This window comes from Sminthopsis crassicaudata, chromosome 3 (genome assembly GCF_048593235.1).
Source record: "Sminthopsis crassicaudata isolate SCR6 chromosome 3, ASM4859323v1, whole genome shotgun sequence".
Classification (NCBI taxonomy): domain Eukaryota; kingdom Metazoa; phylum Chordata; class Mammalia; order Dasyuromorphia; family Dasyuridae; genus Sminthopsis; species Sminthopsis crassicaudata.
Genome location: NC_133619.1, coordinates 640,790,073 through 640,860,372, shown reverse-complemented (window position 1 = coordinate 640,860,372; position 70,300 = coordinate 640,790,073). Strand labels below are relative to the sequence as shown.

The 70,300-nt window shown below is 42.6% G+C and overlaps 4 protein-coding genes and 1 long non-coding RNA gene across 6 annotated transcripts in view; 1 reads left to right on the top strand and 4 right to left on the bottom strand.

The window, feature by feature from the left end:
* LOC141564513 (uncharacterized) overlaps positions 1-7,148 on the top strand; it is a 10,122-nt gene extending 2,974 nt beyond the window's left edge. Inside the window, exons 2-5 of the mRNA XM_074307066.1 lie at positions 4,646-4,861; positions 5,045-5,191; positions 5,761-5,886; positions 6,725-7,148. Of these exons, the coding sequence (XP_074163167.1) occupies positions 4,646-4,861; positions 5,045-5,191; positions 5,761-5,886; positions 6,725-6,951 (716 nt within the window). The 3' untranslated portion in view covers positions 6,952-7,148. The remainder of the gene's footprint in view (positions 1-4,645; positions 4,862-5,044; positions 5,192-5,760; positions 5,887-6,724) is intronic.
* An 8,481-nt stretch (positions 7,149-15,629) lies between these two features.
* On the bottom strand, positions 15,630-22,414 carry LOC141562599 (kallikrein-15-like). Its single transcript, XM_074302604.1, has 5 exons — positions 22,372-22,414; positions 17,910-18,063; positions 16,977-17,260; positions 16,290-16,441; positions 15,630-16,015 (listed from the first exon to the last, which is right to left on the bottom strand). The coding sequence occupies exons 1-5, from the start codon at positions 22,412-22,414 to the stop codon at positions 15,863-15,865; spliced, it is 786 nt and encodes a 261-aa protein (XP_074158705.1). The 3' UTR covers positions 15,630-15,862.
* Positions 22,415-32,271: 9,857 nt separating this feature from the next.
* KLK5 (kallikrein related peptidase 5) lies at positions 32,272-38,082 on the bottom strand. Its single transcript, XM_074297652.1, has 6 exons — positions 37,970-38,082; positions 36,661-36,753; positions 35,578-35,842; positions 34,174-34,427; positions 33,534-33,667; positions 32,272-33,016 (listed from the first exon to the last, which is right to left on the bottom strand). Exons 2-6 carry the CDS (start codon positions 36,743-36,745, stop codon positions 32,864-32,866), a joined length of 891 nt encoding a protein of 296 aa, XP_074153753.1. The 5' UTR covers positions 36,746-36,753; positions 37,970-38,082; the 3' UTR covers positions 32,272-32,863.
* Positions 38,083-40,971: 2,889 nt separating this feature from the next.
* KLK6 (kallikrein related peptidase 6) lies at positions 40,972-46,125 on the bottom strand. 2 transcript variants are annotated; one of them, XM_074307064.1, is made up of 6 exons: positions 45,837-46,125; positions 45,168-45,218; positions 44,690-44,846; positions 44,193-44,452; positions 43,516-43,652; positions 40,972-41,295 (listed from the first exon to the last, which is right to left on the bottom strand). In XM_074307064.1, the coding sequence occupies exons 1-6, from the start codon at positions 45,874-45,876 to the stop codon at positions 41,143-41,145; spliced, it is 798 nt and encodes a 265-aa protein (XP_074163165.1). In that variant the 5' UTR covers positions 45,877-46,125; the 3' UTR covers positions 40,972-41,142. The 2 variants fall into 2 exon arrangements, with proteins under 2 accessions (XP_074163165.1, XP_074163166.1); XM_074307065.1 differs by lacking the exon at positions 45,168-45,218 and having other exon boundaries at positions 44,690-44,896; positions 45,808-46,114.
* Positions 46,126-52,964: 6,839 nt separating this feature from the next.
* On the bottom strand, positions 52,965-57,375 carry LOC141564511 (uncharacterized). The gene is made up of 4 exons (XR_012488636.1): positions 57,045-57,375; positions 54,952-55,139; positions 54,021-54,442; positions 52,965-53,684 (listed from the first exon to the last, which is right to left on the bottom strand). It is a non-coding gene; the product is annotated as an uncharacterized LOC141564511 (long non-coding RNA).
* Between the last annotated feature and the right edge of the window lie 12,925 nt (positions 57,376-70,300).

Here is a 70,300-nt window from a genome sequence, read left to right as displayed (position 1 = left end):
GGAGAAAATATTGCAAGCATCCAGAAAGAAACAATTCAAGTATAGTGGAATCATAATCTGGATAACATAAGATTTAGCAGCTACTACATCAAAAGATGAGAGGGCATGAAATATGGTATTTTGGAGATCAATAGAGATAGGATTATAATCAAGAATCATCTACCCAGAAAAATTACAATAAAGCAAAGACTTTAAAACCTTCATGATAAAAAAAACCAAAGCTAAATAGAAAATTTGATTTTCAAATATAGGTGTCAGGAAAAGCATAAGGGGTAATCACAAGGGACTTAATAAAGTTAACCTTGTTTACATTCATACATGGGAGAATGATACTTGTAATTCATAAGAACTCTCATTATTTTAGCAGTTACAAGGACTATATATAGACAGAGGAGCTAGGTATAAGTTGAATATGAAGGATAATATCTTTTTTTAAAAAATAAAATTAAGAGGTAAGAGAGGAATGTATTGGGGAAGAGGGGGAGGGAGAGGTGGAATGGTGTAAATTATCAGCTATAAAAGAAGCCAAAAAAAAAACCCTTTTATAGTAGAGAAGAAAAGAGTGTGAACTTTATTCTCATCAGAATTGGCTCAAAGAGGAGATAACATACACATTCAACATGGGTATAGAAATCTATCTTATCCTGCAGGAAAGTAGGAGGGGAAAGAGATATGAGAAGTGAGAGGGTGATAGAAGGAAGGGCAATATTGGGGGAGGAGATGGTCAGAAGCAAAACACTTTTGAGGAAGACATGATGAAAACAGAAAATAGAATAAATGGAGTGGGGGGTATTGTTAGTAACAATAATTGAGAAAAGAATTTTGAAGCAAATTTCTCTGATGAATGCCTCATTTTTCAGATGTATAGAGACTGAGTCAAATGGATAAAAAAAAATAAATAAATAAGAGCCATTCCCTAATTGATAAGTGAGCAAAAGATATAGTTTTCAAATGAAGTAATCAAGCTATTTATAGGCATATCAAAAAAACACTCCCAACTCACTATTGCAGAAATGCAAATTTACAATCCTGAAGTACTAGCTCATACCTATTAGATTGGCTAATAGGCCAGAAAAGAATAATGACAAATGTAGGAAATGTTATGAAACATGAATACACTGTGAGTGGAATTGTAAACTGATTCAATCATTCTGTAGAGTCCAAAGGGCTATCATATCATGCTTACCCTTTGACCCAACAATAACACTGCTAATCATGCACTGTTGGCTTCATTTCAGTTGTCCCCTCTGGCCTGGAACCCCAAACCAAGAATTCTTCACCCTTCAAGTTCCCACCATCATTAGCTTCCTGCCCCACCGCTTCTATACACACTGGGAAAGGGGAGTGGCAGGGGGAGTGCAAGGGAAGGATAAAAAAGGAGAGTATAGCTGGCCCTGTGACTTTTTATCAGTAAAGATTCCTTCAATCTTCCTGGACTCAGACCCCTTGATTCCCCACATTGACTGGTGGGGGGTGTGAAAGTTCCTGTGGTTCAAGCTAAGGCTGCCTCTAAACCCCACAAGCTCCAGAGTTCTCTGCTTGCTGTTTCAGTGTAGCCAGCCTGTAAATGTTAACACTTCACAAGGACCAAATTTTTGTCTTAGGGTCTTTCTTTGGGGCTTCTCTGCTTGTTCTAGGAGGACCCCTGTTCTACGCTAAATCTTATTTATTTTTCACCTGTCTATGCTCACTCCGCGGCACAATTATATTTTATTGGAGAGGGAGAAGAGGGAACACTTGGAATTTTCTAACCTACTCCACAATCTTTAAGAATCCTCTCTCTCTTAGTCTTTAATATATAATGCCAGGCCCCTTGCATTTCTGCTTTTTCCCCATTGTGTCATATTATTTTTCTATACATATCCAATTATCATAATAGAGCATTAGCTTTCAAATATCAAGGACAGAGTTTGTCCTTTCCCATCTTTGTACTCCCACTAACTTACTTGCCAAAGTAGGAATTAGAAAAAGATTGATTAGTTGAAATCATTTCCTGATTCCTACTTCCCCTTCATTTCCTACAATCAGGCCTTTTCAATTTCATCTTGTATATCCTCTCTAGCTCAAAATCCTTTTTTTTTTTTTTTTTTTTTTTTTCCTCTGAGGCTGGGGTTAAGTGACTTGCCCAGGGTCACACAGCTAGTTAAGTGTTAAGTGAGATCATATTTGAACTCGGGTCCTCCTGAATTCAGAGCTGGTGCTCTATCCACTGCGCCACCTCGCTGCCCCCTCAAAATCCTTTAATGGCTCCATAATAGCCATAAAATTAACTTCAGGCTCCATAGCCTCCCACTCCAATCCTCCTCCATAATTTATACTCTATCCATGCTGATTCCAAGATTATGTTATCTTCTTTCTTCTAGAAAGACAATTCTGGCAGGTGAAAGATGAAATGTCTGAAAAAAAAACAAAGGCTCAATCTTCCAAAAATATCAATTTATTAAACGATGCATGCCAAATTGCCCGAGAAATCAGGAGCAGACCCTTTCTTCATCTTATTCCCCCTGAATACAGGGGGAAACAGATTTTTATAGATTAAAAACAATTAATAAAATAAGATCAATTAATTAAAAGCAAACAACAATACAATATTAGTTGTGCCATTTACTTGTACAATGTACATTACAATCAAATTAGTAAAAACTATTGTTATTATATAACATATAATATAACATAACATAACAGCATAATATAATATAATATAATATAATATAATATAATATAATATAATATAATATAATATAATAATATAATATAATATAATATAATTAGGTAGAAATTCTGATTTCTAACTGGAGGAAAAATTAGAGAAATTCCCAGTTGGGAGAGGGAGAGTGAATAGATGTAATTCCCTAAAATCAGAAAAGGAGGTGTCTCACTTCTCCCTCCCCTCCAAATGTCTGTAAACAAAGGAACATGGAAACAATAACTGATCAGTACGGGTCAGTTTTCAGATAAGACGTGAATAGCTTGAGATGTACAATTGTGAGAAAACTCCTTGTATCCATCTTTGTGTCTGACTGGGTTCTTAGTTGAGCCTAACCTATGTCTTAGTTAAGGATCTAAGTAGCAACTAGGGGTGCTCCAGCTTCCCATCTATTCAGGGCTAGGTTCAAACAAAGTAAGAAAGGTTTGTTTTTTTTTGTTTTGTTTTGTTTTGTTTCCCCCAATATTCACATTTGAATACAATTTTCTCACAGGACAGAAACTGGACTAAACCCATCATTGAATAGAAAGGGAACTAAACTAACTCCAGAACTGGAGTCATGGAGTTCACTTACATTACACAATTAACCATTTGCTGACCAAATCTCCTCAATTCCCTCATAATGTGATATAATAGAAAGTAAGTTGGATCTGGATTCCGATAATCTAGCCACCTTCTACTCATGTGAACTGGAGTAAATGATTGCATTTTTGTCGTGTTCCATTTTCCCATCTGCAAATGAGAACAGACTAGATGATCTGATGACATACCCAGAATTCTGCTAAGTTGAATTTAATTAAACTAAAATTGGCCAGAACGTGCCAATTTTACTTAGGCATGTCACCGCTTCCTCTTCATAAAGAGCTTAGAATATCTTGTCCAGTGTGGGAGGAGGGGATGATAATTTCCTCTATCAGCTTCTAATGCTTATCCTTGATCTATATCCTAATATTTTAGAATTCCAATTTCTATAATAACAGTTTCTCAAGTCAAATAATTAGGATATTTTCTTGGCGTTCTGACATTCTCCAATTTTCCTACACTCCATCCAAATTTCCTTTCATCTTTTTTTTGGTTATTAATTCCAATTCATTTAATGTCTCTAATCTAAATTTATTTTATAAATTTTGTTCATATCTATCATATTTATTCTAGTTCCTGCTATTTATTTCTTTCCCTTGTGAACTCCAGGTTTTCCCTGAAGTTGTATTCATATTTTATGCTAGGTGATGAGGGAATACAAAGGAAAATACAAAACAGGGCCTCTTATAGACATGCAAACGAATTATTTTGACATATGAGAAAATTATAAAAGATAAAGGAGAACCAGGGAAGATATTATGGGGGAAAATATGAGGAAGGAAAAAATCCCCTTTGACGTGGGGAAGAGAGGTTCAAGGCTTCCTAGAAGTAGCAAATGAGCTGCGGTTGAACAAAAGAGAAAAAAGGCTCATCTCTGATGAGAGAAAAGAGATTCTCTTCCAGTCTCCTGGGATGATCTAAATAAGGGCACACCCACAAAGGGCAGCATGGAAATGGAGTTGGAGTGGGCAGGTATCCAAGAACTCAGCTCAAGTGTTATGTACTCCCTTGACCTTCTCACACATTTCCTGACCATAATGTTATTTTCTGGAATCAGGAGTCAGGAAAATACATTTAAGTGTGAGATGAGATGAGATGGGCTGTGGGGTGATAAAATGAGAGAAAAGACGTGTGTGTGTGTGTGTGTGTGTGTGTGTGTGTGTGTGTGTGTGTGTGGAGTGAGCTTGGATGAAGACACAAATAAAAATAAAATTTGGGCAGGGGAACAGAAAAAGTATTAAGAAAAGGCATGGGATTGGGGATGAGTTTGGAGACTAGGAGAAGGGATTGGGCGATGAATGGCTTGGCACTCCACGGAATGAACATAAATCTCCTTTGTACCCTGCTCTCCCCCAGAAATTCTGTCTCGATTACCTGCCTCCATCTGGAATGAAAGTCGATTCGTCTTAAGGGCCTGGGCTCTCTCCATTAGTATTTTAGCACTTTTATTGCTGATTTCTTTGGTGGATGGAAGGCTGGCTGTCATTGAAGTGTCACCGAATAACACAGGAGCCCTGGGCTACTGGACCAACTGTCAGTATTACTCCTGCCCCAACCTAGGCAAGGTTACAGGTATGGATGGGAGCGTCTGGCAGGTGGGGTTATGGGAGGACAGAGGACAGGATTCTGCCCAATTCCCAACCTTCATCTTCCCTATACCCAAGTCCATCCCAGCCTCATCCCTATCCCTCCACTGAGGAAGGGGCTGGGAGGAAACTGACCAATGGCTCTGCCAACATCCCTTCTTCTCTCCAGTGAGTAAACATCTGGGAATGGGCTTCATGATGCTGGCCCTGGGCTCCGAGATCTTCTGCCTCCTCTTCATGGGCTTCTCTTTCCGGCCCATCTTCCGAAGAATCATCCGCTGTGATTTGGTCTTTGGTATCCTCAACTTTACTACCGGTAGGATGGAGCTGGGGTCAGGCCTGAGGTGCAGAAGAAGGGAGGAGCCGGGATCGGGCCAGGGTGGGAAGAGGGACTCACACCTGACCCTTGGATTGAGGAAAGCTCAATGGGAAAGGGGAAACAGAAAGAACGCTTCACCTCGGGGATCATGGAGCCTCTTCCCGGCGCATCTCTCCTTGGCAGTGGGGCTCTCTTGCTTTCGTCCTCGTCTCACATTCTACTTCATCCGGGTCTGTCTGTCTTGGGGGTCCCTCTTTCTCGTTCTCTCTAAGCTCCTGGCTCCATGTCACGGGGCCTTCCATCTCCACCGAAGACCCCTTGGGATATGTTTGGTTGCCTCTAACTTTGGGCCTCAGTCCCGGGGCATGGGGGGTTCTCCCCTCTTCCTCCGGCCCTCCGCTCCCTCCATCTCTTAATATCTCTTCTTGTCGGGGTCTCTCGAGGCAGCTCAGGGTCTGGAGGACCTCCTTTTAGTGTAGCTCCGAGGGCAGGCGGTGGCGCCAGGGAGTAAGAAAATACTCTGAGCCTCTCGAGGCCTCTGTGGCTCTGGCCCCACCGGAGCACAGGGGTCCTGATTTTCCTTAGCATGCTGCTCTTCACCCTCGAAAGCCATTTCCTCTCCCCGATCAAGGTCACCTACGTTTTCAATTACTATTTGTGCTGGTTTGCCTTCGTTTTGCAGTTCGTCTCAGGTAAGGGGGGAAGAGGAGAGGAGGGAAGAGAAATGGGAGCCGAGGGGGGCTGGGGGGAGGAGGAAAGGGGTGATGAGAGCTGTAAAGGGGGAGCAGAGGATTGGGAGAAGGGAGGGGGAAAGGAGGGGCGGAGGTGAGAGAAGAAGGGGAGGGGGCGCGGGTGGGAGATGAAGGGGAGGGGGAAAGGAGGGGCGGAGGTGGGAGAAGAAGGAGGGGGGAAAGGAGGGGCGGAGGTGGGAGAAGAAGGAGGGGGGAAAGGAGGGGCGGAGGTGGGAGAAGAAGGAGGGGGGAAAGGAGGGGCGGAGGTGGGAGAAGAAGGAGGGGGCGCGGGTGGGAGAAGAAGGGGAGGGGGCGCGGATGGGAGAAGAAGGGGAGGGGGCGCGGGTGGGAGAAGGGAGGGGAGGAGGCACGGGTGGGAGAAGGGAGGGGAGGGGGCGCGGGTGGGAGAAGGGAGGGGAGGGGGCGCGGGTGGGAGAAGGGAGGGGAGGGGGCGCGGGTGGGAGAGGGAGGGGAGGAGGCACGGGTGGGAGAAGAAGGGGAGGGGGCCCGGGTGGGAGAAGAAGGGGAGGGGGCGCGGGTGGGAGAAGAAGGGGAGGGGGCGCGGGTAGGAGAAGGGAGGGGAAGGGATGCCGGGAGAGAAGGATAGAAAAGGAGCTGGGAGCAGAGAGGACCACGGGTGAGAAGTATACCGGGGCGGGCGCAGAGGGAGGAAGGAAAAGAGAAGCGGGAGCGGGAGAGGACGGCCCGCCCCTCCCCACCCCGCCCTTCGGGCTTCCCGGCCTCCTCTTCTGCCTCCCTTCGGGCCTGAGCCGCGGCCCGTCCGCCCTCTTCGCTCCAGGCATCCTCTGCCTGATCAACTACCGGCAAACCTTCGACGTGTCCGTCTCGACCACCTCGAGCACCTCGGGCATCTCGGGCATCTCGGGCTTGCAGGAGCGCTCGTCGCCCGCGTTCCCGCCGCTGCCGCAGATCCGCTCCCCCCAGTTCCGCGGCGCTCGGAAAAACCTCCGGGTGGGGAGGCGCCGGACCACCTTCCAGCTGGCGGCCCACTCCTCGGGGTCCTAAGGGCGCCGCCCCTCCCCCCATGAACCCGGCCCGCCCGCCCTCTCGGAGTCCGAGGCCTCTGCGTCCCGGGGGCGGGGCGGGGGCCCGGCCCCCCTGCCCGCACTAGGGTCGCCTAAATGTCGGGACCTCGGGAGCTTTGGCTGTAAAACGCGAGTGGGGTGAGCGGGATGTGAATAAATGCCCTCTCGGGACCCTGACGGCTCGGTCTGCAGTCCAGTGATCTGGGGCCGCGTCTCCGTCTGTCTCAGTCTCTCTTTGTGTGTCTCTGCCCCAGTCTCTGTTTCTCTCAGTGTCTCTCTCTGTCTCAGTCTCCATCTCTCTCTCTCTATCACTGTGTCTCTGCCTGTCCGTCTCTCTATCTCTGTCTCTGCCTGTCCGTCTCTCTATCTCTGTCTCTGCCTGTCCGTCTCTCTATCTCTGTCTCTGCCTGTCCGTCTCTCTATCTCTGTCTCTGCCTCTTATATCTCTGTCACTGTCTCTGTTTCTCTGTGTTTGTCTCTCCGCCTCAGTCTCTCTCAGTCTCTGTCTCTGGTTGTCTCTGTTTCTGTTTGTCTCCTCCTCCTTGCTTCCATCATCCCTCTTCCCTTCTCCCTCTTCCCTCTCAGTCTCTCACTATCATGGCCTGGGGATCCATGTTCCTGTACCTGCCTTTGTGTCTCAGTCTCGCTCTCCAATTCGGCCTGCGTCATTGGGGATGTAAAGGCAGGTCCTTACACTTGCAGTTGGGAAGAGATCTTGCAGAGCCTCTGATCCTCCCATTGACCGAATCAAAAAACGAGGTTCTTGGACCTACGGGGAGAGGCTCACAGGGAAGGACGACAGATCATCAGGCTTCTCTGTCAGCTCTGGGCTCCCCTGTCCCAAAGAAGCATACACTTCGAATTCATGGAGAGGCTTCTTTAACATGATGGGATCAAAGGGAGAAGTGAGCTCTGCCTTCCAGTCTTCTCCTATTTGAAATCTGAGTGACTTCGGGCAAACCAATCAACCTCTCTAGGCCTCAGTTTATTCCTGAGTAAATGGGCTGATTCTGCAGCCTCTCGGGTCTCTTTCAGCTCCACGAACCTCTTATCTCTATGATGTCCCAAAAGCCAAGGAACTGGAGACAGCAATCAAGATCAGGTCCCCTCTCTCCAGTTCTCTCTGTCCAAGTGTGTTTCCTGGGCCAGAGCATGGGAAAAGGGTCTGGAACTAGGTTTGGCATTTGGTGGAGAATCAGGGGGGCAGACAGATGGGAAGTGCATCTTTTCTAAGTTGACAGGAAGCAGAACCGAGCGATGAAGGGTGAAGATATGTCTGAAGTGAGATTTAATTGTTCTTTATGGTCTTCTGAATATAAATGAGGAGTTTATTGCCCCAGGAAAAGATGTTAAGTTTCCCAGCATTCCCACAGGAGTATTACCCCAAGATATGATGCCTTGTGAGACACTAGGAAGCGATCAGATGCGAGAACCCAGCCGGAGTGGGAAGTTTTCCCTTCCAAACTCCCCCTCGTCCTCCCCAAATCCTGGTTTTCTGGGCCAGTTGATCAGATTTGACCAAAAGGGAAGACAACATTGTCCCTATGATCCAATCCAAGGAAGGAGCTCTTGACCACGCTCTCTGCTCTGGGAAGCATCTGGGACTGGAAAGTTTGAAGACTTTCAGGACCTTGATGGGGGATCCATATCCTTTCCCCCTTCCCATTTGGTTGTCAGTCTAGGAGAGAAAAATGACCTTTTGACCATCCTGGGAAGGAGGGTGAAAGCAAACCTTTCAATTTAGCTTATAAATGGTAGGCTATCCAGCCTTAGGCTGCCAGCGCGTCTCTGCTTTTGTTTGGAATCCTTCAAAGCAAGGGTGGAGGAGATGCCTGAATCTCCTCCTATTTGGGGTCCACCTCTGTCCCAACCCCTGGAAAGGGCCTTTTATTTCATCTTATAGAACCTAAGTTTTCAACGGGATCTTAGAAATTGCTCTGGATTTCTCTCTGATGCCCCACTTTACAGAAGAGGTGATAGCAGAGAATGTCACTGATTGAGGGACCAGTGGAGGTGAGCTAGACACTCAAGTTCCTGATCCTCAAGCCATGACTCTATGACCCAGACAAGAGCAGTTTCTCTCTCTCCCTCCCCGTCATCCAGGAGTTCCTATTAGAGAGGGTTGTATGACCTCAGCCAAGTAGCTTCTTGATTTCTCAATTTTACCCTCTATAAAATGCAGGGTGGGAATTAAATGATTTCTAAATCCACCTTTCCCTTCTGATTTTGTTTTAGAGTTTGTTTCCTGGGGCAGGGAAAGGAGGAAATTGTCCAAGGCTAGGAGATAATGGGTTTGGGGGAGAGAGTTCCATGATAAATAAAATGTCGGAGCTGAATGGTACCCTCTGGATCATCCACAACCTAGTCTTTTTACCAACAAGCTACCTGGCTCTCAAAAGAGAAAGAAATACCCAGAGTTAGAAGCAGTAGAAGTGGGGATGGAGCTCATGACCTGACTCTCTACAATGCTTTGTCACCTCACCATTCTGTCCTGGGATACCCAATGCACGGTCAACTCCCAAGTTTCCCGGGCCTCAGAGAAGACTTCCTGAGCATACATCCTGGCTCCCAGCTAGGTTCCCAGCACACAACATTGTACCGGGTCATGTTCTAGGGGTGAACACCAGTAGATTTGGTTGGGGAGGATTTCCAAATCAACACAATTCAGCTCAGTGGGTAGGGTTTCTGGGGAAAGAAGGAAAAGGTCAGGTCCAGAACCACATTGGAGATAATCCTTTAGCTCCCCAACAGCTCGGGGACTCAGAAATCTGGACCCTAAATAATCCTGTTTTGTAAGTGTCCAAGACCCTACCTCTCTCCCTGGGGCTTTCCCAGCCCCACCCCACAGACCCAAGTGCCCAATCCCCATTCCTTCCTTCCCTTAGTAAGGACTCTGAGATCCTTCCCTCATCTTGTAGCGGACGTAGCCCCTTTAAGATTCCTTGTCTGATCTACCTTTGGGACAAGATATTCCTAAGGGAAAAGATCTGATCCAATTGGGGCTTTGGTTCAAGTTACCTCATCAATCTGAAATTTCAAGAGCTCTCATTGACTCCCCAACTAATGCTTCCTTCAATAATCCAGCCATCCTAATTTCTCCAGTTCTTTGCTCCTTATGGACCCAACTATTCCGCTCTAGCCACCTTGCTCAACAGGAAGTCAGGTGTCCATCCTATTGGGGCTGGTCGTACAATCCCAGCCTGAAGCCTGGCAGAGGATGCCCCGGGAAGTCTCTGAATAAGCAGGGTCAGAGGCCTAAGGAACCTATTGAATCTGACTGGAAAGGCCAAATGTAGCTTCAGGCAGCCAAACTAGCTGAAGCAAGACTTGATGAAGCTAGTTTTCACTAGGAATGATTTGCCATTCTCTTCCTGTAAGATTGGCCAGCCCAGCCAGGTCTTATAAGAGCTAGGCAAGAGATGAGAAAAGGTTAAAATGAAAGAAAAAAGATAATGAAAGGCCACAAAGAGAAGATAGGAAAGCAGTAGAATTGGAGAGAAACGGGACAGACAAAAAAAAAATAGAAGGGGAGGAAGAGGAAAAGATGAGAGAGGGACATGAGAGAAAGAGAAACAGAATAAAGAGCAAGAAAAGACAAAGGGATGGAAGGTAAAAGGAAAATAAAAGAGCAAAAAAAAAAGAGGAATAGAAAATGGGAGGGGAGGGAGGGAAGAAAGACCAGAATAAGTCCAGGGAAAATGGAAGAATGAAAATGGAGAGAGAACAAGAGGAGACTCAAAAAGACACAAGGAAATTTTGTAGAGGGAAGAGCGAAAAGGAGAGATAGACAAAGGAGAGAGGGAGGTAAGATGAGCAGTAGAATGGAGGAAAGAGGAGAGGTAAAGTACAGGGAAATGACAGCAGGAAATCAGGACAGAGAAAGAAGCAAAGAAGAGAAACTATGAGAAGAAATGAAGGGTGGCCAGGGAGATTAAGTTTGGGGAGAAAGTTCTCTGAATCCCAGGGATGGAACCTGGAGATCTTTTCCTGAAGCTGCCTCCCCCCATGTCTCTCCATCCATTCCCATTTCCCTTCTCCCACACAGCCGGGAGGTCACTGCCAGCTGACCAGAGCTGCCAATGTCCCAGAAGCCTTCTCTCTTCCTCTTTGACCACCTCGGCCCCAGATTTGGAGTGCAGATTCCTCGCCTCCCCGATTGATATCTGAGAATCAGAGAAAGACAGCCAACTGAAAGAGCAGAGATAAATTAATATAAGTGACAGACAGAGACATGGCCAAGTGAGACAAAGAAAATGACAGAAATAGGGACTATAGGGACAGTGAGACAAGTGACCGACAAACAAAAGGGGAATAACAAAGAATCAGGTAACAGATCAATGAAGATCATGGAGTGGACAGAGACAGACACAGAAGACGGGTACAAGTGACTTAAACAAAGGGGAAAAAATAGGAAAAGAGGGATTAGGACAGAGGGGGAAGCTCTTGAACTCCCTCAGTCTTAGGGTAGGCAGCAGGTAGCGCCCACTTGGGAGTGAGGAAGATATTTGTACACGTGAAGTTACCAGATTTGTACAAGGCAGCCTGACAGGTGTGTGGCTACAGAATAATCAGAATACCTAAGATACAAAGTTGAGGGGACCCGGATTTTAAAGAAAAAATGAAAAGAGCAAGTTCTCAGGGGGGGAAAAAAGGAGGGTCAGCTGGGGACTCGGAACCAGGGATCCATCTCTTTCCTTGCCCCAGCATTGTGCTGGACTCCCAGCTTTCCCTTCCAATCTTACCTGTGATAACCTAGAAACACGGTTAGGACTGGAGCTAAAGCCATATGCTGGGTCTTGGGGGCCAGGATGAGGAATGGTTCTGTTTTGAAAGGGGTCACGACCTCTGGTCCCATGTCTGCCAAGTTGGCATCCCACAAGCATCAGGAAAATACAAGCGATACTATTTCCCGCTTCGGGTTCCTCCTTTCTTCCCCTTCACACCTCAAGCTCTGCATCTGTGCCCAAAAGCTATTTTTGGATCTGGCACTGAACCCCCCACACAACTTGAAGTGATTCTCCGCTAGGCTTTCTGGACAGGTGCCTGTCCCCCAAGTCCAGATACCAAGGATATTTAGCTCATCCATTCCCCTGGACCTCTACCATCCCAATAAAGAGCCAGAGAAGGGAAGAAAAGAAATAGAAATCAAAAATGGGATTGGTGGTGGTGGTGGAAGGGAGAAGATGGAGGTGAATAAGGGTAAGGAAAATCAATTTTTAAAACCTTATTTAAAGCCTCCAAAACAGAGGCTAATTACGTATTTTCCCCATCTTCTTCTCTGTAGTTCAGGATGACTCTCCTACTTGCCTTGCCCCATTCAATCCCTGACCATTTCAAACCCATGGTACTCACACCCCAGCCATCTTCCTCTACTCATCATCTCTCTGGAGCCCTGTCCCACGACCCCGGGGCTCTTGAGCTAGTTGAGACCCTAAATGTACTCCCCATTTTCTAGCTCCCTTCTATGGGTTGCCTTCCCAGTCAAAATTTAAGCATCTTGAGGGCAGTTTGTTTTAAATATGGGACAGCTAGGTGGCTCAGGGGTTAAGACTGCTGGGGCTGGATTCGAAACCACCTGAGTTCAAATTTGATCTCACTCTTCTATAAAATGGGATAATAATAGCACCGAGCTTTCAGTTGTTCTGAGAATCCATTTGCAAAAAGTTCTTAACACAGTGCCTAGCCTACATTAAGTGCTCTGTAAAAGTCAGCTATTGATTGTGTTTCTTTCTGAGCGTTATTTGGCAAAGTGCCTGGTAGGCTGCTTAATGAGTAGATTTTCATTCATTCATTTATAGAACATCTAGACTCTTCCCCCATGTCTCCAGAGGTCTTCCTTCTCCCATTTTTATCTTTTGAAATCCATAGCTCCTTTCAAGCTCAATTCAAAGACTGCTTCCTTCAAGAGGCTTTCCCTGACTCCCTTTGTCCCCTCACACACAATTAAATTTATTAAAATTTACTTTTGCCACTATTTTACATTTATTGATATGGCTTCAGCTAGATGGTATAATAGATAGAGCCTTGGCCTGGCATCAGAGCGACCAGAGTTCAAATATGGCCTCAGACACTTACAGGCTAAGTGATTCTGGGCAAGTTACTTAATCCTGTTTGCCTCAGTTTCTCTATCTGTAAAATGGGAATAATAATAGTTCCTACTTCCCAGAGTGGCTGTGAGAATAAAATGGATATAATAATTGTAAAGTCCATAAGAAGTATCTGGGCATGTAATGGGTGCTATATAAATTTTAACTATTATTATCTAGCTATATATTTATATCTACATATATACAGTCTTACATAATACACTGATTTACTCTCAGTAGAATGTGACCTCCTTGAGGGTAGGAACCATTCTGTATTTAATTTAATTCTGTATGGAATTTTACATTCCCAAGACTTACCACAGAGCCTAAGTAAATGCTTTTTGAATGAAATAGAAGTGTATAAGGAGAAATTGAGGTGAACAGGAGAATTAAATATAAGCCGGCGATGGAAATGAATGAGGAAATTGAAAAATGAATAGAAGGAAAGGAGGAAATAGCATGGGAGGGAGAAAAGGAGGAAAGTAGAGGAATTTGAGTTCTCCAGAGCTCATTTAGCATGATGTCTGGCGGAGTGAATGCCTAATGAAAGATTGGTTACTGACTGACTGACTGGAGAAAGACCAGAAATGATTCAGAGAGAGAGAGAGAGAGAGACAGAGACAGAGACAGAGACAGAGACAGAGACAGAGACAGAGAGAGACAGAGAAAAAAGAAAAAAGAAAGAAAGAAAGAAAGAAAGAAAGAAAGAAAGAAAGAAAGAAAGAAAGAAAGAAAGAAAGAAAGAAAGAAAGAAAGAAAGAAAGAAAGAAAGAAAGAAAGAAAGGAAGGAAGGAAGGAAGGAAGGAAGGAAAGAAAGAAAGGAATAAAGGAAGGAAGAAAAAGAACAAAAGAAACAAGCAAACAAAGAAAGAAAAAAAGAACAAAAAGAAAGAAAGAAAGAAAGAAAGAAAGAAAGAAAGAAAGAAAGAAAGAAAGAAAGAAAGAAAGAAAGAAAGAAAGAAAGAAAGAAAGAAAGAAGAGAGGGAGGGAGGGAGGGAGGAAGGAAGGAAGGAAGGAAGGAAGGAAGGAAGGAAGGAAGGAAGGAAGAAAGAAAGAAAGAAAGAAAGAAAGAAAGAAAGAAAGAAAGAAAGAAAGAAAGAAAGAAAGAAAGAAAGAAAGAAAGAAAGAAAGAAAGAAAGAAAAGAAGGGAGGGAGGGAGGGAGGGAGGGAGGGAGGGAGGAAGGAAGGAAGGAAGGAAGGAAGGAAGGAAGGAAGGAAGGAAGGAAGGAAGAAAGAAAGAAAGAAAGAAAGAAAGAAAGAAAGAAAGAAAGAAAGAAAGAAAGAAAGAAAGAAAGAAAGAAAGAAAGAAAGAAAGAAAGAAAGAAAGAAAGAAAGAAAGAAAGAAAGGAGGGAGGGAGGGAGGGAGGGAGGGAGGGAGGGAGGGAGGAAGGAAGGAAGGAAGGAAGGAAGGAAGGAAGGAAGGAAGGAAGGAAGGAAGGAAGAAGGGAGGGAGGGAGGGAGGGAGGGAGGGAGGAAGGAAGGAAGGAAGGAAGGAAGGAAGGAAGGAAGGAAGGAAGGAAGGAAGGAAGAAAGAAAGAAAGAAAGAAAGAAAGAAAGAAAGAAAGAAAGAAAGAAAGAAAGAAAGAAAGAAAGAAAGAAAGAAAGAAAGAAAGAAAGAAAGAAAGAAAGAAAGAAAGAAAGAAAGAAAGAAAGAAGGGAGGGAGGGAGGGAGGGAGGGAGGGAGGGAGGGAGGGAGGGAGGGAGGGAGAAGGAAGGAAGGAAGGAAGGAAGGAAGGAAGGAAGGAAGGAAGGAAGAAGGGAGGGAGGGAGGGAGGGAGGGAGGGAGGGAGGGAGGAAGGAAGAAGAAGAAAGAAAGAAAGAAAGGAAGAAAGAAAAGAAAGAAAGAAAGAAAGAAGGAAAGAAAGAAAGAAAGAAAGAAAGAAAGAAGAAGAAAAGAAAGAAAGAAAGAAAGAAAGAAAGAAAGAAGAAAGAAAGAAAGAAAGAAAGAAAGAAAGAAAGAAAGAAAGAAAGAAAGAAAGAAAGAAAAGAAAGAAAGAAAGAAAGAAAGAAAGAAAGAAAGAAAGAAAGAAAGAAAGAAGGAGAGAGAAAGAGAGAGATGAACAAATTGGAGAAGTGACTGGTAGAATGAGGTGAACAGGGATAATACTTGTAGCATTTACCCCATTGGGTTGCCACTAGCCCTAAAGAAATAAGAGCAATTAAAATAATGAGAAGTAGAAAGAAGGGGCTGATTTTCAGGCCTTAACACAAACAATAATAATAGCTAGTATTTGTTTAGCATTTTAACAAAGCACGTTACAAATTGTATCACATTTGATCTTTGCAACAACTCTGAGAGGGAATGCTATTATCATCCCCATTTTACAAATGAAGAAACTGAGCTAGACAGAATTTAAGTGATTTGCCTAGAGTCACAAAGGCTAGTTAAATGTCTGAGACTAGATTTTTCCTAACTCTATCCAGAATTTTACCTCTTTTAGCTTTTTACTATATCTGATCCCCTCTGATCACATCACACTCAATCAGAGCACAGTGCCTGGCACACAGTAAGTGCTTAATAAGTGCTTATTACTTGGTGACTTGACATGAAGACACAGAAAGGCCAGGCAGAGTGGTTTAAATTATATTCTTGATTACATGGTTGGTAACTTTGGACAGAATCTTAGCGCAGAACTTCAGGTTCTTAAAATGAAGCATTTTTCTTGGTCGATCTCCAATTCTTTGGACTACCGCAAGTTGAAGAGGTCAGATTTCTGTCTTGCTCCAGACAGGAAGAAGTCCCAGGCTGTTTCCAGGGAGTCCACAGGGAAAGTATGAACAGCTGCCAGTGAGCACGGATCCTCCTCAGTTCTTCCTCATCACATCCCGAATCCAACCCAAGTATTTGCACACTTTAGTGTAGACCCCTGGTTTGGTAGTGGTATCACAGGGGACATCACCCCACGAGACGATACCCTGCAGAGCTCCCCCACAGACCAGGGGTCCTCCTGAGTCACCCTGTGGGAAGAAAAGACAACAAACAGAAAGCTGCCGTGGTGACCTTCCTCCATCCACTTCTCACCCCCTACGTCCACTCCACCCACATCCAACAGCCCAGCTCCAAGCCCATCACCACTCTCTATCCCTACCTCTTCCTCATCCCCTTGCCACTCCATCCTCGAGCCCAAACCCACCAAGCCTAAACCCCTTCCCAGCTGCATCCTCATTTCCTTCCCCACAGACCAGCCATCCCACTCTCTCCCCAGACGAACAGATGCTCCAAAGCTCAGACCTCACACGAATCAGTGCCTCCTCCCTCAACGCCTGCGCACACCATGGTATCTGTCACCTGCCCTCGATAGTCCATGTTACAAGAAGCGGTCGGGAGGATGCTGATGTTAGCACAGTGCAGAGTGTTTGGGAGCTTCACTTTGGGTGCAGCAGCTGGGAAGGGACCCCAAGTTTAAACCCCCATTCCTGTTCCCAAATTGGGATGTCCCCTCCCATTTCTCCAGGACTACACCTCCAACCACATATGGATATGATATGACCCCAATCCTTTGTAAAATATTTCAGCCCCAGGACTCTTAGGAAGAGCTAAAGGCCCTTCCCTGCAACATGAGGGTTAAGGGCTACAGCTCACCCTAACTTGAGGGACTCAGAAGTCTTCATCTATGTCTACAGGGGATTTGATTGATCACCCAAACTTGCAGTTTAACCTTTGAAATCCGGGTATGTTTGATAGATCCTCTGCTTTACAAATAGCTGTATTCCCACTGAACCACTCTGAACATGGGTGACCCATCTATCTGGTCTTTTCACAATTTGGAATCTCTGTGGACACCAGCTCCTTCCCTTCCCCAATTCTGGGCCTTTCTACCCCTTGGGGTCCCCAGTGATCTTGCTCTTTCCTGCTTTCCAGCATCTTATTAACTCAGCCATCCAAAATCGCAGGGCCCTCCTTCTCCTCTCCATGTACCTCGGTCTCCCGGGGCACCTTGGCTGCCATTTTTTAATTCGGCCACCAGACCCCAGCCGGAGACCACGCACTGCTCCCCGTTCCGGGGACAGCGGGTGGGCAGGGCCACAGGCCGGATACTGTCCGAGAGGCAGACCGGTCGGTTGAGGCGTAGGAGCATGATGTCATCATGGTGGCCACGTTTCTCATAGCGAGGGTGGGGGAAAGCTTGCGCCACTCCACGCAGCTGCTCTACTCCATCCCACATACGGAGGTTGTGCTCCCCAAGCCGGACCCGCATCTTGCTGTGAGACAAAGCAGGTGGCCAAGTGGTGGCAGGGCCCTGATCCCCAGGCCTGGCCCTCTTAGCGATCAGTGAGTGCAAATTCCCTTTCCCCTTCAGGACTCCAGACCCCCTCATCCCTAAGTCCCAGCTCCCTAAGAGATCAAGTCCAGTTTCCCATCTCTGATTTTGGAACCCAGACATCTCCCACACTGATAAGGGACCAGGGAGTCCTGGTTATCTCCCCAACATGGTCCCAGGAAGCCTGCCTAACCTCCTTTCCCTAAATACCCCTAGTACTGCCCTCTTTTTGGAGACCAAAACATTAAAAAAAACCCTAAATTCTGTCCCACAACCCATTCCACCTCATCTACCCATAAATCTGTGCCCTAGAGTCTCACTGTCCTTCTCAGAGGCCATAGACAAGGCACACAAGATGAGAGAGAGGGAAGAATCTTCAATATCATCCAGTCCAACCATGCCATTTTACAGATGGGGAAAGTTGAGGTTCAGATCAGTTATTTCCCCATGGTCACCCAGCCAATTAGTGGAAGACAGAGCTAACATGAAGCCCAGTACTCCTGTCCCCAATCTCCTGTCCACCATGGACCCAAGCCTCTGGTATCTGCTCTCCCCCCCCCCGACTAGAGACCAGACCCCCATATCCATACCCTGTGTTGCAGTGGGCTGCGGTAAGCAGCCACTGGTTGGAGATGAGGGAAGCCCCACAGTTGAAGCGACTCCCTTCAAAGAGTGCCACCTGCCATGGCTGGGAGTGGGGACGACACTCCTCCCCACCTAAGACCTTGTCACTGTCCTGTGATACTTGAGGAGGGAAGATCTGAAGTCAGTAAGGACAGTGACAAATCCCAGGCACAGAATAGTCACACAAGGACAAAAGCCAAGCACTTGGGATGTGGCATCTGGACATCCCACAACCTCGAACCTAAGGCATGATTTCCAGCATCTTTCTCAGGAATTTCCCAGAGATCTCGCCATCATGTTTATTTTTAACAGGCACTCTGCTTTTTTTTTTTTTTTTTTCTAATAAAAGCCCTTCACTTCCTAACAGCTCTCAATCCAATTTTTGCTTCCTTTCCCCTTTTGCTCTTCAGTGACTCAATATGAGGAATCGAAAACCACTCTTTCATCCCCAAAGCCCGTGACCCCAGTTTATAACGAAGCTATTGCCAGATTTCCCAACTAATACCTTCCTATCCCATCCCATGCTTCCCATCCTGAATCAATCCCCAGCTCTCCTCTTTTCACTTTGCTCCTCTTCTCCAATATTTGGACCAGCAAAGAGTATTTTTTTTGTTTTGTTTTTTAAAGTGAGGGAGAAGAAAAAAGGAAAGAGCCTTCATTGAGGAGGACTCTTGCACAAAGAGACAGAGACGTGTCTGGCTACAGAACACCCGAGATCTTGTACAAAACCCCCTGAGTTTGCACACAACTGGCTGCATGTCACGGTCATAGCATATCCATGATCATCTTTGACTCTGAATTTGGCTAAATATGGATATGGTCGTCCCCACACAGTCACTTCAGGTGAGGGATACAGAAAGCCAAGGGAATAGCCAGGGAAAGACAGACAATGTGGCCCAGTGGAAAGAGCTCACCAAGAAGTCCTGTCACCTCTGACCTTCAAGTCCTCATCTGTCAAAGGAAGGTGCTGGACTCATTCTCTGTAAGGTTCTTATCATGAGATAATAATATCAATACCCTGATAAGGCCAGACAATTCTTCACGGGCCATATACATGGATGTATGTATAGATAAAAGGCCACCAATGGGCCTCTATTTCATGTGAGAACTGAAAGGTGTCATAGAAGCTAATGTACAAGATGTTAGAGCTCAAAGGGTCCTGAGAAGAGAACAGCCAAATGGGAAGGGACACAGAGACCCTGCTACAGAGCGTCCGGCCTGTGAGAGACTTTGGAACGGAAATGGGTGGGAGAAGCTTAGAACATGGAATGTCAGTGAGGAGGGAAGCTAGAATAAAGAATTTAAGAGCAGATGAGTCTTTAGAATACTTATCATGAGAGCTGGGGAAGAGCGCAGAAGATAGAAAATAAGAAGTGATAAGTGGAAGAAACCGTGACAAAGTGTTAAAAAGTTAAAAAGTGAAGAACAGCTACTTCCACCCCTTCATTTTGACAAAGAAGGAAACTGAGGCTCCCAGTGAGAAATTAAGGTTGCTCAAGATCACATGGGTAGAACAGAGCGTCAACACTAGAAAAGGGACTTCCTGACGCTGCTTCCTGGACAACGGTATCACAGAATCTGTTACATGCATACGCTGTAATGAATATGAAACATGTATGTGTGTGTATATATGTGAAAGGCATATGTTCATGTGTGTATATGTATGTATGAAAGACTGGCCATGTGTGTATGTATACATATGAAAAACTATAGATACAGAATGCATATATATATATATATATGCATACTTACATTTGTACATACATATATATGAAAGGCTATGGCACAAAGGGTCATGGAAACACACCCAGGGATACACAGCCTGCAGTCAGCAACGCATGAACTTGGCTGAAGTCCCGCACATCAGAATATGGAGGACCTATGATTTCTTTAATATAGGAACGTGGTCTCCACATGGTCCATGAGCTCCATAAAGCTCCGTCCTTTAGGCCCAGAGAGGCCTAGTGACAGCCAGGACGTGTCAGAAGTGGGACTTACTTAGGCATTACTGACCCCACACCCCAGCGCCTCTCAACATAGCACGGTGATAGCTGGATGGGGCAAGAGCCAGCTTCCAAGGTAGATCTCAGTTATGTCCCATAGTCACTCTGGGCCGGAGAAGGCACTGAGGAAGGGAGCAGACCTTTCTCTCGGAGCCGGGAAGAACTTTAGGGCATAGGGAATCTGGCTGTTCCAAAGTGACTCAGTTGTGAACAAAATACAAATGAAGTCATAGAAGGAGCTGGGGCTAACCTGCCCAGAGAAAAGAAGGTGAGGGTGAGAGAATCAAGGTGAGAGGGAAGCACTCCAGAGTGCGGGGCTTTGTCTTCCTGTCTCTAAAGGGGCTCTCTTAGCAGAGGGGTTATCCTTGTTTGGCTTTGCCCCGGATGGGTGAACTGGAGCAAGGGAGAGCTTTGGCAGAGAGGCAGACTGCAATTGGAGGTGAAGAAAAAGCTCCTAATGCTCAAAAAACAGCCAACGATGGAGCAAACCGCCATGCAGGATAGTGAGCTACCTGGCCCTAGAGGTCTTCAAATGTCGTCTACATGACCCATTAACAGATTGCACAGGCTTGAGCAACAAGAACTAAGACAGAGGCAGGAATACGTAGGCATAGGTGCAGAAGGGAACAGATGAAATCATTAATACAGACACATGAGTAGAAACTAGATGTAGTTATCTCAAATCACACACATGCACACACGTACGTAATTGTGGGTATGATAGTCTAAGAGGGGGTGGAGCAGTGGAATAATGTTGGATTTGGAACTGGAAGATCTGGGTCAAACACCTAGCTGTGTGATCTGGGACAAAATACCTCAACTCTGGGCATCAGAATAGTGAGGAGGAGGATGGATTTGGGGGTCCTTTGGGGCACAAATCTTATTGTTCCTTGGTCCAGTTCCAGGCCCTATCTTCTTGACTCAGACCTTCACCTCCACCTCCCCACAGAAAGCTTGGACTCCATTCCTGGAACCCTTGGCTCTGATAGAGGACCTTTAGCCCTTCCTTGCAGGGCCCAGTCCTCCATCCCCCCACCCTTCCAAGATCTCCTTTACATGTGGTCTTTTCCAACTAGAAGATAAACTCTTGTAGATCACAGATTGGTTTTACTCTTTGTATTCATTGTCTGGAACAGAGTAGGTACTTAATAAATTGTCTCTCTATTCATCTATCTATCTATCTATCTATCTATCTATCTATCTACCTATTTCTCTCTCCAGCTCTCCAAATCTTTCTCTATCATCTATCTACCCATCTATCTCTTTATCTATCTTTTCTTAATTTATCCTAATCCTTAATTTTCCTAATTTATCATTTATCATTTATCTATCTCTATCATCAATTCATCCATCTATCTATCTATCTGTCTGTATCTAATTATCTGTCTGTCTGCTCCCTTTCATCTGCCTATCTCTCCATCCATCTTTTCAAATCTATCATTTATCTGTCATTAATCCATCCATCCATCCATCTATCTTTCTATCAATATCTCAAAATCTATCATTCATCTATCTCAATCATGCATCCAACATCCATCTATCCATTCATCTATATGTCTATCTTTCTATCAGTTTCTCAAAATCTATCATTCATCTATCTCATTCATCCATCCAATCATCTATCTATCCATTCCTATATCTCTCTGTCTGTCTTTCTATCAGTCTCTCAAAAATCTATCATTTATCTATTTGTATCATAAATCTACCCATTCATCCACCCATCTATCTATCCATTCGTCCGTCTCTTAAAATCTATCATTCATCTATCTCAATCATGCATCCAACATCCATCTATCCATTCATCTATCTGTCTATTTTTCTATCAGTTTCTCAAAATCTATCATTCATCTATCTCATTCATCCATCCAATCATCTATCTATCCATTCCTATATCTCTCTGTCTGTCTTTCTATCAGTCTCTCAAAAATCTATCATTTATCTATTTGTATCATAAATCCACCCATTCATCTACCCATCTATCTATTTATCTGTCCATCCATCTCTCAAAATCTATCATTTACCTGTCTCTATCATTAATCCATTCATCTATCCATGTATCTTCTGTCTGGCCAATCATCTCTCAACATCTCTCATTTAGCTATTGCTACCAACAATCCATTCATCATATCTATCTATCAACCTCTAGCTGTCTATCACCTCAGTCTCTATCATGATCCTATGAACATGTAAGGTCACAAAGATATGGCCACACGCTTGGACACATAAGACTGCAAACATCTCTGTAACTGTGACTGTATCTAATTAGGGACTCAGTCGCGAACAACACAGTCACAGTCATGGAACCAGACCTACAGTGGTAGCCACAGCCTCAGCCCCACAGCCACAGCCACATTAGCACATCTCTGAAGGTGTGGCTCCAGGTCACAGACTCAGTCATAAAACACAATCCAGGGCCTCTTCTCACCTGTGACCGTCAGGAGGCTGAAAAAGGTGAGGAGCCGATGCATGGTGGGTCAGGGCCTTGGCCTTGACTCTGGGTAAGGAATGAAAAATGGAATGCTGGGGAGTGGAGGAAAGGGAATGGGCCCTTCCTCTTCTCCCCTCCCCCAGGCACTCCCTGCCCTCCCTCCTTCCAGCTCCAGAGACATCATTGCTATTGAAATCATAGCACATCGGCACTAGAAGAACCCTTGGAAACCAAACCTTCCAGGCTCCTCTTTCAACAGAGGCGGTGAATGAGGCTGGGAAGTGGCAAGGGCCTGAGCCAAGCCGAGTTCTAGGCTCCGTGTTGGAGACTTTCTCCAGGGAACCACCCTGCCCCTCAAGGCCTCATTCTCTAAGGCAAATGTCTCAATTCCCAAAATGTGTAGCACAGACACCCTCTATCTACCCTTCCCTCTTCTCCTTCCAGCCGGTCTCTTTTCTGATGGCCAAAGGGATTTCCAGCTCCCCTTCTCCACGAATCCCTCCAAGAATCATTCTGTCGGCCATGTTTTGGCTCAAGGCCTGAGAGTAGATGGCCACCGTCTCACTGGAGTCTCTTGGTGCCTTCTCCCCACTCCGTCTCTGCATTCTGTCCCTCTGTTTTAGGGCCTCACCTGATCGGAAGCGGGAGCAGTCTGGGGCAGGTGGCTCGGGCTCAGGCTCAGGCTCTGTCTGCTCAGGAAGGGGGAGGCAGGTCCTGAGATGCCCAACTTTATAAGTTCCTGAGCCCCACCCAGATTTAGAGGGGCAGGGAGGAAGGAAGACAGTGGTAGGGGCCCAGTTTATGAATGGTGACGCCTCAGCAGGAGGGGGGCAGGCTGGGCCGGCCATAATGAGCGTTTATGAGGCTGGCGCTTTTGTTCCGCGTCCTCAGTTAGGTTTTTCCACCACAGGCCACTCCAGTCCATCCCAGAGCCTGGAGCAACAATGAGTCTATGGGGACAGAGCTTAGAACTGAAGGTTAGTGGATCAAGAACCCAAGTCCCCAGAAATCAAGTTTCTCATCCATCACAATTTCTCATTCGACCCAACAGGAGTCCTCTTTCCATCTCCAACAGTAGCCAGTTGGTCTCCTCCTTGAACACCTCCAGAGATAAGTTTATCATCCAACAAGGCAATTCACTCTATTTGGGACCATCTCTAATTGTGAAAAAATTAGTCAGGAAGTCAAAAAACATTCATGAAGTCCTCCTGTGTGCTTTTTGTGAGCACTGAAGCTCCAAAGGCAGGCAGTCCCTGTCTCCCAGGAGATCACAGTCCCATAAAGAGGACAACATGCAAATAACAATGAACAAAAAAGTTATCGTCAGGATCAGTTAGAATAAAGAAGGGCATTGATACAGGGAAGCCATTCGAGGCCGGATATAGAATCCCTGACAACTGGTTATCCAGCATCTCATGACGGTTCCTTCAGAATTCAGCCTCTATTAAACCAAACTACATCATCCCACAAGTCTCTCCTCACCTTCTGCTTCCCTGGACATTGTTCCTAGTTCACAAGGACAGGGCCAAAGTGTGAAATCTCCATTGACCTGAATCAAGAATGGCCAATCAATCAGTGAGTCAAAACAAATCCATTTAGTGCTTCCTATATTCCAAGTCAATGGTTTTCCCCAGTTTCTTCAACTTAAATCTAAAATTTACAATAAAACATCGAGACGGATAGATGGTGTCGTGGATACAATAAACATGAATAGACTTTGAGGGATAGTGAAAGACAGAACGGCCTGACATATTGTGGTCTGTAAGGTCACAAAGGGTCAGACAAAACTGAATGACTGAACAACAACAAAAGTGCACCAGACAGTTTAATAAGCACTGGAGATTTAAAGAAAAAGGTAAAACATCCCCTATTGTCAAGGGCTACATTCAAAAGGGAAGACCATATGTAAATAGCTGGTATATACCTAAGAAATTCAGAAAAGATGGCAGGTAACCCCATAAGAGAAGGCCTTGAAGAAACCATAGAATCTCAGAACCGAGGAAGAATAGCAATTCTGGATATAGGACAACCAATCAAAGACTGTGGGACCACTGGGATAAGTCTAAAGTTTTTTTCCCCCACTTAATCCTTCATGTGCTAGAAGATGGCCATTGGGTCCCCCAAATGGCCTCTTTTTCAGTCCCCTTCCTTTCCTTGTTGTCTTCTTCCAAGTCAATGATCAGGGAGTCAGAGTTGGGGTTGAAGTAGGTTCTATTTCCTCCAGGCTCTCCACCACGGCAACTCATTACTTCTTTCTAATCTGTGGGATTCTTTTTTGCTCATATCTTTCCATCATTTCTTCATAGAAGGCTCACCCAATGCTCTCTAAACCTTCCTCTGCTTCTTGGTTCATAAATGGAATGTGTCACATGTAACCTGTCCCTTATTTATCCTTCACTTTCACTCACTACATGGCTGACCCACCTGGCTTTCTGGAAACACCTGTCCCCAGTGGCTTTTATTAAACTTTTATTGCACTTCTCCCATGCAATTCCTTGATGATAATATACCTGCCATGTTTCTATTGCCTTGTGTAAACTGAAATTCTAGAACTTAGACGATCCTAGTAGAATATGATTCCCAGACATAAAGTATCACCAAGAAATTGCTGAATAATATACTAACGGATCCGTGTTCTCACAAATGGGGGTATTCCTTCAAATAATACCGATCGCAGTCTACCCATGCAGTCTCATGCTGTCCAACTCTTATCTATAGAGGGGTGCGGTAGATAACATATTAGACTTGGACTCTGGAAAGCCAAAGTCAAATCATTTCAGACACATTCAAACATGGACATGTCACTTCATCTCTTTCTGCCTCAGTTTCCTCATCAGTAAAATGAAATTGGATGCAATGACCTCTGAAATCCCTCCAGCTCTCAATGATCCTATAACTTTGCCATAGAGAATCCACCCATCTTTCCTCATCTCTCTTGTAATTGTGAGTATACTAATGGATCACATGACCTATCCATTAGTTACCCCTCATTCTTCCAACCTTCCAAAATTACAGAACAGATACTTGCTCTGTAATGTATGACTGATATTTTCTCTTCAACCCCCCTCACCTCCATCACTCTTCGGTAATTCCTCATATATAATCCACTGCCAACTCCCACCCACTGTGGACCTCTCCATCGTCTTCTGGCTTACAATTATTTCCCATTCTTTGAAAATAGTAAATATCCCAGCTATCTAATGGCCATGCAATGCTTCCTGGTGGCACGAGGACAGTCCTGAACCTCCAAAAGCTACGTTTGACCTTCCTACTGTCTAATCTACTCTCTTTCTCCTCTTTACTTCCATGTTCAAGACACTGTCCGTGTGAGAGAATTTAAAGAACTCCCTGGAGTTCTAGGAATTTCAATTCAGAGGGAGAAACATTGCCTTGAAGCCCTGACAGACTTCTTGAGCTGTGAGCTATAAGGGAAAAAAGACACCGGTAGCTTGTCGTTATTCACTCAGTCATCAGTTCCTCGGTTCAGCAGCCAATTAAGGGACATCTATAGTAAAGCCCCTCAACAATGAGTCATACAGATAATTTCTGTCCATAATCTACACAACTCATGTTGCATCATCTGGGTATCATCATTTATATACATACAAATGGACTGACTCAATGCTCTCCTGCCCAACTGCATGCCATTGAATTTTCTTCTCAATATTTCATCCACTTTGGCTTTCAAGTATGGATGGTTAAAAATAACAGTTTGCTTTATTGATTTCTGTAAAGTTTTCAGAGTCCTACAAGTACATTACCTCATCTGATCCTTATAATATCCTACGAGGTAGAATTTTTGTTTCTGCCTTGTTTCATTTTGTTTGGTTTAGCACTTTGATTTCCTAGGTATAAGAAACACCTGGTGTGGAAAGTCCTTTCACAAATGCAATCAACTATCTTTTTCCAATTTAGTCTCAAAGATTTACTCAGGAACAGTAAGAGGTTAAGTGACTTGTCCATCATTATACAGCTTAGTGTTAGGGTTTAGAGAAGGGAAGTGCATCCAGGTTTTTCTGATTAAAATCAGCCTTCAATCCACTATACCAACCTGCTTATTATTATATACATTTTACATTTTATTAAATTTTGTATGTACATTTTATGAATATATTTTATTCTTTTTTATAAATGAGGAAACTGAAGCTCAGAGTGGTTACACAAGCTCACATCACCAGTATCTCTAAATCCATTGGTTCTGAGATGTGCTGGACGTGAGATCTAAATGAAGTTTCCTGATTCTAAATCCATCACCTCTCCCACAACGCTCCTTGGATTAGGCAAATTATTATCAATGAAACCATTGGTTACCACCTTCCCAAAATATGCTCCATCAAACTGGACACACTACCCCAAATGGACACAGTTAAGTACTTAAGGGAAGGGAATAACTTCTTTTTGAACCTGAAACCCATGGACCATGGAGCAAAGGAAAGAGCTTAGAAGATTTATGTTGGAACAATGATTCTTTCATGCCTTTCTATTTCATCTTATTCCCTCCTCTCTCAGAATCTTCTCTTCCTTCCCTCTTAGGACTGCCATGCGTGCAAATATTGGTATTGGGAAAATCAGAATGACTGAGTCCTAGAATAATAACACTGGTAATTATTAGTATTAAGGCATGACAGTTCTTTGTGAATGGCCCTAAAAGTAAAAAATGTATGTATAGTAGATACAACGAATGCCCTGATATTATGCATACTTTAAGTCTATATGTCAAAAGTGATTGAGAATCAATAGTGTCTGAGAGTCCTTGATCTTTCTGCCTCCAGGGTCTCTCTCCATATTTTCTTCCTTCCCATATTCTTCCTTCCTTCCTTCCTTCCTCCCTCCCTCCCTTCCTTCCTTCCTTTCTTCCTTTCTTCCTTCCTTTCCTTCTTTTCCTTCCTTCCTTCCTCCCTCCCTCCCTTCCTCCCTCCCTCCCTCCCTTCCTCCCTCCCTCCCTCCCTTCCTTCCTTCCTTCCTTCCTTCCTTCCTTCCTTCCTTCCTTCCTTCCTTCCTTCCTTCTTTTCCTTCCTTCCTTCTTTTCCTTCCTTCCTTCTTTTCCTTCCTTCCTTCCTTCCTTCCTTCCTTCCTTCCTTTCCTTCCTTCCTTCCTTCCTTCCTTCCTTCCTTCCTTCCTTCCTTCCTTCCTTCCTTCCTTCCTTCCTTCCTTCTTTCCTTCCTTCCTTCCTTCCTTCCTTCCTTCCTTCCTTCCTTCCTTCTTATAGATGCCAAAGATCTATTCCACCAATCCTTCTCTCCTTAATACAATAGAAGGCCTAGTGTCTCCTTCTTGCCTCTAGGGAAAATCCATATGACTCAGTATGGTATGTAAAACCTATATAATCTTACCCCAGCTGAGCCTTCCAGACTTATTACATATTACTTCAAGTACTCAACAATAACTATCTAAGCTGTCCTGTCTGCTGTTCCTCTTATGCAGTCATCCATTTCCCATCCCCATGCTTTTGTCCAGGCTATTCCATATGCCTAGAATGTAGATCCTCCTCACCTCCATGTTTTAAAATCCTTACTGTTTTTCAAAGCTCATTTCAAGCCCCATAGCCTGTATGAGACTTATTTCTACTCACACAGCTTCTAATGCTTTCCCATCCCCAAAAAATATACATTATACACGCTTACAAATGTGCAAATCGTCTTTCCTGATAGAGAACAAACTCCTCAAAGGGAGGAATTTTTTTTGTCTTTGTACCTCCGGTGTCTAGCAGAGTACCTTGTACACAATAAGTAATAAATGCATTTTAATTGATTTATTTAATTTAATTTATTTTTATATTTATAATTTGTTTATTATTATATTACATTAATATTTATTATATTATTGTTGTATATTACATATTATTATTTATTATTATAAATAATATTTATTATTATTTAATTGATCTATTGATTGAACATAATACAGACCCTCTCCAAGAAGCTCTCCCCCATCCTGTGCCATCTGAAAGGGTTTTTTCCTTCAATACATTTTTTATTCAAAATGGGTTGGGATCTTCCCTGGCCCATACCAAACACATCTATGGAGCATATCCTGAGAGATGCCCTGATTTAAGACACATAGTTAGTTTTGTAGTCAAGACAAGTTTTCCCACTCACAAATACTGACTGTGTGGCTGTAGACTCACCCTCTCAGTATTCTGAGACTGAACTCAAAGACTAAGTTTCAGAGAAGACACAAATCTTCATTGATAGGAGTTTCCTCATCTGGGATTTCCCACTACCAGTGAAAGAACAGGTTCACCCATTCTTTATCCTTATTTATATCTCTGCTATCTCCTCCATTAGACTGTAAGCTCCTTGACAGAGGAACCATTGTGGCTCTATCATTCAGACTATGGTAGAAAGCCTGTACCTTACCGTCATTTCTTCAGCAAATATTGTCAATCAACATTTGCTAACTTCCCACTATGTGTAAAGACCTGTGCTGGGTGCCAGGGATGAAAACGAGACGGCCAAGATGCTCAGTCCCCATTAGGCCCCTAGTGTTCCAAGACTCATCAGCTGACCCTACCTCTTCACAAATTTCCCCTTCTCCAACTCCTATTCTCCCCTCTCTCAAAGTAGCTGTGATAGATCAATCCCACCACCCAATCATTATAATCATTTCCTAATTGTGGAATTTCTTCTGTCCAGTCCACTTTGCTGCTGAACCTTCTTTCTACATGTGACCTTGTGATTGTATTCAACAACTGTCATTGGCTTTCCATTGCCTACTAAGTAACATGGCGCATCTTGATTCAGGGATTCCAGCACTCCACACATAGGTCTAGCCTTATCCCATTCTAATCGCCATCATGAGGACAGATTTCCAGCTGGCATTCATGAATCTAACTGGGATCCTTTGGAATCCTGTGAGTTTTATTTTATGCACTTATAAGTATTAGCCAAAGAAAGACCCATAGTTCTATCAAATGACCAAAAAGATCCATGGTCAAAAAGAAAAAAAAGAAACACTATTCTAGATAAAATAGACTGGGGGCAGCCAGGTGGCGTAGTGGATAGAGCACCAACCTTGAATTCAGGAAGACCCGATTTCAAATCTGATCTCAGACACTTAACACTTCCTAGCTGTGTGACCCTGGGCAAGTCACTTAACCCCAGCCTCAGAAAAAACAAAACAAAACAAAACAAAACAAAACAAAACAAAACATAAATAAATAAATAAATAAATAAATAAATAAATAAATAAATAAATAAATAAATAAATAGATAGATAAATAAATAAATGAAATAAATAAATGAATGAATGAATAAGTAAATAAATAAATAAACAAACAAATAGACAAACAAACAAACAAATAAATAAAATAGACTGCTCTTCATTAAAATTCCCCTCTTGTTTTCCTTTCCTATCTCCATTTTTCAGTTTCTGAATTCCCATATTATAACATCAAGTTTTCTCCTCTTCTCCCCATTTTTATTCATTGACCTCCCTTTCTTCCCTCAAGGCCCAATTCAGTGAACACCTATTTCAGGAAGCTCTATCTCATTTGAACAGTTAAACTTGTTCTCTCCTGCCTCCAATTTTTCACAAAACGTTGTCTTCCCTGCTCTTATTACATTCTACATTGTTGCATAATCGTTTGGGACAAGTCATATTCCCCCATGAGATTATAAGCTTCTTGAGGGGAGAGGCTGAGACATATTCTTCCTTTTTCTTTTTCCTTCGTACATTTTACAGGATCTTGCAATATGAGATGCTTTAAAAATGTTTATTTGGAACTCAACTTAATGTTTGATAATCTCAAACACCTAAATTACAACTCAGGAAATTCGTCCTTTATTTTATAAGTAATGATTGAAGGGGAATAAAAAGTAATCTGCCAAAAATTAGGCTTAAATCAACATCTTAGTCCTTATTCCACAGTAAATTCAAAATGGAAACATAATCTGAATATTAAAGATCGTACAATAGCAAAATGAGATGAGGAGGTCTTAAATATTTCCCAGCTTTAGGGAGAAGATGAATATTTAACCAAACAAAGGATAAAAGCAATTTAAAAACATAAAAATAGATAATCTGTTTTACATTAAATTGAGAAGAATTTCCACAAGAGTAGGGGAATTTCATCTAGGATAGGGGAAGGAATCAAAAGAGGAAAAATATCTTCCATGACCATTTCTCAGATATGATTTGGTATCAAAGATACAAACAGCTAAAAGTGAGATATAAGACAAGCATAAAACAAAATGTCATTCCCTAGTCAATAAGCATTTATTAAGCACTTAGTACATATTATGCTGGGGCGGATAGATGACACAGTGAACAGAGTGTTAAGCCAAGAGTCAGAAAAAATACATTCAAATGTGACCTCAGACACTTAACTAGCTCTGTGACACTGGGCAAGTCACTTAACCTCTATTTACTTAGTGGGCAGGAAAGTGACTCAGGAGATAAGAGTGCTGGGCTTGGGCTGAATTCAAATATGTTCAGACACTTATGATCTGTGTGACACTGGGCATGTCAATAGCTTCTGTTTGTCTTAATCCACTGGAGAAGGAGCGATAAGTCACTCCAGTACCTTTTCCAAGAAAACTCAAATGGACAGTATGGTTTATATGGTACCAAAGAGTTGGCTACAACTGAATGAAGAAACCCCAACTGTGCAATATACTGCAGAAACAAAGAAAGTCTTTACTCTTGAAGAGTTCACAATCTAATGAAGAGTTAAAAGGCAAATAAATATGTGCAAATGAACTATACACAGGATAAATAGAAATAATTAACAGAGGGAAGGCACTAGAATTAAAGAATAGTCAAAAGGTATTAAAGAGGAAATTTAGGTGATGGATGAAACAAGAGATGTCGATAAAAGTCATTAAAAAAGAAGTTTATTGAATTGGAAAGTTGAAGTTTGTTGTCCTAGATAAGCTTTCACTGGTCTTAGAAGAACACAAGAAGGACTGTAATAACATGACTCCTTTCTTCAGCAAAAACTTCATATGTTTCAATATAATCTACATTAGGCAGATGGAAAATTCTGTCCAAAGAGGAATCATTGTCCCAGAAGGAGCGCTTATTGGTCCTGAGAAGCTGACCCATCAATACCAGATGGGATTCCCTCACTGGTTCCCCGTTTTTCCAAGGGAGAATGAGGGCAGGCCCCCACCCATGCCAACTGGAAGAAAGAACACTATTGAGTCCCTGGAGGAGGCCTTTAAATGCCAAGAGGAACCTTTGTCCATCTCAAGTGCCATGGGGGGAAGCCTTATTGGTTGCCAGTGGTTGGTCCATTCATGGACCGTAGAGCCCCCATTTGAAATAGCTATTTTCTCCAGGATAAATCTCAATTGGTCTCCCCAGATCCCCCCATGATTCAATTATCCTAGGATAAATCCTCTTCATTCCTAGATGAGAGGAAACCTTACCAATCTGAGGGACAAACCATTGGTTCCCAAATTCTTCCTGGGTTGAAAAGTCTGTTCTCACCCCCTTTCCTAGGTATCCCTGCCAAGAAATACTCTTCCCTCCTTCTTTGGCTGAGACAGAGATTCGTGATGACAAGGGAAGAGGTAGAACACGCCCGTGCAACGATCCAGGTGGTCAGACGCTTTCCTCATCCAGAACAACATTAGTATTGTAAGTTACCTCATCCAGAAGAATTTTAGTTTTATAAGTAAGGAGCTGGAAGACACCTCAGAGGCCATCAAGCCCAATCCATGAATTTGTTAGAAGAGTCAAGCCCAATCCATGAATTTGTTAGAAGAGGAAATTAGGGTGTCAGGGAAGGGATAAGACCAAGAGCATACTGGTATTAAGTGGTGGAAATGAGATTAAAAATAACTCTTCTCTCACTCTTCCCACTAAACCAAAGTGACTTCTTCATCAGCCCCTCTAGGGAGAGCCTACAGACCTTTCCCGTGAATAATATAAACAGCTCAGCCTCACGTAACATTTTAGAGTTTGTAAAATGGTTTATGTACATGATCTCATTTGTGTTTGACAACAATTCTATGATGCAGCTCCTGTCATTAGCCTTCCTTTACAGAAGAGGAAACTGAGGCACAAAGATGTTCATGTCTTGGAGTTTGAACCCAGGTTTCCTTGATTCCAAGTCCAGAGTTCTACATTACTCTCCACTGTAAGCAGAAAGATTAATAGAGACCAAACTTGCATTGGAGGGCTCGGGGAGGGTACGATGGACTGGGGAACCCGCAGGGGGAGAATGTTAGATAAAAAGGCTCAGAGAGGAAGAGGGATTGAGATCTCATTCAGATTTCTTCTAGGTCTTCGCACAAGAGACAAAGAGAATTCTCAATCTCTGAATGAAATTTAGGAAAGGAGGTACAATGTCTGGGCCCCTGTAGGGGCCAAATCGTTGGGTCCTCCGGAGACAAGAGTTGAGGGTCTAGGTAATGGATGTCCCTGAGCTTTATAGAAATGGGGATGCCCACATCCCTGAGAGAATGGGGAACTGAGAGGCCTGAGCTCCTGGATCTCTGAACAACATACAGACTAGGGATCTACAGGCCAGCGTCCCCTTAAATCAATTATTTTTGATGGTGTCTTTGATCCATTTGTTGAACATGTAAAGGTTGGTGTAGACTCCAGGCTTGTTGGGCTTTCCACACGGAACATCCCCCCAGGATACCAGGCCCTGAAGCATTCCATTGCAGACCACAGGGCCCCCTGAGTCACCCTGGGAAGAAAGAACAAGGAAAAGAGATAAGGGAGCGATGGAGAAAGACAAACAAAGAGGAGGAGAGTTGAAGACAGTATCAAAACAGGAGAAAAGAAATCAAAGTGGGGGAGGGAGGAGAGAGATGGAGAAACAGAGAAAGAGACATAGAGACAAAGAGAGACACAAAGAAGAGAGAAGGGAGGAGAGAAAGACACACACATAGAGACAGAGACAGAGAGACAGAAAGAGATAAAGAAGAGAGAGAGGGAAAGAGACAGAGACAGAGAGAGAAGAAAAGGAAGGGGAGAATAGTGAAAGGTGGGGATAGAAAGCAGACAAATTCAGATCATTTCAATCCCTCCCATTCTCTGTGCTTGTCTCTTCTCTGTCTTTCCCTCCCTCAAATGCTTCCCCATTCTAGCTACTCTCTTTACCTTCATTTCCCCATCCTTCAGTCTCTTCCTCAGCCTTCCTCCCTCTCCCTCCTCCCTCGGCTTCCTTATGTTTCATGTTGGATGAGGTGCGGAAAACATACCTGACAGGAATCCTTGCCGGCTTCATCTCCAGCACAGAACATGCTAGAATTGATCTCTCCAGGATAGGCCTTCTGGCAGGTCTCCTGAGACAGGATCTTGACATCCAGACATTGTAGGGTCTCAGGATAATGAACTGGGAAACCAAGAGATGGGGTCAGAGACTCCAGCAGGGATAGCCACACCAACACCGACAAGGGCAGAGTTCGTGGATCTGGAAGGGATTCTAGGGGCCAAGATCAAATCCAACAAAGCCCCTCTTTTGTGGGGAGGGATGGAAAACAAAAGGAAACCGATCCAAGGGGGTTAAATTTCTTGCCAAAGAACGCACAGGGAATTAGTAGCAGAGAAAGATTTTGAAACCGGATCCTTTGAGTAAAAATTTTACACTTTCAGGGGGCAGCTAGGTGGCACAGTGGATAGAGCACCAGCCTTGAATTCAGGAGGACCTGAGTTCAAATCTGATCTCAGACACTTAACACTTCCTAGCTGTGTGACCCTGGGCAAGTCACTTAACCCCAGCCTCAAAAAAAAAAATTAACACTTTCTTCGGGAAGCAATGGAAACAGACATGGAGATGGACAAAGACCAGATTGAGAAAAGGAAGACCCATAAACAGAAACCGAAAGGGCCAGGGCTTACCTTGAGGGCTGTTGGTGGTCCCCCAGCCTGAGACGAGGCATTTGGCCCCAGTAGTTGGGGCCTGAGTTGAGATGTTAATGGCTTTGATGTTTTTGCTTTCTGAGACTTTTCTGTTCAATTTAATTAGCATGAGATCATTAGAGTGAGCTGGCCGAGTAAAGTTGGGGTGGGGGAAAGAGTGGACACCGCGGAGATTCCTCTGGTTTGCGACATAACCGTGGAGACGATGCCGGCCCAGGGCAACAATATAGGAACTGCAGAAGTTGGTAGAGAGGTCAGTCCTGCACCCTCACCCCAGCCCTAGCCTCACTGCCAATCCCATAGATGTCCATGGGGAAGGGTGCTCTATCCACCCCTGAAACTAGGACCTGAGTTCAAATCTCATCTCAGACACTTAATACTTCTTAGCTAGCTATGAGACCCTGGGCAAGTCACTTAACCCCAACTGCCTCAACCAAAAAAAAAAAAAAAAAAAGAAAGAAAAGAAATTGTCCATGAGGATTACACACATTTTAGCATCGGATTGGTTTGCAAACCTGTAGAATGTGACTATCAAACTATTGAACACCAAAGGGTCCTCTCAGTTCTATATCTTGCCTGCCATCTGTTTAGGCAGAGCTGTCCCAGAAACAGGAGGAAAAATAGATTTAAAGCATGGGACTCCAGATGCGAGAAACTCAGCATGTAGTGATCTTAGAGTCTGAATGAACAGGATGCTGATCCCACCTCAGACAAATTCTTAAATTAAAGTGTTTACCTATAAATTAAGGGCTCTCATATTTTGTTTCCATACTAGCTACGTGAGGGGGGCCAAGGCATAATCTGTAGGAGCCTCAGTTTCCCTATGTAGAGAATGAGATTGACAATAGCTGGGTATTCACTTCCCAAGATTGTGAGACTCAAATGAGTGGGGTGGGGGGGAGAGAGCAAGGAAAGGGAAGAAGCATTTTAGAGCCCCTACTACCAGATGTCTACCAATATCATCTCATGTTCCTCTCGACAACCCTGGCAGATTTGAGGGTTGAGGAAATGGAAGCGGTCAGTGAAGCGATTTGCTCAGGGCATCTTCCGGACCCCGGGGATTGTTGTCCTGGTGATGGGATGCTAGCCTAGCACTTTATAAACCATATCTCCTCTCAGACTCACATCCCAGGCATGGGGAATTATGAGGGCATGGCTATTTAGAGGTATGGAAGATCTGGTCAAAATGACACAGCTATTAAGTGTCTGGGATAGGACTTGAAAGTAATAGAGGCCAGCACTCTACCCATTGTGCTTTTGGGTTAGCTCCTAGTGTCAGGGACAGGATTTGAATCCAAATTTTGCTGTCTTCACTCTTCTCACTTCTCCTTTATCTCCCTCTCTTCTCCCTTCTCTCCTCATCCCCTTTCCCTCCTTACTTACGGCTTCTGGCAATGTGCAGCGGTGAGCACCCACTGGGGATGGATCAACACTGCCCCACAAAAGAGCCTGTTTGGTTTCAAAAACAAAGCTGCCTGCCAGGGTTGGCTTTGGGGTTCACAGTCTCTGCCGTTTAAGATGCGACTCTCAGAATCCCGATCGGAATCACCATCCTGGCGGTTCACCACCTGACGATTGCTCCCAGCTTGCTGGCTGCTCCCATTCTCCTGGCAGGCCTGGTTCTCCATTTGGGCCCCATTCTTCTGCCCTGGGGGTGGGATAAGTGTTCATGGGAGGTAGGTTCTGAGCTTGGGGTGGGGTCTGGGCTCAAGGAATGGGCCTTGGGGTATAGGACTTAGGATGGGATGGGTGAAGCTGGATGGAGCTGGTGCAGGTTGAGAGAGGCAGGAAAAAGCTTTTGGACAGCTGGCCCAATGAATTAAGAATCTAAAAAAAAGAACCCCTGGACTTTATTCCCAAACCCCCCTTCACTTCTTCTCCTCACTGCCAACTTCCTTGGAAATAACTCTGCTCACCAAAGCCCTTTCATCTGATTTCCCCTTCCCATCACCACTACTTACTGAGATGGCGATTTTTAAGATGGCCAAGGACATCCTCATGATCAGCCTTACTGAACTGAACCATTCAGGTCTTGTTTGCCCTGATCCCTCCGGAGCTGCTGATACAACTCTGAACCATCTTGGTTCTCCATCCATTCTTAAGCTTTTCTCAATCTCCTTCCAGGGGACTTCTTTCCAACCTCTTTTCCCTCAAAACCTTTTTCCTTCCCCTCTCCTCCTCCTTTTTTGCTTCCTCTTCCTCCTCTTCTTCCTTCTCATCCTCCTCTTCTTCTTCTCATCTTTCTCTTCCTCCTCCTTCAACTTCTTCTCTTTCTCTCATCCTCTCCCCTTTTCCTCTTTCTTTCTCTTTCCTTTTCTCTCTCCTCTTCTTCCTTTCCTCCTTTATCCCTCCCTGTGTCTTATATGTCCATGCTCTCCCCACTCACACACACACACACACACACACACACACACACACACACACCATACACATACATTCACACAATTTCAGATTCACAAAACCGACCTGTCAGATCTGGATCTCCCATGATCAAAACTGACATCAGGAGTACCAGAGTCCAGGCCAGAGGAGAACCCCCTGGAGGTATCATTGCTGCACCTGGGAGTTGAATAAGAGGTAGAAAAGAAGGGAGTCAGTCTCTGAAATCCTGTCCTCATGATATTCACATTTTTCTACTACCTTTGTTTCCTCAAAATATTCCAAGGAGGCAGAGGGTGCAAGTAAATCTTGGTGTGCCTATTTTATAGATTGGGAAAATAAAGCTTAGGTAAAGTGAGAACTGATCACATAACAAATAAGTTCTGGAGACAGGCTCCAAAGCATACTATTGTTTTCATGGGGTCCTAGATCTAGAATTGGAAGGAACTTTAGAAATCATCTAGTTCAAGGCTTTCATTTGGTAGATGAGGAAACTGAGTCCCAGGCCCATTAAGTGATCTGACTGAGGTCATATACCTAGTAACTGACAAGGCCAGAATTTGAATTGCCAAATTCTGACTCCAGACCCCAATGTCCCAAGCCCTGTCAAAGCCCTTGGTCTCCACTCTGGTTCTCATGTCCTCCCTCAGTCCTCTTTGTTCTGGGTCTGGTTCCATTCTCTGTTATGTCTCCCGTGGCTTTTCAATTCTTTCTATTATTTTTCATCTCTGCCTCTCTTTGGATCTTGGTGGCCTTTTTATTAACCTTCTTCTGCCCATATTTGTGACTTCCCACCTCAGTCTCACTTTGGGCCTCCCTCAATTACTGAAATCCAGACCTTTTTTTAAGTGAAAAAAGCTGCCCAGGGAGGACTGAGGGTCAGAAATTCAGAGTGAAAGATAGAAACCCGTGCAATCAGACCCAAACAAAGAGACCCAAATGGAGTGGGAGAGAGAGAAATAAGGGTCCAGAGACATTCAGAGCTTACAGGAGAGCCTGAGAGACGGATGTGGAGAAGGCGCAGGAGCCAAGATACAGGAGAACCTAAGAGACAGATGTGGAGAAGATGCAGGAGCCCAGATACAGGAGAGCCTGAGAGAGATGTGGAGAAGGCGCAGGAGCCCAGATACAGGAGAGCCTGAGAGACAGATGTGGAGAAGGCGCAGGAGCCCAGATACAGGAGAGCCTGAGAGAGATGTGGAGAAGATGCAGGAGCCCAGATACAGGAGAGCCTGAGAGAGATGTGGAGAAGATGCAGGAGCTGAGAAATAGGAGCACCTGAGAGACAGACGTGGAGAAGGTGAAGGAGCGGAGATACAGGAGAGAGGCGCCCAGGGCGCCCCACCCTAGCCCCTGCAGCTACCAGGAAAGCCCCACCGCATTCCCGGGGAAGTACCTGCACTTGGCCCGAGGGGCGCAGCGGGCGGGCTAAGGGCCACAGAGCTCTGCCAGCCTCCCTCCTGGCCTTCGGGTCCTTCAGCCTCCAGGTCTGGCTTCTCCTCCTCCTCCTCCAGCTTCCTCGGCGGCTTTTAAGTGACTGGCCCACCGCCCCCTGCCTCCTGCCCCCGGCCGCATTCCCAACAGGAGGGTGAGGCGCTCGGGGCAGGACGTTGAGTTAGGGTTAAGGTGCCTGCCCTCCGCCCTCGCCCTCGCCCTCGCCCTCGCCCTCGCCCGATTTTTAGCAGCCGCCTGACTCCCAGAGAAGGCCGGGCTGGAGAATCTCCCTGCAGTGCCCGGGTCCCGGATCTCGGCCTGACTGTGCTCCGGTACTCGACTTGGCTCTCTACCTCGGGGTCTCTGTCCCACATTATAATGTTTTGGGAACTTCTGGTTCCAGGACTCTCCGTGTCTCCCGTGTCTCTCTCTGGGTCTCTGCTCTCCTGCCTCTCCAGACCCCGAATTTCGGTATCTGGGACTCCCTGGGGACGTCTAGGGCTCAGCGGATTGCTGGTGCCGTCTCCCTGGATTTGTGACTGTCTCCCCGTTGGTTTGTCTCTGTGATTATGTCTCCCTGTGCCAGCCCGACCACATCATGCGCGCTCTGCATCCCGCTGCCTCTGCCCCCATCTTCTGAAAGCCGGGAGTGTGTGGGTGTGTCGGGGAGAGTTGGGGGGGCGCAAACTAAGTGTGTTGGGGGGGAGTGGATATTAGGGACCCTGGAGCGGGGGGAGGCAGAGCAGCAGCAGCAGCAGGGAGCCTTTAAGTATGGGAACTTGGCTGGTACCCAACTGAAAGGGAGGGAGCTGAGAGTAGGAGGAGAGGGACCTCGCCCTGATGGGGAAAGAGGATCGGTTAGGAGGCTGGGGGAGGGGCAGAGAAGGGAAGAGAAGGGAGGCTCACGGGAAGGGATTGGGCTCTTTAGGAAGCCCCACTGCCCCAGTGCCACCGCCCCACCCTGGGGCCCTGTCTAGGATTCTGGGGTGCTCCTTTCCCAAATTCTGTCTGGGTGCTGTCTCTCCCACTCTTGCCTCGCCTCCTGCTTTTCCTCTTTCTCCTCCCACTTTTATTTTTCCTCTTTTTTTTCCTCTTTGATCCTCTCCCCTCCCTACTCTTCCTTTTCTCTTCTTTATTCTTATCTCTCTTCTTACCTTCCTAAGTTCCCCTTTCTCTAGTCCTATCTCTGACTCTTTTCCTTCTGTGACTCTCTCTGTGTCTCTTTGTTTCTCTCTTCTGTGTGTTTCTTGGTCCCTCTGTCTCTCTGCCTCTATCTCTCTCTCCCTCGCTCTGTCTCTGTCTTTGTATATATCTGTGACTCTGTGTGTCTCTGTCTCTCCTCTCCTCTTCTCTTCTTCCTCTGTCTGTCTCTCTCTGCCTCTGTATCTCTTTCTATTTGGTTCTCTCTGCGTCTGTTCCTTTATCTGTCTCTCTGTCTGTCTGTCTGCCTGTCTCTGTATTTCTCTGTTTCTGTCTCTCCTTTTTTCTGGCTCTGTTTTTCTCTGTGTGTGTTTCTTGTCTCTTCCTCTTCCTCTCTCTGTGTCTTTCTGTGTGTGTCTGTCTCTCCTCTCCTCTTCTCTCTCTCTGTATCTCTATGCCTCTGTGTCTATCTCTGTGTCTTTGTGTCTTTCTTTGTCTCTCTTTGTCTCTATGCCCCTGTCTGTCTCTGTGAGTGTGTTTTGGTGTCTCCCTCTCTCTGCCTCTCTCAGTATCTCTGTCCTTCTCTGTCTATCTATCTCTGTCTCTCTCCCTCTATCTCTTGGTGTATCTGTCTTTCCTCTTCTTTTCTATCTCTATCTCTCTGTCTCTGTGTGTATCTGTCTCTGCATCTTTATCTCTGTCTCTGTCTTTCTATTTTTGGGTCTTTGTCTCTGTCTATTATTTCTGTATCTTCTCTCTGTGTCTCTTTCTGTCTCCATCTCTCTGTCTGTTTCTGTCTCTTTCTATCTCTCCCATGTTTGTTTTGTCAGCCCCTTCTTTCATCCTAAGAGGGTGTCTGTCTTGTGTGCACTGTCTCAATTTATTGCCACTTCTGCCATTACTTCCCCCTCTGGCTCCCTCCTGCTGTCTCTTTCCGTAGGTCAGTTCTCTCCCCTCCTTTCCCTCTGCAGCCCCCTCCTGGCCCCTCTGCCTTTATCTCCTTTAGCTCTCTTGGTCATCGGCTTAGGTTTCTGTAGCTTTGTCTGTTTCTGCCAAGCCTGTCTTGTACATTCATTCTTTCACACTTCATCGTGGCTCTGACTCATCTTGAGCCCTTCTCCACCTCCTCTCCAGGCTGAAGTTAAAACACACAATGAGCTTTCTCTTCTCTCCCCAAAACCTTCCAGATCCTTTCAGATCTTCCCTGACCTTAGGGAGACCAGAGCACAAAGCCAGGCCTCCAGACTCTCAAGCCTCTTCCATATAACTTTTCCCTGGGATTCAGAGTGACAGAAGTTCCCATGGCCTGAGGTGGTCAGGGAAGGTTCAAGAAGGTTCAAGGAGAAGAGGAAGGTGTTTTGAGGAAGGATAGAGGAATATAGGATTCAGAACAGGAATCTCAGAGATTGTATTATCCAGGGCTTCACTGATAAGTTAGATCAGGAAAAATTACATCTTGATTTTTCACAAAATTCTAACTGCAACTTAACCTTTTCTTTTCTTTTTTTCTTTCTAATTATAAATGTAAATAGCAAACCATTATTCTGAAAAGGGTCGATTTGTTCCGGAGATTCTTAAAGGTATCCATCTCCATCTCTCTCTCTCTCTCTCTCTCTCTCTCTCTCTCTCTCTCTCTCTCTCTCTCTCTCTCTCTCTCTCTCACACACACACACACACACACACACACACACACACACACACACACACACACACACACACACCATGAGGTGTTAAGAACTGCTTTTCTCCTACAGCCTCCCAACTTTAGAAAGGAAGAGATTTTCCTCAAGAAAGATCTTGATTTTGATTTCAGAATCAGATTGGTTTGCATAGGAAAGACAACCAATTCCAATTTATTGGATGTGTTGGTTTCAGTATACAATTTGTGGGAGGACAGAAAAAAAAAAAAGAAGAAGAAGAAGACCACAGTAAATTTGATGCATAAGTACATGGAACCAGCCAGTGGGATCAGGGGTCAGAAACTGCAAACGAAGATCATCTGGCTCGAATTGTCCTTCGAATCCAGTCACAGTATCGGCACACGTCAGTGTAGACTCCTGGCTTCTGGGCTGAGCCACAGGGAACCTCCCCCCAAGACACCAGACCTCGAAGCCTTCCCTGACACACGAGGGGTCCGCCGGAATCACCCTGGAGGGAGAAGAGAGAGTGAGAGACACAGACACAAACAGATACAGAAGGGAATAGAAACAGAGGCAGAAACACCAGAAGAACTGGAGATAAGTGGAGAAGCCCTCATGGATCAGATGTGGCAATTGTTTGATTCAGAGACATCTCTCCTGCCCTTGTCCTACCTCCAACCTCCTTGCTCCTCTACTTCCTCTTCTTTGTTTCAAATCTCACTTTTTGTCCCTTTCTAGTGTCCTTTCTCTCCATCTCTGCTAGACCGCCCTCTAAAATTACCTTCCATTCACAATATATTATATGATATTATGTTATGTTGTATTGTATTGTGTTATATTTCATTATAATACATTACATTGCATTGTATTGTATTGCATTTGTTGTATTGTGTTATACTGCATTATATTACATTATATTATATTATATTATATTATATTATATTATATTATATTATATTATATTATATTATATTATATTATATTATATTATATTATATTATATTATATTATATTATGTTGTATTATTATATTACATTATGCCATGCTATAATCATAAGGTAGTGCAGCAGATTGAATGTCAAACCTGGAATCAGGAAGATTCATCTTCCTGAGTTTAAATTAGGCCTTATTAGCTGTGTGAGTCTTGACAAGTCATTTAACTCTTGTCTGCCTCGATTTCCTCATCTATAAGATGATCTGGAGAAAAAAAATGACAAACTACTCCTTGGCAAGTCATTTAACTCTTAATTTGCCTCAGTTTCCTCATCTATAAAATGATTTGGAGAAAGAAATGAGAAACTACTGCCACATTTTTGCCACAAAAACTACAAACAGGGTCACAGAGAGTTGGACACAATTGAAAAATGACCAAACAATATATCTTATATTGTTATATTACATTATACTATGTTATGTTATATTACATTTTATTATGTTAGACTATATTGCAGTATATTATATATTGTACTACATTACATTATATTGTTATGTCACATTATATTACACTGTGTTATATATTATGTTACATTATACTATATTATATTGTTATATTATGTTACATTATACTATATTATATTGTTATATTATGTTACATTATACTATATTATACTTATATATAGTATATATGTGGTACATAATATAAATTATGTTATTCAAATACTGCATTATATTATATGATGTTATGTCATGTCACATAAATATATCATGTCATGTTATTTACGAATCTTTTAGGTCCATACTTGTTTGCCGGCTATCTCTCCCACTAGAATGTGTGCTCCTTAAAGTCAGGGATCTTCCTTTGTCTTACTTTGTATCCCTAGCAAATAGCATCATGTCTGATCCAGAAAAAATAACTAATAAATGCTTGTTAGCTGCTAATTATTTATATTAGTGTTGCATTCTTTTTTTTATATATTGTAATACTTTTTATTTACCAGATATATGCATGGGTAAATTTGCCAAACCGTTTGTTCTAATTTTTCCCCTCCTTCCTCCCCCCCCAGATGGCAGGTTGACCAATACATGTTCAATATGATAGAGTATAAGTTAAATACAATACATGTATACATGACCAAACAGTTGTTTTGTTGTACAAAAAGAATCAGACTTTGAAATAGTGTATAGTGTTGCATTCTTAAACTTTGTACCAATTATGTTTTCTAAGTACCTTGCCTTTCTTCCTCTCCCTCTCCCCCACCTCTCTCTGTCTCTCTCTCTTTTTCTTTCTCTTTCTCTGTCTCTCTATCTCTCTCTTTCTCTGTTTCTCTTTCTCTCTCTTTCTGTTTCTCACTATCTCTCTTTCTCTCTCTGTCTCTTTTTCTTTCTCTTTCTCTGTCTCTCTATCTCTCTCTTTCTCTGTTTCTCTTTCTCTTTCTGTTTCTCACTGTCTCTCTTTCTCTCTCTCTGTCTCTGTCTTTTTCTTTCTCTTTCTCTGTCTCTCTATCTCTCTCTTTCTCTCTTTCTCTTTCTCTTTCTGTTTCTCACTGTCTCTCTTTCTCTCTCTCTGTCTGTCTTTTTCTTTCTCTTTCTCTGTCTCTCTATCTCTCTCTTTCTCTCTTTCTCTTTCTCTGTCTCTCTCTGTTTCTCACTATCTCTCTTTCTCTCTCTCTCTCTGTCTCTCTCTTTTTCTCTTTCTGTCTCTCTCTGTGTCTCTGTCTCTCTCTGTTCTTCTTTTCTCTTATGTCTCCAGGCCTTCCCTGCCTGTCTGACTCTATCTCCCCCAACTTGCCTGGCAAGAGTCTTTTCCACTATCCTTTTCTCCTGCGCACACCATGTTGGAAGTAATCTGATTGGGATAGGCCTGCTGGCAGGTCTTGTGAGGCACCAGGTGGATGGAGGCACACTGCAGTGTGTCTGGGTAATGACCTGGGGAAAGTGGGAGGAGAGACAAGTATACCAGTCACACAGTAGAGGTCTAGAAGCTGCTAATGCATTTCTGAAGCATATTCCAGGAAAAAAAATAGCTTGCCTCTCCCACAATTGATCCTTTCTGTCAGAGATACTTCCAATGAACTCTTGCCTTACCATTCTTCCCTCTGATGTCATCCCTTCCTTCTAATCACAGATCCCTTTTAGCCTCCTTGGTCCCCTCCCACACTGTGGGCCTCTCCCACCACTGATACCTCCCACCATTGGCCTTTCCAGTAATCAGGCTCTCTCAATTGCTCGTTATCATCATGGCACACTCTCCCCATGGTTTCTCCCATCACTTACGCTGCTTGTTTATCCTGTCCCATTTTATTCTCCATCCCTCTGGCACTCTTGCTTGTTCCCCCTCCAAAGACTTCTTTTCCCTGTCAATGATCTATCCTACTTTTTATCACTCCTTGTCAATGGTTCTTCCAGCAAACACTGGCACCTCCCACCATTTTGCCCCCACTCGGCTGTTTCTGTCCTCACACTTACCTTCCTTGTCTGTCTTGCCCCAGCCAGAGATGATGCAAAGTGAGGTGGAATTATCTGTGCAGTCTGATTCCCAAGGAAGACTCAAAGGCTGGACATGGGGAGATAGAGCCACGGGTCGAGGCAGCTTCAACAGCATGATGTCATTATCATGTTGCATTTTATCATAGGCCGGATGTGGGATAGCCTGGACTGGTGTGCTCAGCTGTTGACTCTGCTCCCACTGATGAATGTTGTGCTTGCCCAGGAGAACCTGGAGTTTCCTGAAGGAGAAATTCTGGTTTTTTCCTTGGGTTCTTTGACCTTGGCTGAGGCCCCGTTCCTTCCCTAGAGGACTACAACTGTCCCTTGATTCCATATTTTGTGTCAAAGTATTTTTCTGGAAAAGAACGGGGCTGGAGGTGAATGTCCCAGTCCACACTTCCTTTCATCCCAATCGGAGGCAACAGGGAAATATCTCCTGGCACCCAATCTCTCCCGTGGCTGGTGAAGTGACTCACGGTTTTTGACAGTGAGCCGCAGTGAGGACCCACTGGGGGTGTATGAGGACGCCACCACACAGCAAGTGGTCGGAATAGAAAAGAGCAGCCTGGTAGGGACGTTCTCTCACTCCGCAATTCTGGCTCACCACAATCTTCTCCCTCTCCTCAGCCCAGGCTGTGGGGGAAGAAATATGAGCATAGGTTGCCCCCAAATGCGACCTCATCCTTTCTCTGATGTCCATCCAAATGCATCTTCATCCTGCTCTGACCCAAACTCTTCTGTAGTTCCATCCTCATTCACATCCCCACTTCTAAACCCATGACCATTCGCATCTCCACTCCAAATCTCATCCCAGCTGTAGCCAATCCAGCCCCACTAATATCCAACCCCATGTTCACCCTTAACTTCTCCTCATCATATTGCCAGGCCCACAAAAACCTTATCCCCAATCCCCTCCCACAAGCCCCTTCTCCATCCCTGTCCTCATCGCTACACCTGTGGCCACCAGTATCAAGGCAAACATCATCAGCAGTTCCATGGTGATTCCTGGAAAAGGGGGAAGGAACTTGATTAGTTCCAGAAATCGGCCCCACCCCTTCCCAACCTATCTCTTCACCAAGAGTTTGGACACTTACTCCTCCCTGATGATCTTTGCCCTACTTTCTCTTTGATAAACCATCACCTCTTGACTTTGACCTCATCCCCGTTCCTCAATTTCCACTTGACTCATCGATTCACTTCTCCAGTCTTAAAATGGCTTAAGAGCCAAGACTCTTGGTCTCTCGACAGTCTCAGAACCTCAGAACTTCAGTGAGCAAGGACCCCAGAGAGCGCCTGATTCAGCCCTTCCCTGATAGAAAATCCCCACAACCCCCCCCTCCAAATGGTCAGCCAACCTTCTCTTGAATGACACTGAACCATTCATGGGACCTCAGATAAATCTCCCCTTTCTGTGGACCTCAGCTTGCTTTTCTATAAGACCATCAAGGGGGAAAGAGGACAAGGACTAAATCATTTCATCATCTTGTTTCTTTTCCATAAAATGGGGAGGTGTTTTTTTTTTCCCCCTAGATAATCTTAGCCATTCCCTTGGCCGTGACCTTGTCCAGCCCCCTGGATTTTCAGGGCTCGCTACAAAGATGGGAGAAAAGGTTCTGGTCTTACCTGCTCCGTGCACTCCAGCTGGGATCCTGGACAGAGGCATGCACAGGGAGGACGAGAAGAGAGACAGTGAGATCCAGGTGCACAGGCAGAGCCAGGGAGAGGGGAAGAGCTTAAAGGCAACAGACTAACATGCAACGAGTACCGGGTCCACGGAGAGGCTGAGAGCCCGCCTGGGGAGGAATGGGTGATCGTGCACCGGCCCTTTCCCTCAGAAGCCCATCCTCACCTCGGCTGTTTCCGCTCCCTGCCTTTTAACCCTTACCTGGCCAGGGCCCCGGGGCCTGCGCACTCTCCACCCCGGCCCTGCCCCCGCCCACACCTCCCCCAAACATTCTTAGGCAAACCTGAAGCTCTGCCCTCCCTTACCCTTTGACCTCAGACACCGGGGTTCCGCTGGGGTGAAGTTTGAGCATCTGAGCGCCCGAGAACCCCGAAAATTAAGAGGAAGGACCCAGGGTTGTGCGGAGAACCTCAGCGGTGCGGGGGGGGGGGGGGCGGGGGCCTCCCGAAAGCAGCCCCTGTCCCTCATTTGCAGAGGTCGAGCTCCGAGGAGCCTGGTGCTGGAGAAGAGAGGGGGATCGGAGACCATTTAGTGACACGCGCACATTTTACAGACAAGGAAACTGAGACTCAGGGATGGCGAGGGATAGAGGAGCCATTAAAGTGTGTCTGTGTGTGAGAGTGTGTGTGTGTGTGTGTGTGTGTGCAACGCTGGTACAGTAGGGCAGAATCCAGAGTCCTTGATGGGATAGAGGAGACGTTAAGGTGTGTGTGTGAGTGTGTGTGTGTGTGTGTGTGTGTGTGTGTGTGTGTGTGTATGTGTGTGTGTGTACAGTAGGGCAGAATCCAGAATCCTTGATGGGATAGAGGATACATTAAGGTGTGTGTGTGTGTGTTTGTGGTGTGTGTGTGTGTGTGTGTGTGTGTGTGTGTGTGTGTGTGTGCACAACACTGGTACAATAGAGCAGAATCCAGAATCCTTGATGGGATAGAGGATACATTAAGGTGTGTGTGTGTGTGTGTGTGTGGTGTGTGTGTGTGTGTGTGTGTGTGTGTGTGTGCACAACACTGGTACAATAGAGCAGAATCCAGAATCCTTGATGGGATAGAGGAGACGTTAAGGTGTGTGTGAGTGTGTGTGTGTGTGTGTGTGTGAGTGTGGTGTGAGTGTGTGTGTGTGTGAGTGTGGTGTGAGTGTGTGTATGTGTGTGTGAGTGTGTGTGTGTGAGTGTGTGTGTGTGTGTGTGTGAGTGTGGTGTGAGTGTGTGTGTGAGTGTGTGTGTGTGAGTGTGGTGTGAGTGTGTGTGTGTATGTGAGTGTGTGTGTGTGTGAGTGTGTGCACAACACTGGTACAATAGAGCAGAATCCAGAATCCTTGATGGAACAGGGCAGCGGGAGGGCTGGAAACCAGGGTCTCCTGAGAGGTGAAGACAGGGATCCCACAACCGGGTTCAGTGGGTTTGGGGCTGACTCACCCTCCTGTGGATAAGTTCCTCCACGGACACCCACAAAGTCAGTAACTGTGTTGGTGTGTGTCACAGGGAGGGGCCCCCTCCCCCAGCCTGGGGACAGGGTGGGGGGCCGGGGGAGCAGGAAAGGGAAGGATGGGGAAAGAAGGAAGTCTTCCTAAGAACAATAGCCCTGTGTCCAGACCTGCCTGATGAGACGGTTCCCGACAGTCTGTGACAGTCGAGTCACCTGAGGTCTCCCCCTGCCATCCCCACGGGCATTCTGGTCCGAGGTCCCTGGCCGCACAGCTGGGTCACCAGCTGCCCCCTTCTGTGAGTTACCGCCCGCTGCAGGACTCTGTCTCTCTTTCCCTCCCCCCCTCTCTCTTTTTGGGGAAGGATTTCATAGATCCATGTATGTGTATACACACATACATACATACATGAGTGTGCGCACAAGGGGATATCTGTACTTCATCCCCCACTTCTCTTTCTCTTCCTGCTTCTCTCCAGGCTCTCTCACTGGGTGGCTTGCTCTTCCCCACTTTTAGTCCTCCCCTTTCTCACCCAGGGATTTCTATGCTTCTTTCCAGGGATGTGTGTGTGTGTGTGTGTGTGTGTGTGTGTGTGTGTGTGTGTGTCTTTCTCTGCCTCTCTTTGTCTCTCTTTCTCCTTATCTCTTTTTGTCTCTCTCTACTTTTCTCCCCTCTCTGTATCTGTCTCTCTTTTTCTCTCTTTCTTTCCTTATTTCTGTTTTATTTCTCTCCCCTCTCCAATTCACTCTGTCTCTTATCTCTATCTCTTTTTATTTCTCTCCCCTCTCCATCTCTGTTTCTGTATTTTTCTATTCTTCTTCCTCTCAGTCTCTTATCTATCTGTCTCTCCCTGCTCTCTGTCTCTGTCTCTGTCTCTCTGTCTCTGTCAATGTCTGTCTCCATCTCCATCTCTCACTCTCTCTTTCTCTGTGTGTGTGTATCTTTCTCCCTCTGTCTCTCTGTCTGTCTTTTCTTTCTTTCTATCTCTATCTCTGTCTCTGTTTCTCTGTCTGGCTGTCTCTGTGTGTGTGCATCTTTCTGTCTCTATCTCTGTCTGTTTCTCCTCCCTTTCTGTCTCTGTCTCTCTATCTGTCCATTTCTCCCTCTTTCTGTTTCTCTGTCTCTGTCTCTCTCTGTTCCTCTGTCTCCTCTCTCTCTATATGTATCTCTCTTTCTCTCTCTCCCTTTCCCTCTCTCCCTCTCCTCTTTCCTTTTCCCTCTCCTTCCCTCCTTCCCTCTCTCCCTCCCTCCCTCCCTCTCTCCCTTCTTCTTCTTCTTCTTCTTCTTCTTCTTCTTCTTCTTCTTCTTCTTCTTCTTCTTCTTCTTCTTCTTCTTCTTCTTCTTCTTCTTCTTCTTCTTCTTCTTCTTCTTCTTCTTCTTCTTCTCCTTCTTCTTCTTCTTCTTCTTCTTCTTCTTCTTCTTCTTCTTCTTCTTCTTCTTCTTCTTCTTCTTCATCTTCTCTCTCTCTCTCTCTCTCTCTCTCTCTCTCTCTCTCTCTCTCTCTCTCTCTCTCTCTCTCTCTCTCTCTCTCTCTCTCTGTCCCTTCCCCTATAGCTGGAGCTCTAGTCAAACTAAATCATTATATGGAGGAAGATTGACTTGGGAGAAACTCAAGCTTCTCCTCCAAAATGGGAATATTAATACTAGCAACACCTACCTCATTAGGGTTTTATAAAGAAAGAGCTATTACGCAAAGATGCACCATTAAAATGCTATAGAATCCATTATTATTCTTGCCCCTAAAGACAGGGGGGAGATCAGGATGTCTCGAACATCTTTCTTTTACCTTTCATGGGACATGGATTCATTTTCAGGAGTTCACATCCAGCCTCAGATTCTTATTAGCTCTGTGACCCTGGGAGAGTCACGTAACTCTTCTTATTAAAATTAATTGGAAAAGGAAATGGCAAAGCACTCCACTATCTTTGCCAAGAAAACCCCAAGAAAGGTCATAAAGCATGGGACACAATGGAAACAACTCAACAGCAACACTCTTCATAGCAAAATAGGAAAGGGCATGCAAAGGAAGGGAAGAAGAAGGGACAGGAGGGGAGGGGAGGGAAAGAGTAAAAAGAGGAGGAGGGAGGAAAAGGGAAGGGAGAAGAGGAAAGAGGAGGGGAGGGGAGGAAAAGGAGAAAAAGGGAGGGGAAAGGAGGGGAGGAGAGGAGGAGTAATCTTTCTCCGAGCACCACTTTCCCTATTTCTGGATTTCCATTACATTTGTCTCCTGACATGCATTTGTTCCATCCCATGTTTTCACACCAGGACACACCCAGCTTGGGTCATATTTTATATCTAAGCCCTATAGAAACTGAACTTTCCTCCCAGCCACAAACCCTGTAATTCTTGGCTCAGCCACCAGAGGGAGGAAGGTGACATAAACTGGCCATTAAGGCAATCCTTTTGATCCAGAGCCTCCCACACAAAGACCAGTCAGGGATGCTTTTCCCTGGGAAAATAAAGATCTTCATTAATAGATCACAAAATGATAGAACAATAGGATAGACTTCTGTGTGTGTGTGTGAGCTCTAATCCACTCTTCTCTCCAGTCACTGATGACCTCTTTTTTTCCCCTCCAATATGTTATTATTTAAATATTTCTCAATTACATGTAAAAAGCCGTAATATTCCCCCCCCCCAGGCTGGGGTTAAGTGACTTGCCCAGGGTCACACAGCTAGGAAGTGTTAAGTGTCTGAGACCAGATTTGAACTCGGGTCCTCCTGAATTCAGGGCTGGTACTCTATCCACTGTGCCACCTAGCTGCCCCCTGTTTTTTTTTTTTTTATTTGAATGCCAAATTCTCTCCCTCCTGCCCTTCTTGAGAAGGCAAGCAATTTTACTTAGAATTATATATATGAAGTAATGCACACTACATTTCCATATTAGTCATATTACAAATGAAAACATGAACAGCTAGATGGCTCAGTAGATAGAACAATGCGCTAGGAATCAGGAAAACTGGTCTATTGTGAGTCCAAGTCTGTCATCAGACACTTAGCAGCTTTGTGACCTTAAGGCAAGCCTTGTTTGCCTCAGTTTCCTCATCTACAAAAATGATCTGGAGAAGGAAATGATTGGAGAAATCCAATATCTTTACCAAGAAAATGCCAAATAGAATCATAAAGAGTGGGACATAACTAAACAATAAAGAAGGAAAGAAAATACAAACCAAAAAGAAGGAAAGAAAGTAAAAACATATGCTTTGATCTGCATTGAGACTCCATCAGTTCTTTCTCTGAAGATAAAGAGCAATTCTTGTTCTAAGTTCTCTTAAATAGCAAATCTAGCAGCTTTTCCTCAGTTCTAATTTTTCTCAGTTTGCAAGCAGTATTTGACATTGCTAGATATTCCTGCCAGATATTCTTTCCTCTCCGTGTTTTGTGGCATTTCATCCTACCAATTTTCCTCCAACCTTAAATACTCTTGGTCAGTGTCCTTGAGTCACCATTTCTACCCTATTTTCTAATTATGGATATACCCCAAGGCTCTTACTAGCTCTTCTTCTTCTTCTTCTTCTTCTTCTTCTTCTTCTTCTTCTTCTTCTTCTTCTTCTTCTTCTTCTTCTTCTTCTTCTTCTTCTTCTTCTTCTTCTTCTTCTTCTTCTTCTTCTTCTTCTTCTTCCTCCTCCTCCTCCTCCTTTTTTTCCTTCTTCTTCCTCCTCCTCCTCCTCTTTTTCCTTCTTCTTCTTCTTCCTTCCCCACCTTCTTCTTCCTTCTTCTTCCTGCTTCTCCTTTTTTCTTCCTTCTCCCCCTCCTCTTCTTTCTCCCTCTCTTCTTCCCCCTTTCCCTCTCTCTCAGTTCCTATGGGATAAATGATCAACTCTTGGTTCCCTTATTTAGTCCTAATATTGCTTCCAAACTCCAATCCTACATCATGAACTGCTTATAGGACATTTCAAAATGGTTGGCCTGTGGGCATCTCAAATCCTACATGTCCAAAATGGACTCATTGTTTCACCTAAGCATATCCTCTCTTTGACACTTTCTGATTTCTCCTATAGAGTCCACCATTCCTTGCAAATCCTGAGCTTCAAAATCTTGGAATCATCCTCAATATCCCACTCATGCTCACCCAATCCTTATATCTAATCAAAATGACAAGGTCTATCCATTTTGCCTCTACGATACCTTTCTATTGCTTCCCCTTCTTTCTGCTTACATATCCACTCTCCTGATTCAAGATTTCATTGCCTCTCTTTGAACTATTTACCAAATCACATTATGGCTTTTCTTTGTGGAGCAGAAGCTCCTAGCCAATTCATGTCACACATGGCTGGAAATGTGACATTCCTAGAGGTCATCTTTCCTAGCTCCTTCTCCTATTCCGAAACCTCCGATGTCTCCCTGCTTCCTTTTCTTTTAAAGTCCTTCACGACCACATTCCAACTTGACCTTTCCAGCCTTATTATATGGTACCCCCCTTCTCATTCTCTATGGTCTAGCCAAATTATCCTTCTTGGAGTGCTTTCCACGTGGCACTATCTCCCATTCCCATTGCAAGGCTATTTATTTTCTCTCCTTCCCTCTGCCTGACTCTAGAATTCCTAATTTCCTCAAGATTCTGTTCAAATGTATGTCCTACATAAGGTCTTTCCACATGAGACCTTTCTTGATGATTCTAGATGCTTTCTTCATCAAAAAAAAATCCTTGTATTGATTTTGTATTGTTTATCAATGGACCCTGTTTGTACATTATGGACATTGTGCTGTTTATCAATGTTTATTTATAGACACAGTGTCTTTCCAGTGAAATCTAAGATCAGGAACTGTTTCATTTTTGTTTTTGAATTTCTAGCACCTGGCCCAGTATGCTTGAAGTTTATTGATTGATTGAATGATTGGTTCCTTTGTCACACATCCTTTGGGCGAATTCATCTAACTCCCATTAGACAGAGAGACAGAAAAATAGACAAAATACACATATACAGAAACAAAGACAGAAAAAGAGAATGAGATGGAGGAACCAAGAGAAAGAAATAAAAAGGAGACAGAAAAGGAAAAGGAAGGGGAGAAGAAGAGGGGGAGGGAAACAAACATACATTGCTGGCCTGGCTGTATTGTTTCTCCATCCAAATATATATCATTACAATGAAAAGTAGGTAATCGTTTTCTACTTGATTTTTCCCATGTGGATGATTAGGCCAAAATCTTACAATTGATTATGGATCTCACTTAGCAACTGGTACAATGTCATCTGCATCTGGAAGATCTTGCCATGTGTCTCCAAGATATTACTTGCTATTTCCATCATCATATCTGGCAAAGAATTTTAAATAATTTTAACATGTACGGGAGACTCTGCATTCAGGAAACATTTGCTTCTGCTGAGTCTCTAAGGGTGACAATTTCTTTTCTAGTCCTCGTTGTCCCATTGGCACACATTTAGTATGATGAATGATCAAAGCTACATATCTAATTTATTCACTAATGGAATGTGAACATTTTGAAGTCTGGAGATTGCAGAGAATAAGACAGCTACCTCCAGGAGAGAAGCCACAAACTCCATCCCTTGGAAGAAGGTCTGCACATTCATATAATCCCTTTAAAAAGCAAAAAAAAAAAAAAAAAAAAAAAAGAAAAGCAAAAGAAAAAGAAAAGAAAGAAAGAAAGAAAAGAAAAGACTGAATACAGTTCCTGGTGCTTAGTAGGTGCTTAATAAATCTTTATTTATTGATTGGGAACCACAAAGCCAAAGAGGTTGCATCAAATAGAGACAACTCAGTTGTTTCTGTTCCAGAAATCCCAACCAACTAAAGGGAAGAGGAATCGAAGGAGACTAAACAGGAACCTTGAAGGTCAGAAAAATGATGTGGAGGAGTAACCCCTGGCCTTTGGTCCAGAGAATTGTGTGGACTATGGATGTGGAGAGGAGAACTTACTTTCCAACCAATTTAAGCACTTTTCCTTTATAAGGGAGCCCTGCCTATGCTAGAGCTTTAGATTTGCAGCATTGTAGGATCTACAGGAGATGGAGAACACCAAGTAGTTGACTCTAACAGTGTTATACCCATCCCCCTGTCAGGGATGGGGGCCCCACATCCATATCCCACCTCCACAACAGTATTATAAATCTAGAAGATAGTTTAGATGCTCACATAGACTGGAAAAAGAAAGAGGACTATTTTCTATTTATCGATTCAGGTGTGATACGAAGTCTTTGAAGGTTGTATATTGTTGTCTTTAATATTTAAAAACAAATAAAAATTTCCATCATTCAATGTTTTGTCACAGTGGGGGCTTGTGATGAAAGTGAGGGCCTTTTTCTTTTGATTGTACAGACCTAGATAGGAGTCAAATTCTGATTTTCCTAGCGAAACACTCGATGTGGGCAAAATGGACCACGTGGCAATGTTCTCTGCAAGATCCTGGTTGGAGGAGGAGGCAAAGAGAGAAATGGAAATTATAAAGGAGATATGGAAAAGATATTTGGATGACCATGGAGGGTAATGCCTCCAGTAAAATCCTATTCCAATATCTCACTATGGCCATGGAGGCAATACAAAGACCACAGAGTATAGGCTGGGCCTGCTGACACACCCTGGAGAAGCGTTCTGATTGGGGCACCAAGATCCTTGTGTTATGTAGGCAAACCAAATGGGTTTATGAGGTAGGTCATGCTTATTATGTTTATATCGTTGCCATTGGCTTGGTATCATTCAAATATTTAACTTGGCCGCTGAGGAAATCCCGTCCCTGCTCACCTCTCCTTTTTCCTTTGATGCAGGACTCATCACTTGGAGTTCTTTCATGATGGATGTCTGGCCATCATTATCTTCATAAGCATGGGATGACTTTTGCCAGCCAATGGTTAAAAAGGCAATGTTTGACGTGACCAATGGGAAGACGCCACACGCTTCTGAAGGTCTGTGAGAACTCATTATCACCATGGCCTGGGGAAATCAGGCTGAAAAGCAGACTGAAGCCAGAATCATGGTTTCAGGATCCTATGTGAAGATTGAGTCCATCCAACCTGAAGGTAGAGTGGGGGAAAGACTGGACGTACAGCCTCAAGAACACGGCAGTTGGACTTCACTGAAGATGTCATTGGAGACAACTCTTTAATTTGGTCGACCACAAGACAATTTCATTGGCTAGTCTGAGGACACGGATCACAAGTTTATGACTAGAAGGAAGTAACAGTTATCAAATATAATCACCTGATTTGACACATGAGAAAAGAGGTTCAGAAAATTTAGAGAGATTTGCCAGGGTCTCATAAGTAATAAGTATCTGGGGCATGATTTGAACTCAGATCTTCCTAATTCCAGACCCAGTATTCTAGTTGCTACAACCCATTTCCTCTTAAAAATGAGGAAAACTACATAATTAAGTAAAAAGATTGCCGGTAGTCAGAGGATCTGGGTTCAAATCTTGCCTCTTTAGCTTATTGTCTAGGTGTCCTTGAGCAAATCATTTGATTTCAGGGACCTCAGTTTCATTTGTCAATAAAAGGAAGGTGGTGTCTGGGTCATCTTCCAGATCTGTCTGGCTCTATGATCTATGACTTATATTAACTGGCCACCCTGAAAGCAAACTTAATCCCATATTAAACCAAATACAAAAAGGTAGGGTCAGATAAATCTCCAGACCCAAACATGGCAAACACAATCTGCAGTGTTGGATTATGGATACCTTGTCCACCTTCCTCTGCAACTTCCGCAAGAAATTAGGATGATCCTAGAGGAAAATACTGAAGTGTCAGGAACATTTGCACCAATATCAGACTCCTATTTATAGAAAGCACCACAAGGGCAAGGCCAGTTTCACTCACGGAGATCTCTGCCATGGGACAAAATGGATGGTGATGATAGTTATAAATTCTGTCAGAGAAAAAAAAATGAATATTTATGCAAGTGAAGAGTGTGATGATGAAAAGGGTTTGAACAACAACATCCCTGGGGAATTTAATCATTTTATTAAAGCCAACACATTATTAATACAAGGATGATCATTTGGTCATATCTCTGATGAGGTCTTCACTGTAGAGGAATTGATCCCTGAGGCAGGCAGGGAGAAGACTGATACAGATCAGTTAGCTCCATGGTCCCACTGTTTGGGGAAATGGTGCAGTCTAAAATCCAAGTTGTGTCAAACTCCTGAAATCCATCATTTGTAGAGGTTTCAAGCAGACTCACCTTGCCGTGCCTTGTCAGAAATCTCAATCTTGTCCCTGAAGTTAAATTTTTCCTTAAAAATCTACTTAAGGGCCATTCCATGACTTCTGCCCTTCTTTGGGTCAATCCACCATGGCACTCTGCCTTGCGGTATCTTTCTCCTTACCCCTTCATACCATATGATATCTCTCCTAAGTCCACTATGCTTCTCCTTTTTACAGCTAACTAGCTCTTCGAATGTTAAGTCCCTTTCAGGATTTAGCCTGCCAACTCATGGAGTCCCTTTCCACTAAGTTCCTCTGAGGAACTTGTCTTTCATATGCTCTCCTATTCCTATTTCATAGTTACCATTCCTGGTAAATTGGTATTACATCCCTTCATTTTATCTGGAGCCTGTAATGTTCTCTTCTCTAAAGATCTAGTGTTCTCTGTGAGCAGGTTTCCAGGGGAGCTTTCAGTTCAGTTCAATAATCTCAGACGCAGCCAGGAGTCCAAATCCTTTACTGTCTCTTTCCAAATCTTATCTCCTTCACTTGGGCCTTGGCTAGTTTTCTGGAGGCCTTCCGGATCTTGGTCTCATTGTTCTCCACAGGACAGCCTGCCGCCACTTCTCTGTCTTCCTTCGTTCTGCCCAACTTGTGAATCTTCTCAACTGAATTCTGACTCTGAATCTCCCAAAGTCCCTTGACTCTGAATCTCCCGGAAGTTCCCTTTGGCCCTGAGAGCTTCTTGCTTATATGCTGCACACTGAGTACTCACCAATCATTACATCACTAGGAAACCATTATTTGTTGTAAGATTAAATCGATGCTAAATTAGATTTAACCATTGTCTCCTCTATTCCACTCAGAATCATACTGAACCAGGCTAAATTAGATAATTATTGTCTCTATCGGTTCCAGTGACTTAACACCTTGTAAGAATCCTAATAGTAACCTCTTCCCTAATAAAGTTACCTTTTGCCAAAGAGAATGGCAATACTGAATTGTTATGGGCCAGAACTCTGAACTTGAAACAAGGATGCTTACAAGGTACTAAGTGGAATTGAGGAGACAATGGTTATCTACTTTATTGTAGTTCAGTATGATTGATTTAATCTTACAACAAATAATGGTTTCCCAGTGATATCATGATTGGTTTGTACTCAGTGTGGAGCATATAAGCAGGGACTGAGAGCCACAGAAGATAAGGGCACTAGAAGCTGTCAGAAACAAGGAGAACCTTCCGTTAGGTTCCTGGTGGCTGTCCTGTACTCCTGCACTTCCCCCACTGAGACCAAGGTCGGTCTGAAAGATTCTCCAGAAAGCTGCCCAGCCCCAGGAAGGAGATAATAAAGGATTTGGACTTTAACCCCTGGCTACTCTTGTGGTGATTACTGAACTGAAACAAAGGCTGTTCCCAGGGACCCCCAGGAAAACGGAACCAGAGAACATTACAGTGAATTCTTCACATGACCAAACCCCAACTTTTTGTGCCTATCATTATCTGGTGTCTACATCACCCACATTATTTTAGTCTTCCAACTACATCATCTCTTAGACCCTATGGATCATCCCAAATCACTCATTTTACTGATAAGGAATCTGGATCTCAAAGAGAAGAAATACTTACCCAAGGTTCCATAAACAAGTAGTAGATGTAGGATTTGAATTTTCTGAACATTCAACTCAGGTCCCTTACCATCCTTTCTTGGGATTCCCAACTCACTGCCATCATCCAGGTTTTCCAAACCTTAGAGAAGAGTTATCTTCTTGCATCTTTGTCCCCTAATTGGACCCTAGCAAACAATATATATTGAGCCAGGTTCTGAGAATGACTGATTGGTTGAGAAGGATTCCCAAATCTACACATCGAAATGTTATGGGATAGTTAACTGGAGAGAGATGGAAAGGTCAGGTCCAGTGCCTTGGTGAAGGCAATCCATTCACTCCACAACTGCATTGAGACTCAGGCAAATAGATCCCTAAAATTCCTCCTTTGTATAGGGATTCATGTGTTCAATTTCAGAAGGGCTTAACACCTCCATAAAATAATGCTCTGAATCATTTCTAGTCTCGGGGAAGAATTTGTAAAGCTTTTATTTCTGTACTCTTTCCCTGTGACTCCTTCTTTCACAGAAGCCTTATGATGTTTACAAGGGTTGAAAACTCAAACAATGCAAAGTTCAAAGCCAACTTCAACAAATCAGAACAAATCCATTAAAACATTAAAGACAATATTTAATCAGAAGGCTATACACCTCCATAAAATAATGCTCTGAATCATTTCTAGTCTCGGGGAAGAATTTGTAAAGAATTTGTATTTCCACATAAAGATGGTTGTTGTTCAGTAAATGATGAATCATGTCCAACTTTTCATGATCCCATTTGGAGTTTTCTTGGCAAAGATATTGGAGTAGTTTTCCATTTCCTTCTCTAGCTCATTTTACCGATGAGGAAACTGAGGTAAACGGATGAAGTGACTTGCTCAGAGTGACAGAGATAGGAAGTATCTGTGGTCAGATTTGAACTCAGGAAGATCAGTATTCCCTGACGATAGGCTCAGTGCTGTGTACACCATGGTGTGGACTGTCTTCCTCTCCTTGATAAAGATAGCTAAGGAGTAACAGTTCAAAGTTATAATATCACAACTTTCAGATCAAAACCTTTCACAAATACATTCTACTCTAAGCATCATATTACAGACTAATAGCATTTCATCTATAATGGTTTCCCAAAAATGACAACATAAGAAGAATTTGTAATTAATATATATAATATAATAAGAATAAGAAATTATAATTTATTAATATAAAATATTATCAAGGATTAAAACATTAGAACTCAACAAAACTATCAAATGATAGCAATTCGATTCAATGAATTTCTGAATTAGCTTACCAAAAAAAAAAGAATCTTCATTTGTCTATCAATTAGACATTCTATAGCCGTTACATTCAGAAACCAGAATAATTGTGATCCATTAAACTTATTATTATAAAAGTGGCCAAATAGCATTGCTATTCAGGACACAGATAAAAAATATTACAAATTATAATATTCCCAATTAATTTCTCAAAACTCTAGAATTAATTTGAAATTTTAAAATTATAAGATATTGTGTTGACCATCTCCAAAGATGACTGGCATTAAGAGAAAGATTGAATTTGTAATTCTTATTTTTGTGATATATAAAATTTTACCATAATGCCCAATTTTGACTGATTTTAATTGAGGCTTGTTTTACTTATAAAGGGTCAACTATCCTAATCAACTTTATAGGAAAAACACACCTCACTCTAAATGAGATGGTGTTGCTACTGCTGCTGTTATTATTGTTGCTCTTGTTTTTGAGTTGTTTCAGTCATGTCTGGCTCCCTGTGACTCCATTTTTTTGGCAAAGACACTGGAGCAGTTTGTCATTTCCTTCTACAGTTTATTTAACAAATGAGAAAATTGAGACACACAATGTTAAAGTGCTTAGGGTCACCCAGCTAGGAAGTGTCTGAGCTCAGATTTAATATCAGCTCTTTTTTACTCCAGTCCAACACTATCCATTGTGCCCACCTACCTGCCTCTATGAGACTACATCACAATTTTGTTTGAGAGAAATAATCGGGGCAGCTAGGTGGCGCAGTGGATAGAGCACCAGCCCTGAATTCAGGAGGACCTGAGTTCAAATGTGGTCTCAGACACTTAACACTTCCTAGCTGTGTGACCCTGGGCAAGTCACTTAACCCCAGCCTCAAAAAAAAATAAATAAAATAATCAAAGTCTGGATGTGCTGTTACAAATTGTACCATACAAAATCTCATTTCCCAAAGGCCATTGTCAAAGGCCAGCACTATAAACTATAGATAGACTACCTTTAATATATCCATTTCCAAAGATTAACATGGAAGTCTTGAATTTCCAACTCCCACATTTTGGAGTATATGTTCTTCTGAAATGTGGGAGTTACAAACATAACCTGTCCTATACAGTATTGAAATTGTGAATGCATATTCCCCATATTAAGATTAGAATTTACTCATTATGGAATATTATTGTTTTGTAAGAAATGATCAACAGGATGATTTCAGAAAGGCCTGGAGAGACTTGCATGAACTGATGCTGAGTGAAATGAGCAGGACCAGGAGATTATTGTATACTTCAACAACAATACTATATGAGGATCAATTCTGATGGACGTTCTTCACAATCTTCAACAATGAGATGAACCAAATCAGTTCCAATAGAGCAGTAAGGAACTGAACCAGCTGCACCCAGCCAAAGAACTCTGGGAGATGACTATATACCTCTACATAGAATTCCCAATCCCTCTATTTTTGTCTGCCTGCATTTCTGATTTCCTTCACAGGCTAATTGTACACAATTTCAAAGTCCGATTCTCTGTCTCTCTCTCTCTCTGTCTCTCTCTCTGTCTCTTTCTCTCTCTCTCTCTCTCTCTCTCTCTCTCTCTCTCTCTCTCTCTCTCTCTCTCTCTCTCTCTCTCTCTTTCTCTTTCCACTTTCTCTTCTCTCTCTCCTCCTTTCTACTCCCAACCTGACCAGAATTAAGAACACAAAAGATGAAAGGATCTTTCAAAAGCTTTTTAACTTCCATTTAAAAATATTCCCATTCCTTTCCCTCCTGTTTGGGTTAGGGACTTTTAGGGAGTTAAGTTTAGCATCAGAATTGCAGGTACCCAACAGGGCTGATTTGACTACAAAGTTTCAACAATTAACTTAATTACAAACAATGTTTCAATTCCAAAATCTTTTCCCCCAAAGTCAAGGTTGTGTAGTTTCAGGAAGTTAATCCAGTTCAGCCATTTTTGCAAAGATATTTAATCCAAGTTTTAAATAGACTGGTTCTTTGAAGTGACTTTTCTTCCAATTTTCCAGAAGATAGCACAAAAGACTATCTCTCTAAGAGATCAGTTAACGTGACCAAGAGTAATTTAGCTTCTGTAAAAATGGAATGATGTGTATGGAACTGCCTGCCATCTAGGGGAGGGGGGAGAAGGAGGGGAAACCTTGGAATAGAAGGTCTTGCAAGGGTCAGTATTGAAAAATTACCCATGCATATGTCTTGTAAATAAAAAGCTATAATAAAATAATTATTAAAAAAAGAAAATGGAATGATTAATGGCTTTATTAATCACCTTGATTACTCAAGCTCCCTTACTATCCAGAAGAGGTCAGACTGACCTGGGAATTGGAAAAACTGAGAATTCTTTAAACTGGGCGTTATCAGAAGTATCTTGCAGTATTCCTGTACCTGAAGTTCCTTGCATTATTGGCAATTCCCCAGCTAGGTCACATAACCAAGGTAGACTGTTTCAGATCAACTCCCAGTTCTGAGAAAACAGCCCAGCCCAGAGATGACCTGATAAGACCACTATGCAATCCCCCACACACACCATAAACTCTGTGATTTTTGTCTTTATAACACCTCCTGCCTATGTTGACTCAGTTCTAACTGTGCTCCCATGTGTATATATACATATATATATATATATATATATATATATATATATATATATATATATATATATATATATATATATATATATATATATATGAGAGAGAGAGAGAGAGAGAGAGAGAGAGAGAGAAAGAGAGGGAGAAAGAGAGAGAGACAGAGAGACAGAGAGACAGAGAGAGACAGAGACAGAGAGACAGAGAGAGACAGAGAGACAAAGACAGAGAGAGAGAGAGACAGAGAGACAAAGACAGAGAGAGAGAGAGAGAGACAGAGAGAGAGACAGAGACAGAGAGACAGAGAGACAGAGAGACAGAGAGACAGAGAGAGACAGAGAGACAAAGACAGAGACAGTAACAGACAGAGAGACAGAGAGACAAAGACAGAGAGAGACAGTGACAGAGACAGAGACAGAAAGAGAGAGACAGACAGACAGACAGACAGACAGAGAGAGACAGAGAGAGACAGTGACAGAGACAGAGACAGAAAGAGAGAGAGAGACAGAGAGAGACAGTGACAGAGACAGAGACAGAGACAGAAAGAGAGAGACAGAGAAATAGAGCGACAGATTTTCAATTTTACAAGCAATTCACAAACCAGAATTGCCCAAAGCAGACATAAGTCACCAGGAACTGAAAGATTCCAAAATGATCACTAGCTACTCAAGAGAGAATTGAGACCTTAGATTTCTAATATTAGTGACAGGGGTCCTTGAAGTGACCAATTAAGTTTTATATCAGACCAGACCAGAATTACTTTGTAATTTTGACAAGGAAGATATCCAAAACAATGTAATAATTACAAATGATAGACAGACAGTTTAAACATTCTCATTTTAATTTAGATAGTCGCTTATTAAAATGAAAGGACATAAAGTCCTCTCATTAAGATAATAACTTCCCAACCAAACCCTTGCTTTGGAGTCCTGAATCACAGACACACACACACACACACACACACACACACACACACACACACACACACACACACACAAAAATACTATCCTCCTCAAGATATCAGGAAAGCTGCTTTAGTAATATAAAAGAGTCCAATGGTTTATGTCTAAACTGCTCTGTGTAAGAGAAATATAAGAACAAACAAATGCAGACAAGTACACAAAACTATAGCTTTTCTCTCAGTCATTTTTCCCCCCAGAAATCTCCCCAAGTATATTTTACCATCTTTAAGTTGGAGGGCTTCTGTGTTATAAAACTGTGCTGGATTCACTATTAGAAAATGATGGCAAATAAAGCAGTTATTTTTTTATCAATTCAACTGGCTAATGCCCATAAGTCAGCATGAATTAGGCAAATGGGTTTTTACTAGATTCAATTTACTAGATTTACTAGATCCCACAGGACATAGCACACTCTGAATCTAGTAAAAGGGATTTCGAAGACTGCTTAGTCCTCCTTATTTGGCAATTAAGTCCTTTTGTACCAGTTGGAGGAAGAAAGAAGACATTACAGAGAATCAGCTATTGCAACTGCTGGTTCTTCAGTTCATTCATGAACCAAACAGAGCTAATTGACCAAAACAATAAAATGGCGTCAATTATGTTCCCCCAAAATTTCACTTTAAACAATTCCCCCTTTGTTTCTACATAAAACCATTTTAATCTTTGTGGTGTCTTATATGGGTGAGATTACCTGTAGCAAGAGGTAACAGTCCAAAAAAGGTTGTGTTTTGAACAAAAATGTATGGTTAATAAATTGTACAAATTTTAGAACATTCCTCTAAAAACTAATTATCAAACATCAATCAATAAAGCAATCAATTAGACTATAATAAATATGAAAAACAATAAGAAAAATAAGAAAATGGTTTGGATAAAATGTCTTAGCAAGACTGAAGGATCACAAACTCCTTTACATAGTATGCCCCACTATTCACAGCAGGATAGTATTTTCCTAGTTGTTTTAATACCATTCAGTTAAAATAAATGATTATAAATAAAATAATTTTCCTTGATACTCATCAAGTTCCTAAAAGGTCTTTCAAAAAACCCTTTCATCTATATACAAACACATGCATACACATTTCATATGCAAATATTAAATACATTTCCCGTATGTTGTTGGTTGTTGTTCAACTGAATTCCAATCATGTCTGATTCTTTGTGACCCAATTGGGGTTTTCTTGGCAAAGATACTGGAGTGGTTTGCTATTTCCTTCTCCAGCTCATTTTACAGATGAGAAAACTGAGGCAAACTGGGTCTTTTTTCCAGGGTCACAACTCCAGGAAATCTCTGATTCGGGACTTTCTGACTCCAAACCTAGCACTCTATCCACTTCACTATTTAGCTGCCCTTTCATTTCATGTATATATGTTTAGATACTATTTCAGATGTCTGATATAATGACAAATTGTTTATGATTTTTAAACATAATCACATATATGTTTATAAACATATTTCAGATGTCCTGATATGACATTATTTAAGATTTTTAAACATAATCAAATTTTAAGGTTTTACATAAAAAATGAATGTATTGTTCATTCAAAATTCAAAAATACACTGGCTTCTGCCAGGGAAAAAAGCAAAAAGTCTAAACTGGAATCTACTTATATGCTGGTAGAAAGTTGTAATTTCAATGCAAATTATTCCACGTGTAATTTCATCCACTTTGATTTTCCTAAATTTCAAAATTGGTCATCTAATTTCCATGTTAGAATTTATAAAGCTCTCAGTCATAAACTCCTTCCACAGGGCTGATGGAATCTGCTGAACTTGCCCAAGCTGAAGATTCAAGACTTGTCAAGCCCCATAAAGAACTTAATAGTTAATGAGAATTTACAAGATCTCTTGGACTTTCACAAAATACTAAATAATCATCATTGTGAGTTTTGTGAAGCAAAACATACCCAAATAAATACTTAATAATACTTAATACTTAATACAATTTTTTGCCATAGCAACCAAAGAGTCTAATATAATATAATATAGCCTAAATTCATCAATTCACTTTATTCAAATCAAAGAGTTAATCTCCTTCTACAAATATAGCACCTTCTAGCATCATTTCTCATAACAAAACAAAAATAGCCTAATAATAACAATATATAACAACATTATGGAAAGAAAATATGAAACAAGAAAGAGAATGTTGCCAACATTTGAATGCATTTCTGAATTATGTTACATAGAAAACTGAGTATCTGAGTATCTGTTGTGGCTTTCTAGACTACATTTTCTTTATGTTAAATGGAATTTCTCTTTCTATATTTCACTGTTGAACTTTATTGGTTACATATAGAGATGGTGATGATTTGTGTAGATTTACTTTGTATCCTTGCTAAAGTTATTCATTGCTTCTAGTAGATTTTTAGTTGATTCACTAGGATTCTCTCAGTATACTATCATATCATATGCACAGAGTGATAATTTTGTTTTTTCATTACCTACTCTAATTCCTTTAATTTCTTTTTTCTTATCTTATTGCCGAGGCTAGCATTTCTAATACAATATTGAATAGTAATGGTGATAGTGGGCAACCTTGTTTCACTCCTGATCTTATTGGAAATACTTCTAGTACATCCCATTGCTGATGGCTTTTGCTAGATGCTACTTGCCTTTTTAAGGAAGATTCCATTCATTCCTATGCTCTTTAGTGTTTTAATAAGAATGGATATTGGATTTTGTCAAATGCTTTGTCTGCATCTATTGAGATAATCATGAATTCTGTTGGTTTGGTTATTGACGATTATGCTAATAGCTTTCCTTACATTGAACCAGCATTCCTGATATAAGTCCTACTTGGTCATAATATATTATCCTGGTGATAAGTTGCTGTATTTTCTTTGCTAACATTTTATTTAAGATTTTTAGAACAATATTAATTAATTGGTCTATGATTTTCTTTCTCTGTTTTGATCCTTCCTGGTTTAAGTATCAGCACCATATCTGTGACATAAAAAGAATTTAGTGGGATTCTTTCTTTGCCTGTTTTTGCAAATAATTTGTATAGTATTGGAATTAATTGTACCTTAAATGTTTGGTAGAATTCTCTTCCAAATCCATCTGGCCCTTGGGGGGTTTTCCTTAGAAAGTTCATAAATAGCTTTTTTAATTTCTTTTTTTCTGAAATAGGACTATTTAAGTAATTTATTTCCTCCTCTGCTAACCTAGGTAATTTATATTTTTAAAGTATTCATCCATTTTATTTAAATTATCAGATTTATTGACAGACAGTTGGGCAAAATATCTCCTAATAATTGCTTTAATTTCCTTTTCATTAGTGGTAAGTTCATTGTTTTCATCTTTGATTCTGGTAATTTGATTTTCTTCTTCCTTTTCCTAATTAAATTAACTAAAAGTTTATTGTATTAATTTTTTCCCCATAAAACCAACTCTTAGTTTTATTCATATACCTTTTCAAAAGCAAACAAAGAAAGATCACGTTTGAACAGAAAACTAGCCAGAAAACACCAGAACTCTAGTTAATATCTTGAAATGGGATTTACAGAGCAGAGTGGGATTTACCAGATAATACCAGAGCTACACTTGATATCTCAACTTGATTTTGTAGACACTTGCTAGTTATGTGACCTGCTCATCTTAAATTTAGCCAGAAATATTCTTATGGCAGCTGGGAAAGAATAAGCAGGAGTAAATCAATGCAAATGAAGTTGATATTGGTAGAGCACCATGGAACACAGAGAGTTGGAAGCAAATGGGGGCAGAGAAATATCATTTTTAAAAATCCAGTCTGATTACCCATACATACATATATTATTTTCCAAGTATGTCTACTTGGCTTAGCACTATATACTTTCTGACCATTTCTAAACTGGGTTACCTGGATTCTTCCTCATCCCTCACCCTGGAACTTTGCCTCTGGGAGCCACGGTTCTCATAGGCAAACTTTTGCCATATTTAAGGCACCTCCTTCCAGAACATTTATAAACCACCCACTGCCTCCTTACCTCCTTCTGTCCTTCGTTAACTTACTCCCTACTCTCTCCCTCCTCCCCTCTCCATCTCTTTCTCTTTCCATCTCTCCATCTCTCTCTCCCCATTATCCTCTCTTGCTCCTATTACTCTTACTACTATTACTTAGCAAGGTGAACAGCACTTATTTAATACATCCACATTATAGAGCATGGTACCTCACTGTAGGTTCTTCATGCCTCCAAGGATCTTCTTCTACAAGTTTTATTCAAGGCTCAGTTCAAGAACTGTCTCCTTTGAGAGACTTTCACTAATTCCCCTCTATTTTTGCTCTATTCACACACACATACACACACACATACACACACACACACTGTAGTTATTTTAGATTTACGTTGTATATATGTCATATCAAATAATGTGTTGTATTTATTTATATGCACACCAAGAATGGGAGGTGCTTGAGGGTAGAAATTGTTCTGGTTTTGCTTTTGCATCCTCAGCACTTTGCAGAGAACTTAGCACACAGTACATTTTTATTGAAATTGTGGTGAATGGAAAACTCAGAGATGGAGAAGAGTGGAAGAGCAATAGAGGGGAAGGAGAAATGGATGGGAATGGGAGAAGCAGAGGTACGCTGGAGCTTAGTACAATGCTTGGTACATAATTAATGTCTATGTACTAGCTAGTTGACAGCTAGTGGTGAATAGAAAGTGTGAAGGAAACAAAGATGGCAGAAGGACGTTAGAAGTTTATAAGGGGAATGGATGGTCAGCATGGTATAGTGAAAGAGTCATTGTCTTGAAGTCAGGGGACCATTGTTCAATCCCACTGTAGTTATCTCTTATCTTTGTGACCGGAAGTAAGAAGCTTTATCTCTCAGACTCTTAACTGATTCATCTATATGATAAAAATGTCATAACATTGTGACAAGTATATTATAAACCTAAACTTTGAAATCATACCTGAAACACAGAAATATGTGAGAGTAGATAAGAAAAGTAGAAATGCAGGGGAACGAGGCAAGAAAAGTATAAAGATGTCGGTGTGGCCTGTTGTTTTGCCCATGTAGGTTTTATGGATTTACAGAGATCTGACTTGATGTTGCTCCCAGGGAAGGAAGAATGGATATCTCTAGGGTCACCCACCACCATGATTCTTTAAGGGAGATTTGGACTCCTGAGAAAAGACACCAGCGTTGAAGTCAGATGCTGGCCAATCTGCTTTCCTCAGAGAGGGAACTGGGGGTGATTTAGTGCTTTCAGTTATCTCTAACTGTGATTTTTTCTTGGCAAAGATAATGTAGGGCTTTGTCATTTCATTCTTGCAGCTCATTTTATAGATGAGAAAATCAGGCAAATAGGATAAAGAGACTTACGTGACAGAGACCAGATTTGAACTCTGGTCTTCTTCCTTCCAGGTCCAGTATTCTATCCACTGTAAGATCTAATAGCACCAAAAAGAGGATACAAGATTATAATTTAAATTATTTGTTCTCTTAAATATTGTTACCTAAGGGAAATAATTTTTACAGTCAAACTGCATTCCTTATCACGATAACTACTTTCTGACTTACATCAATGATGCTGAGGGAAATGAATAGAACCAGAAGATCGCTGTACACTTCAATGCTGTATGAAGAGGTATTCTGATGGAAGTGGATATCTTCAACATAAAGAAGATCCAACTCACTTCCAGCTGATCAATGATGGACAGAAACAACTACACCCAGAGAAGGAACACTGGGAAGTGAATGTAAATTGTTAGCACTACTGTCTATCTACCCAGGTTACTTATACCTTCGGAATCTAATACTTAACGTGCAACAAGAAAATGGGATTTACACACATATATTGTATCTAGATTATATTGTAACACATGTAAAATGTATGGGATTGCCTGTCATCAAGGGGAGGGAATAAAGGAAGGGAGGGGATAATTTGGAAAAATGAATACAAGGGATAATGTTATTTTTTTTAAATTACTCATGCATATATACTGTCAAAAAAATTTATAATTATAAAATAAAAAATAAATAAATAAAGTATGGTGGTGAATTCCAGAGGGGGGGGGGGGGGAAAGATAACTACTTTCTTGAGAAAGAAATGTCTGAAGTATTCCCATGTTTTAATCTCTCCTCACTTTTGACCTAACTTTCTGCATATCACTTTTTTCCTAATCTTTCTTTCCCTTTGGGATTGTGTAGGAAGTCTTTTACCAGCTGTCTTCTCTTTCAAAGATGGAAACCAGCAGATCGGGAACTCTTTTCTCCTTAGTTCTTACCAACTCCATCCCTGGTACAAGTGCAAACACAAAGCAGTCATTTGGTGTTATCATTCTTTCTTGGAGAGAGAACATGATATCAGGAAGTCATGTTATGCAAGTCATTTGGATTCAAGGGAGGACTAAGCAAAGTCATTACCTCACTCTCTCCCCCAGAACTATCTGGGACCAATGGCAATATTTAGAACAGGATGGTTGAAGATGACACTCCCCCCCTTTACCAACAAGGATTGTCCAATGCCTAGGACTTTCTAAGCCAAGCTTGCATAGGTTTATATTTTTATGTTAGGAGGAGAGAAAGGGAGGTAGTATATGGATTAAAATATAATAGACAATGACTAAGAAACAAAAGGACTATATTTACCAGGATATCTGAACCTAGCGTCCGTACAGGAAAACCAGCATAAAATCCATAGCTGATTGGTCAGTGTTTGGTTGGTTGCTGTTTTTCATTCTCAAAGAGAACCAAAATGAACTGGAGCTGATCAAAGCAATAAGAGCTTGGAATGCTCTGCCACAGATCAAACACAGATAGTTCATGTGAACAAATGGCCTCATGTAAGATAGAGTTCTTGCTTCCTTCCAATGGCTATTTGCACCCTTAAGTCCAAGTATCCAGAAACTGTATTTTTTGTTTGTGGCAGCCCTTTTTGTAGTGGCTAGAAACTGGAAGATGAATGGATGTCCATCCATTGGAGAATGGTTGGGTAAATTATGGTATATGACTATTATGGAATATTATTGCTCTGTAAGAAATGACCAGCAGTTGTAGAGGGAGGGAGGGGAAAATTTGGAAAAATGAATACAAGGGATAATGTTGTTAAAAAAAAAAAAAGTTACTCATGCATACGTACTGTCAAAAAATTATAAATTAATATAAATAATATATTAATTAATATATAATATTAATATAAATAATATATTAATATATTATAATATAAATAATATATTATAATAAATAATATAAATAAGAAATTAAAATTATTTTTTTTTAAAAGAGATGACCAGCAGGATGAATACAGAGAGACTTGGAGAGACTTACATCAACTGATGCTGAGTGAAACGAGCAGAAACAGGAGATCATTATACACTTCAGCAATGATACTGTATGAGGATGTATTCTGATGGAAGTGGATATCTTCAACATAGAGAAGATCTAATTCAGTTCCAGTTGATCAAGGATAGATAGAATCAGCTACACCCAGAGAAGGAACACTGGAAATTGAGTGTAAATTATTTGCATTTTTTGTCTTTCTTCCCAGGTTACTTTTACCTTCTGAATTCAATTCTTCCTGTGTAACAAGAAATTCGGTTCTGCACACATATATTGTATCTAGGATATACTATAACATATTTAACATGTATGGAATTGCCTGTCATCTAGGAGAGGGGGTAGAGGGAAGGAGGGGAAAATTCAGAACAAAAGGGAGTACAAGGAATAATGTTGTAAAAAAAATTACCTATGCATATGTACTGCCAAAAAAATTATAATTATAAAATTAATTTTAAAAATTAAAAAAAGAACCACAGAAACTGCATTTTTGGCTTTTTATTACCATGCTTATTACCTGAGTGATTATTGGAGAATGAAGTAAGAGGATAATTCTAGATTGCTTTCCAGACTGGTTGAAACAATTCACAACCCATGCACAATGTCTTTCTGTAGCCCTGCCAACATAAACCAATCCTTGCCAATATGTTGGGTGTGAGATGAAAGCTAAAAGTTGTTTTTGTTTTGTGGTGATTTTTATCTTTAGTGATTTGATAGTCTTTAATATAGCTGTTAGGAATTAGTCATTCTTCTTTTGAGAACTCTTTGTTCACATTCTTTGACTGACAACCCTTTGGAGGACAGTCCTTTGTCTTATTGCTCAATGTCATTTCCCTGTGTATCTTGCGTATCTGAGCCTCATCAGAGATACTGGTTGCAAAGGTTTGGTTGAAAAAGTGTCTCTGTTGCTCTTCTCCATTTTTCTAGAGGAGATATATTCAAGGTACTATTATCCCTTCCTTCTCCATAGATTCTCTACAGACATCTGGTTCATCTCCCTGTCATACACCCTAGTTCTGTCTCCCTTCCTTGTGATAATATTTTCTGCTTATGATGTATAGATTTTTTTAATTAAAACCTAGTTCCTAAAATATAGGAGTTATCTGATGGGATAAATTCTCATTTTGATTTACAAAAATGGATAAATTTGTCTTAAATCTAAAATTTTCCCAAGAAGACCATTGTATAGTTTTATTG

What these genes read in the sequence shown, in the direction of transcription:
- KLK5 (XM_074297652.1), bottom strand. Translation starts at nt 36,745, where the DNA reads ATGATACCTCCAGGGGGTTCTCCTCTGGCCTGGACTCTGGTACTCCTG. An exon ending in GGGAGATCCAGATCTGACAG is followed by an intron (nt 35,843 to 36,660) that starts GTCGGTTTTGTG and finishes TCCCACCCCCAG; the next exon opens with GGCAGAAGAATGGGGCCCAA. An exon ending in GCTGCACATTGCCAGAAGCC is followed by an intron (nt 34,428 to 35,577) that starts GTAAGTAAGGAG and finishes CAACTTCTGCAG; the next exon opens with TTCCTATATTGTTGCCCTGG.
- KLK6 (XM_074307064.1), bottom strand. Translation starts at nt 45,876, where the DNA reads ATGCCTCTGTCCAGGATCCCAGCTGGAGTGCACGGAGCAG. An exon ending in CTTGATACTGGTGGCCACAG is followed by an intron (nt 44,847 to 45,167) that starts GTGTAGCGATGA and finishes CTTCCCCCACAG; the next exon opens with CCTGGGCTGAGGAGAGGGAG. An exon ending in GTGGAAAAGACTCTTGCCAG is followed by an intron (nt 41,296 to 43,515) that starts GCAAGTTGGGGG and finishes TTCTCCCTCCAG; the next exon opens with GGTGATTCCGGCGGACCCCT.
- LOC141562599 (XM_074302604.1), bottom strand. Translation starts at nt 22,414, where the DNA reads ATGCATCGGCTCCTCACCTTTTTCAGCCTCCTGACGGTCACAG. An exon ending in CAGCCTCCTGACGGTCACAG is followed by an intron (nt 18,064 to 22,371) that starts GTGAGAAGAGGC and finishes TCCCTCCTCAAG; the next exon opens with TATCACAGGACAGTGACAAG. An exon ending in AGGTGCCCCGGGAGACCGAG is followed by an intron (nt 16,442 to 16,976) that starts GTACATGGAGAG and finishes GTCCCTTCCCAG; the next exon opens with CTGCTGCACCCAAAGTGAAG.